Below are 60,948 nucleotides of genomic sequence, written 5' to 3' on the forward strand. Positions count from 1 at the left end.
TACTTGTACAGGGATTGCGAGCGGCCTGGATTGGAGAATTGATATCCGGGTCATAAACCTATTATTTAAATATTTTCAATTCAGCTCATATGGCTTCTTAATTTATACGATTTGTTTTGGTTACTTAAATAGTTTTTACTTCTAGTTTAAAAGACTTTTTGTTTCATTTCATTTACCCTGCTCACATAAGTATACAGATTACCTGAGATTTAATTCAATACCTTGTCTCCTTGATTTTCATGCTCTCATTTACCTAGCATTCCATATTGTTATAACATTTTACCACCCAACGAGCTCAGCCTCATATTCTGTTAAAAATGTCATCGGAAAAGCGAAATTATTTCGAACTTATTTAAAAAAATGTAATTTGAGTGCGTGATTTTAATAAAACGTTCACGAAAGTGATGTTGTTTAGTGACATAATGCCTTATGCATGTGTAGGTAACGTTTATATTGTGAAAAAATGAAAGATTTTTTGGTAATTCTATGGGAATTATCATTGTATTTTTTTTATTTTTTTATTTAGGAAACAGACATTTGAATATGTGAATTAATTTTATATTTAAGTTGAATACAAGATAAACCAGTTAAGTTCCATTTACAATCTTTGTTATGGTTCCAGGTTAAAAAGAAGGTAGATATTTAAAGACATTGGTAAAAAACGAATCAAAAGAATAGATGAACAATAAAAATAATCGTTGTGATTAAGGTACATTGTGAGGTTAATTTTTTTTAAAGTTTTTAGGGTACAGTGGAAAATATCTTAAAGAAGCCATATTGTAAAACATGAATAATATATCACAAAAATTACATTTTCATAAGAAAAATAAATATTATAATAATTCGATTTATCTAGGCAAAAAGTGAGCGAATAAATTTAATATTTAATTGTATGAACGAGATTCAAAGCGTAGTGACCGTTATCTTGCTAATTCTTTCAATAAAAGGAATATTTATTTATTTAATTCTCTGATATTTTACGACGTTTTGATTAAAAATGTTTGAATTTAGCTTTATTTATAGATATAGAACATTTAAAATGCATTGGAAAAATTCAGAAATTGGATGCAAAATTACTATCCAAATTTATTCAACAGATAAACAATCTTCTTTGACTGGATAAGCAATGTGTACAGGGTGTCCGGGGGTAAAGCGAGCTAAATTCGGGGGGTGATTCTAAAAATGGAAATAACTTTTTTGGAAATTCCATCATTTTATGTTAGTTTTTAGGTTAAAAAGTTGAATTGTGTGTATGGGTAAATAAATAATCTTCTATGAAAAATATTTTTGAATGGGAAAATAAACATTGGTATTTTGAAAAAAGTTTTTTTTTACTTCTTCCACCATGTAAAATCACCTCCAGGTGGACAGGTACAGTCAAAATATGTCTAAACTTTTATAGATTTGCCTACAAGGATAGTAAAATTTCAAGTATATCGATTGTTGTGATTCGGTTCATCATAGATAGGTACTAAAAATGTGAAGTATTAATATCTTCATTCAGAATGTTATTGATTTTAATGACGACCCAAAACCACGTATTCCGAAACTGGCTACAACATAATTATGACGTAGAAAACGCTACTGTTCTGTCACCGACGTTGGCCAGTACGTTGTCAAAATAACACCATGTTCACGAATGAAAACAAAAATGGCATATTTTTAATCGCTTTAGAAAATTTATTCGTTAGCATAAAAATGCCTTTATCATCGTTATTTTTAATTGAGAATCAAAAAAACCCATTAATAATAACCTATTACTGAGCATCTAATAGAAGAAAAAAATTATCGTAACTTACTCAAAACACAGTGCATTTTCGCGTCACCAATACATCATCTTCAAACCGGTCTCATAATATTCATGGACATTCACTAATGTTGAAATGCCTTTATTAGTCCTTATTACTGCTCAGTGATAAAATATATATAAAATATTAATCAGAGCCTAGGACATTTAATGTTGAATTGGACGGTGCGGAAATTCTCTATCTTATAAGACAGCTAAAAGATGGACTGGATTTGTGAACGTTGAGGCCATTGATAACGATGTCTAGCCAGGTTTACAGAATCGGTAGTGTCTGAGGAAAACATAGGAAAAGTGAAAAAAATCGTGATCGTAAACCAAAGAATTTGTATGCAGAGGATAGTAAATAGGATTTAGGATTTAGGATAGTAAATGATAATAAATTTAACATGACCTTTTAAATTTGAACAAGCTGATGGATGGAATGTTAACGCTATTTGGACGACTTCGGTGAGTGGAAACTTCTCGCACATTCCTAGAGCTGTGTAAAGAGAGATGACAAAATCTGAGGGCGAATATTGTAACTTGAGGTAAGACGTACATCTATCAATACCACCAGGGTAATACCATGCGGGTTGGTCAGGAATAAAAAGCTTCGGGAAATTTTAAAGCTCTGCACGCCACCGTCAATCGCATTTACTACTATAGATAGATAGACTACCTACCGAAAGGACTCTACAACTAGAATCTACTACATGAAACTTACTCAGATTAGGAAAAACATCAGGCAGAAACGATTGGGAAAGACGGTATTATGTTGCGTCAGAACAATGCACCCGTGCACTTGGCGCAAGATGAGAAACGCGCTTTGAGTTGTTGATTAGTGCTGAAAAAATATTTGTTCATCGTGCTTACAGCCCCGATACTGAGATACTATTTTAAAATTTGAAGAAATGCTTGCGAGAGAAAAGATGTATTGGCAAAGTTGACATAAATGCCGTTACCAGGGCCTATTTCTAAAGCAAAGCTTGTGAATATTTTTTGGCTGTTTTGAAGATATTGAAAATAACAATAAAGAAGAAATAAATAAAACACTTATTTTTATTACTTCGAGTCATTGCCATCAATCATCCTCCACAGTACCAATGGCAAAGTAATCTGAAAAGGGATTTTTTTAAATGTTGACCTAGGAACCAAAACAAAGATGCAACGCGTGTCTGCCAAATGTATCACATTTAGTTTATATACCCGGGTGAATCTGGTGTACTGTCGGCGGTTCCAAAGACCCGCTGCCATTTTATCACTTCAAGAGTCGAGTTTACGAGGCGTATGTCCCGTGTCACGGATACAAACGCTGCAAAAGTGTAGAAGATTCAGGACTGAGACTAAAACAAATTAAACATTTTTTAACTTAAACAGAACTTGAATTGAATTCATCAAATAAAATCGATAAACCATAAAGACCGAATTTATGGTATTCATATGCAAAAATCTTCTACACTTTTGTAGTGTTTGTATCCGTGACACGGGACATACGCTTTGAATTGAATAATGTACATATTTCTACGATTCTTAATTGTGGTCTTTCACGGTTTTAAAAGCATTCAATTGAAGTCCGCACCAAAGATTTTTTAATATGAATACCATAAATTTGGTTTTTAAGGTTTATCGATTTTATTTGATGAATTCAATTCAAGGTGTATGTCCCGTGTCACGGATACAAACATTACAAAAGTGTAGAAGATTCAGTTCTGAGACTAAAACCAATTAAACATTTTTCAACTAACACAGAACTTGAATTGAATTCATCAAATAAATTTGATAAACCATAAAAACCGAACAGAGTATTTGAATGCTTTTTAAAATCGTGAAAGACCACAATTAAGAATTGAAACGTTGCTTGAAATGTCTTTAGCCAGGTTTTTCCTTACTTTCTCTTCCCATAGTATTTCCTTAAGCCTCACAAAATAACCAGATTAGAGATGCTATAGTTCCACTGGCCTTGGACAGTTGTAATCAGTTAAAACTTTTCTATTGATATTTATGGTATTCGTATGCAAAAATCTTTGGTGCGGACTTCAATTGAATTGAAACGAACTCATTTTAAAGAGAAACAAGAATCTTGTAAAATACCTACCAGGCTGGACTTGATGACTAAGGCCAAGTTCATTCATCCCAAAACCGCTACGTATCTATTTAATTCCATTCTACAATAAATAAACTATTATTTGTGAATATTTCAAATGGTCAACCTAATCGTAGAAATATGTACCTAATATAAGGAAGTTTTTACTTTGCATAATTTTTGTAAGGCTCTATGATAAAATAATATCCTGGTCTAAGTTTTTTTTCTATTAATATTTTATTTTAACACAAAAAGTTGTTTTTTTAAAAGAAATGTCATATAGAATCGAATTTACATTAGGTTTTTAACATACTAAGATATTTGAATACTACTCTTCCATAGAAGCGTTAGCTTGTGTTTGGAAGAGGAGTGCACAGTACATTAATATGGTTATTTATAAGTAATAATTAATATGATAGGTATTACATGTTGTAGTAAGTACATTACATACAAACTACACACATAGATATATATTTAATTAATGCAATAATATTATTATTCAATTTACAAAACAGCGGTTTATTTATAAATAACATCTGCTGTTATCAAACAACAAAGTTATCAAAGTTTCGTTCTAATCTCAAATGGGTGAGCCTAAACAGGGCGATGTCAGGCGTATCTCCTAATCTGGAGTATAATGCATTACAAAAATACGCATTTATCGACAAGATCTGCGTTGTGATAAAATTGTGTGGTTTTAATAAATATATTTAATTCAATTTTCGAATCTATAACTTCTGGGCCAAAAGAAGGAGCAATTTCAACTGATCCACTAACCGAACTACAATAACCTAATCTAACCTAACCTAACCGAACTACAATATGTGTGGTCATATAAAAATGAATACATATATTTTTTTATGATTGGTAAAGCGCTGTTTTAATGAACATGAACCGGAAATCAACCAAAAACGCTGTTCCATGTTGTTGCCCAGTACCACAGTGATACAAATTGTAAAATAGACTATTTTCATTTGGTTATAATTTTGCAACAAACATAGATTTTATTTATATAACTCAACATCTATTTTATATTTCCATGATTATTCATTCATGATCATTAATTATTTTATTTTTTATTTTATTTATTTCCTACAAATTTTATGTAATGTTGACACCGAAAAAAGTTTTTGTAATATTATTGTATATGGCTAAAAGAGTATTGCACTCACCGCTCAATTAAACAATATTATTATTATTACATATGCTTTCTGTTTAAAATAGGTTATAAATTATCTTTCAGTCTAAACAGCATCACTGTGTTACTAATTAGAATCTCACGCAACAGTTCAGCGTTGGTATAGTTAATTAGGGTTTAATGCAGGTTTAAGGCCGCTAAATTAATGTAATTCTCAGTTTTTTAGCACATTAACCCCACTCAGAAGACACTTCACCCGATAAACCCGGGAACCCCTGCTAAATAACCAAAGCAGCGAACCACTTGTGGTGACCTATGGGAGATGTGTTTGTTATCGAATAAATGGTTTCCGGGCCAGCGGTACCCAAACCCGCCTCCAAATAGAATCACATTACGAACTTACGCGTTGTGTAAAATTTACTCCGCATAACAGGCACATCTTCTTCGGCTTTTTCACCGTTTGTTCCCGCTTTTAGAGTAATGGCTGTTTTCTGATTCCACACACGGAAGGGCGCTAAAATATTTTAATCCCCGAATCTAGAAAACCAATAATAAGTTCACCGGCTAACGCCTGGTTTATGTCGTTCCGGAAAAATTTTATGGCGAATTTCAAAACTCGTGTTGTTTTAATTTTAAGGGCGGGTTTTATTTTCTCGCTCTAGATTTCGAAACGATATGGTCGTGCAATTAGGGTTGATGCGAATAACACATAGGTGAATGTTATATTATGAAAGTATTAAGTTAAAATCAACCAGCTCAATTTTTCGTTCTTTGTATCACATATCATAAGTCACGTGGTGCGAGCGGATTTGCCTGAAATGTCGCCTGGTAACATCAATTATCTATTCAAGCGGAGCGTGAATGCTGACCATTATATTGAAATTTCTCCGAAACATTAGCGTCGCTCATCAATGCCCCGGAACTCTTCGGCGAGGTGGATATACCCGAAGACATAATACATTTATGTGGCGCGCCGAGATGGCACCACTTTAACAGATATTTCCAGCAGGTCGGTATAAGCTTCATTACTAGTATTCTTTACCTGGCGTAGACTGACTGACAGTATTCTTAGCGCACCACATATTTTTGTGAGTGCAAGCTGCCAGTGATGCTGAGAGGATTAATTATTGCTTATCGAATAAATACAACACTAGACTATTTTTTCCACTTAATGTGGTTGCTTCTCGAACTAATTTTATGTATAATTTTTGTGCTCAGAGATTGCACACTTGTTCTGTAGACAAATTTAACTTTAAGAAAATTGCTTGCTTTAAAAAGCAAATATACCTGCAGATGGATTAAAACACCTTTATGAATTTCTTCCAATAAAAATGAAGGGTTATAGGAGTGTTGAATACATATAAAAGTCATTTTAAAATGGAGTTTCACCATGAATAGTTAAAGGTTTCAATATTACATATTATAAAACAAGTTTACAATCGAATTTTATGTGCATTTGAATAGTTTTGCAACGTTCTTACCCTTACAGTTGTGCGAAAGTTTTATAGAGGGTTCTGTTTATTATAAACTAGCTGACGTGTACCCGGCGTTGTTCGGGGACTTAAAATTGGTTTGAGGTTATTTTTGAGGTTGTAAATTCTAGAATACATGACAACTAGGTGCATTTTTAAGGTGGTTTTTTCACTTAGTCGGGCAAAGTCTTTTTTAGGTGTCCTCGACCTATTCAACCATTCACTTCCAAGTCATACATTCTCCTTACACCTCTTTATTCGATCATCACTAACGTCTCATTTTGCGAAAGTTAATCATTTTATTAATGTCTTACTTGAAATTTTCAAAATAATCGGTCCTGTAGTTTTTTAGTCCATGGTGGACAAACAAACAAACATTATTTTTATTTATACAGATTTATGTACTTATGTACATTCATTTTCATCCGAATTTTCTTTTCCTAAGTGGAACATGTTTGAACAAGCTGTAGGTACACATGCGCACAAGCAAAGATTTTGCATGGGAATAAGAACTGCCTTCGCAATAACTTTTTTCGGTAATACTCTATTGCAACAGATACGTAATCTCTCAGGCAAAATAAGTTGTGAATCATTGATTTAATTTAATAAAATAGTGTAATTTTCCTGTGTAAGTAAGAGTGTGACATTTTTAAATTGAAACTGATGCTTGTGTCTACGTTTTTACCTACTTATCTATAAAAATATGCTTGTACAATCTTTTATTTTTATTCCCTATTTGAAATGAATAATATAAATTTTTAAATAAACTATTCGAATTTCACTAATGTTTCGGTAATAAATTAATGCAAATCCTGGAATCGGAAATTAACTCACTTCCGTACAACCGATCTTGCTGAAACTCGGCACGCAGATTTGTTGTCGATGACATTGCATTTTTATCAACGTTTGGTGGTAATCACATACACACGCGCGGACATATACGAATTGCTCTGAAATCGGATGACATCACAGCAAATATACGAAATAAATATCGGTTCTACCCGTTCGGCGTTTGGCGAGTTGTTAGCGCGGTTGACTGCGGTCCCTGGGAAGTAAGGTACTATAGTAAGTGAAACAAAAAATAACTTTTTACAATTTAAAAAGTCTTTTAAAAAGATAATATTTTTTGTTAGAAAACTATAATTTTCACAGAATTTGAAAAATTCATCAAATTTCATAGTTGATTTTCAAGTCCTGTGAAGTTCAACCTTGATCAACTATCAAAAATCAACTTTAAAATTTGATGAATTGCTCAAATTTTGTGAAACAACCCAACCATTAGTATCTATGGTTATTTTTTTTTCTTGTGGAATTTTTTTTATTTTTACTATTTTAAATTAGTTTATAAATAAGAATGAACTATTGCCCTTTCTATGAGATCGCACCTCAATAAAGAAATATCAGAAAGGTTGCTGTCTATTTTCATTTTGCAGTCACCACTGCTACATTTCTGTTGGGGTTAGTTTTTACGCTGTTCGATTTGAAATCTTCAATATTGTTTCCGCCGATTCGGCAATTTCCTCGCTCGCTGCAAACAAACATTATTTATAAATCATACCGCCATATGGGAGACTGGTAAAATTGGAATACCCTGGCTTTAGGAGTAGACAACAAATCATCTCTTTCGAGAACCACGGCTCTATCTGAAGTCGATGGAGAGAGGACCGAATGAAGCCTTAAGATTTATTGTACTTTGGCTATGACCTACTTTTTTATAAAATAAAGTTTCTTTGAAAGTAAACACCAATAGACGACTCAATCAAATTCAAACTAAAGTTTACTTAAGACGGATTGTTTCACATAATTTGAACTATTCATCAAATTGCAATGTTATTTTTCAAGTTCTGTGAAAGTCCTTTTCATGTTCTGTTACTACCCAAGTACTGTGAAACAACCGACCCATGAGGAAATAATATTATATCTTGGTGAAACAACCGATATATGATATGAAATCTGAGTAAAACTTTCACAGAACTTAAATTTTAACTTTGGAATATAATGAATAGTTCCAATTCTGTGAAACTCGTCCATAATATATGCCATCCAATTAAGATAGTGCCAAATAAATTTTAAAAAGATAACAAAAACGGAATTTTCTTTAAATGTCATTACTATGTCCCTAATGTACGAATCACGAACGCCTTTTATGTAATCTGATAATTATTTATCACAAACGCCTTTTAAGTATCTTTTTATGTATGTTTTCATGTATCTTCACTTTTACTTATTTTCTCTATTCTTAAATCCTGTATTCCTCTAGAATAATTTGAAACCTGTTTCTTTGACTGTCCTAAAACGGGAAACCTTCCTAGTTGGACAAAAAGCTTCCTTGCTTAAAATGTAATGAATATCAACAAAAAAAAGATTGTAAGTACCTACTTTTAGGTATATATTTGTTTTTATTCTATTTTTTTTTTAATTCAAAACGAGGTATCCTGGTGGTAATATAGAAAAAATAAGAATAAATAACATATACAATAATACGATGATATGCATTATGTAGTAAAACTAATAATATAAAAAACAATATTAATATTAAAAAAAATAAAAAGTAGTAATATAAATAAAAATTATTATAAAAAAAATAAAGGAATTGGACGCCTCGGTGTTGATAGGTAAATCCGGAGACGTGTAACATAACAGCAGACTCTAAATCTGCTCCTCTTGTCCTCGAGTCCAGTCCTATCCAGTCCGGTCATCAGTCCAGTCCTGTCCAGTCCAGTTTTCAATTCAGTCAGACCATGATTTTATTCAGGAAGTTTTCCGATTATGTTCTGCCATTTTCCATCAGCCATTGTGTAATTCGCTTTTTAAGGAGGTCCGTTTCATATTGCTGGTGCAGTTTGAATCTATCATATACCTTATGCGCTAGGAATATATAAAATCGTTGTCCAAACATGTAAAATGACTTTTTGTTCTGTTCTTAGTAGTGTCGTGTAACTCTGATCTACAAGACTTTGAAGCTTGGGGTTGTTTGTCTAGTACATTAATATTGCATGTATATAGATCTTGCATGTAAATATTATTAATATTATAATTATTGTAAATATTAAAATAAATACCGGAAAGTCCAATTGTGTCAAATTTTCTAATTATATCCTGTGCGTTCGAAACGTATCTAGATTTCTCTAATAAACATTAAACAGTATTAATCTTAAGTGACCTACCAGGTAAGTATGGTACTTTATATTATCTGCCTGTATAAAATGTAAACAAATAACATATGCACATTCTAGCATCACGTTCATCATTCAAATATATTGTACGTATAACTTTGTATTGGTGATAGACGAACCGATGGATGCAAATTGATATTAGTTTGACTATAGTTAATAATAATAAAGTAAAATATTACCATTTGTTATTTCGGCTACTGGCATTATACCTAGCTCTCTCATTCAAAATTTAGGCGTATTATATCTGTCAAAGAATTTATATATAAAAATGAAAAAATCATCATTTTAAATACATGTAGGATTACGAAAATTTTAAAATATTTATACTGAAGGATCAGTAGGATTTATAGGACCAATTTGAAGTTCTATGGAGCCGAACCCTCTGATATGAAAATATCTGGAGTCTGTGAATTATTTTCCCATTTGATCTCTGGTGATTTGACTTATTGCTTTTATATTATTTTGTATTTATTATACTTATATAATGCACTTGCTTAATGTGGTTGACTAGATGATCATTTATGGAAAAGTGTGTGGAAGGGTTTAGTTTTTCCTATGGAGAAGATTTAACCTGGGCATAAAGTTGGAAAATATATAAAAAAAAAAAATAATTGGATGATTTTAAAGCGCCGTTTTTATGCAAAATCACCTCAAGGGCGCTGTAAAAATTTATAATACATTTCAACTATGATATATGTTATTACTAACTATATATGGAGATAATATATAGATTATATATATAGTTAGATATAGTTAGATAATATATAGAGTTAGATATAAGTTAGACATATATAGTAAGATAATATATAGAGTTAGTAATAAGGTAGATAATTTTAAAAGTGTATCATATATTTGAGGTGATTTTGCACAAAAACGGCGCTATACAAATGATCAAAATATCATTATTATTTTCTAATAATTTTATTTCCTTGAATAAGGCTATCGGTGGATCCATGTAAGGTTTTTTTGTAAGCTATGTATGCTTCTTAAGAATTGCAAAACTTTCACATAATTAGAAATAGAAAAGTATTAAAAAAAACCAATGTGTTCAGAGTAAAATAAAAAAATGTTAATTAAATTAAATTAACTTGATGAGATGCTTGATATTTTCAGCAGCCGAGAGATCACTCTACATCTGATTTCTCAAAAACTCTTCTACTGTCCACATCTGAATTCTGAAAAACTATTCTACTTTTTACATCTGATTTCTCAAAAACTCTTCTACTGTCTACATCTGAATTCTGAAAAACTCTTTTACTTTTAACATTTGATTTCTCAAAAACTCTTCTACTGTCTACATCTGAATTCTGAAAAACTCTTTTACTTTTAACATTTGATTTCTCAAAAACTCTTCCACTGTCTACATCTGAATTCTGAAAAACTCTTTTACTTTTAACATTTGATTTCTCAAAAACTCTTCTACTGTCTACATCTGAATTCTGAAAAACTCTTTTACTTTTAACATTTGATTTCTCAAAAACTCTTCTACTGTCTACATCTGAATTTTGAAAAACTCTTTTACTTTTTACATCTGATTTCTCAAAAACTCTTCTACTGTCCACATCTGAATTCTGAAAAACTATTCTACTTTTTACATCTGATTTCTCAAAAACTTTTCCACTGTCTACATCTGAATTCTGAAAAACTCTTCTACTTTTTACCTCTGATTTCTCAAAAACTCTTCTACTGTCTACATCTGATTACTTGTAATTATTTTCATACATATCTGCAAACATAAATATCCTGAAATAATAACAAATTCTCAATCCGTAAAATCTGACAAACTTCGTAACCGAGCGGTTTAGATCTCCTGTTCTAGATCGAAACACGGAGTGTACAAACCAACGTAAATAAATTCACATATATTTACAAATATAATAAAAGTAAAAAATATAGTAATAACTAAAAAAGTTACAGGTATTTACAGCACGTTCCAGAGTGGTAGATTTCCCATTTTTGCTTTGATAAACGACTACTATTCAAAACTAAACGTTGCTTATAATGATAATAACCCTGATTAGTGGCCAGATGTGAAAAGCGAGGTAGGTACTTTCCAGCATGTGAATTAATTCCCCTTCCTATTCTTTTTGGCTTCACAATGTCTTAGTTCTTCAACGATGTATTGGGAAACCAACACCTCTGCCATAGGTAACTTAAAGTAGTTCGCTATGTTTACTGCCTTAGCAGAGTGCTAGAATTCATGGGGAGAAGTTTATCCGTCTCAGGCCAGATGAGGAAAGACTGGTCGAGGCAGATCCTTGGACCTCTCCAGCAGGACTCTCTCAGAACATCGCCTTGCACATCAGTAGAAGGAATATATTCATACTTTCGTGACTCCTGGACATACTGATCCCCAGATCCCTTCCCACCCCACATACCCTTTTCCTTTCCATGATTTCCTCCCCTTCCTTTCCTCAAAATAACCTTCACACAAGAAAGTTGAGAGGCCCTGATTCTAAAAATTAAGGATAAACAGTAAAATATAGGTAAATTCATTTTGTAATCAGTTTATATGTCGCGTTATAAAAATTCGAATGTATGATTTTTTTAAATGAGGGCTAGAAATTTCCAACTCGAAGGCAACTCTCCAGTTATTGACGCGAGCACTCGAGTGCATACATGGTAAACCAACTTTAACATGTAAAGGAACAAAAGATAAGTAATCAGGTAATCTGCCTATTGTAAAGATTAGTCAGGCTTTACTTCTATAATATCATATAAATGGCATGTTTTGTTCATATAACCTGTCGATAAAACAATATCACAATTTCAAAGGCGCACTTTTTTACTTCTATAGCGAATAGATTTTAGCTTATTTACGTACTGATATTATTAATTACCTTTGCTAGTATGACTGTTAACAACATATCTTTACGATATTAACATTCTTCACAAAGTTTAGATTCATCAACAAATCACACATAAGTTAAACAAAGTTAAAAAAAATAACACGAAGCATTCTCTGAGATATAATAAAATTTCGTTTTGTTATATCTGTTTAAGGGTGGCTTATGAAACATAACTGAAATAAATATGATATCAATGGAAAGACCAAACTTGTTTATATTTTTCAAGTTATTGAGTTGACTTGATTAATTTAATCTCTTTCAAATCTGGCTGAAAGAGATTAATGAAAAAAACCTTGAAAAAAACATTAACAACGACATAGAAAACAAATAAAACCGAAATGAATAACTTTAGTCCACCTCAGCACAGGTCAACCTAGTGAGGAAGACTAAAAAATACAGATTACTAGTTTACTTCCGCAGATTACTTCCCCACCTCCCTGTTCACCCTCTCCTTCCCCTCTTCAGTACACATACCTTCACAAAATACCCCAATTGCGGCTGCCATAGTTTTAATGACTCCAGACGTTGGGATCAGTTGGGTATTCCAGTGATGAGGTTTTTCTGGTCTTACCTTATCACTTACTGGGTACTGGGTGGCCGTATCGGAAGAGACTATTTGACCTCTCCACCCATAGCCTGGCACAGCAGTGAGGGGGGATGCATCAGTCCGTCACTCCTGGACTATTTAACCCACAGAGTCCTAGCCACTCTTCTTTCCCTTTTCATCCCCAGAATTTAATCTGTTTCCCTTCCTTGAAAAACCTTCACACAGCATCCCAAATTTGACATTGGCCCTGAGGGAAACTATTTTCTTCAGGCTCTTCTATATGGAGGATTTTACTAAACAAAAAACATGAAAATCGAAAGACATTCATTATTATTAATTCTTACATTGCTGCATAATTTTTTTTGCACGTAAGTTGGTAGATACACACAAAACATATTTTTGCCTGTGTTTTTCAGATCAATCAATAATTTTTTCTCCAATCATTTGAAAATGGTTGGAGACACCTGTTAGCAACGAATACGTTAAATAAAAGGTATTGGCAACTGTTTACAATATATGGCACTTCTTTTCAAGAGGGCGAATTTGATAGGATCGCTAGGATAGGATAGGTGTAGAGCAATTGAATTAGCCATAAAAATTCATTCACTAATTAATTGTTGGAACCGTATAACCCACAAAAACCTAGCCATAATCTAATCTAACTTCATAAATGGGTACATTTGAGGCCTCGGCATGGGTACGTACTTACTGTAATTTGAAGCAAAAATCATTATTACCATCAAAGACTAGTGTTATCACTCATGAACAATTGATTTAGAAATAAAAAAATAATGAAAAAAATCGTCTTATAAAATATTTCATGGCCTCCGTGGTCGAGGGGTAAGGCTTTCGACTAGTGATCTGGAGTTAGCGGATTCAAACCCGGCGCGCGCAAATAAATTTAATTTGATTAATTTTTATTATTTCCCAATGTAATAATTTAAAATAATTTTTTTGTTTTTTTGTTTTTTTTATTAAGGAAAAAAAACAGATACAGATATCAATTGACAAAAATATATACGAAACATCAACTAGAGAATTCACCTGCATCCAAACTATTTCTCACGAATTAACTTAAACAGCAGAAAACATTTACAAATATTTTTACTTATAAATAGGGGAAAAATATATACATAAGAATATTATTTTACAAATAGAGATATGAAAGAATTGCGCAATATCCTTTTAAGAATTTACAAATTATTTTTTGAAAAAATTTAGAGGGTAAAACAAAAAAAATGTATATATAAATAGATAAAAAATGTTAAACAGAAAGTAAAAAATATATAAATATATTTAAACGAAGTATGTCTAAGTTGTTTACTTTGAACTTTGTAGGAAAACAGTCTTCATTTTTCTACTAAAAGTAGTGCGTGTATCAAAAAATAAGTCAGAGTCCTTGAGGTTTTGATTCTGATTAAGTGATTCGCACATTCTTCTGATTGGATCCTTGACACCAGCATTTGTACGCGTCCTGCTAATATGGAATAAGTCGTTAAGCCTTGTTACTCTGGGTGGTACTTTAAAGTTTATCAATTTCAGTAAGTCGGGACAGTCAATAACGTTGTTACAGATTTTATACAGAGTCATGAGATCAAGATATGTTCGCCGGTTAGATAGAGTGGAGACGTTATAACTCGAGAGCATATTTATGTACCCACGTTTGGGTGCGCTCATTCTGTAATTGAGGCATCGCAGAAATTTTTTTTGAATTTTTTCAATATTTTCTTTATAGATATCGTAAAGTGGATTCCATATGGAGGTGCAGTATTCAAGTTGAGAACGGACCAGAGTGTGGTAAAGAAGAAGATATGTTTCAGGTTTTCGAAATTCACGGCTGTTTCTGATGACAAATCCTAGCATGCTGTAAGCTTTATTCACAATATTATCTATGTGCGCATCGAAGTGGAGTTTGGAATCAAAAAGTACGCCTAGATCTCTTATACAGTAAACGCGCTCGAGTAAATAATTACCAATACAATAATTGTGTTTGATAGCGTTGTGATTTTTAGTAAAACTTATTTGTTTACATTTATTGTAACTTAGGTAAATTTTGTTTTCATTGCAAAACGTTTCGAACCTTACTAAGTCGCTTTGTATGAGAAGACAATCGTTTAAATTTCGAACAATAGCAAATATTTTTATGTCGTCAGCGTACAAAAGATATAAACAATGCAAGAAACATTTAGTAACAGTGTTAGTAAAAAGAATAAACAACAGCGGACCCAGGATTGACCCCTGTGGTACGCCAGAAGTAACTGGTTCCCATGTACAAGTCTGTCCTCGTAATGATACGGCTTGTTGTCTTTTTGTTAAATATGAGATAAACCAACGTAATAAATTTCCTCTAATTCCGTTGTACATAATTTTTTTAATAAGAATAAGGTGGTCAACCTTGTCGAAAGCTTTTTTGAAATCGCAATATATTGCATCTACCTGGTGGCCTCGATCCATGCTAGTAAATAAGAAATTTGAGTAAATAAGTAAATTACTCGTGGTAGATTTGCCTTTTACAAACCCGTGTTGTTGTTCAGTAATTTTGGCAGCAAGCTGGGGATATATATTGTCATGGACAAGTCTTTCCAATAGTTTAGGGATCGCCGAGAGAATGGATATTGGCCTATAGTTTTCCACTCTTTGACGCGAGTCACCCTTGTGGACCGGTATAATATAGGCCAACTTCCACCTATCAGGGAAAACCCCATCACTCAGGCATTTATTAAATATTATGGTAAGCGGCACACACAGTGAAATATAAGGTAAATTGCGGCACGTTCCTGAGTGTAAGATGTTTTCAGTATAGCTCTGGTTTGAGACCACCATTCAGAATTGAAACGTTGCTTGAAATAGCTTTAGCTGTGTTTGGTGACTAGGTCTGAATACAAGGTACTTCTCTACCTCTCTCTTTTCCATCTTTTTCTCCTCATTTTGACCTTCAGGATCACAACATACCCCAATTGTGCAGGTAGTTTGCAGTAGTTTTCTTAAATATTCTTAATTTTTCTTCAACACGAGATTTTTTAATATTATTACTATATTCTGCTAATGCAATAGATAGCAATACACATTTATTATAACTATAAAAACATGTACATTTTCTCCTACTTCCAATGTGTGATATTTCAGTATTTATCAGCGTATTCGTATTATCGTTATCATTTTTGTATATCTTGCTACATAGCAATCCCATTAGTTACAAAACTCAATTTGGGATAAGAGAAATTTACGATAAACCAGTAATTCAAAACAGATACCAAATTTAAGTAGAAATAGTGATACAAAAATAACAAAACAATAATACAATGTGCTGTGGTTCCTACCTGAAGACTAAAATAGAACCATTTAATATTATATTCAAGAAAAAATTTATATATCCTACACAGTTACTTTATAAGGAATGTAATATCATGAATTTAAAATAACTATTTATCACACGAAGCTTTGCAGGTTTTTTTAACAATATTAATATTGCGAAAATTCGTATTACACGAATTGGCTCTGGTCTGAACTTTATGACAGTTCACACTCAGTTTTCATTTTGTCAAAGAAATTATTTGTACCAGGCTCCACTTCTATTTAATACCCTTTCAGAACATATGAAGTCGTCTAATTCCTTGTGTGCTTTTAAAAAGAATGTTAAATCATTTGTGCTAGCCGAGGATTGCCAACATTTTTTCCACCTTTGTCCTTTTAAATTAATGGGATAATGTATTGCATATGTATATTTTTTCGTTCTTGTCGTTTTATAAAGTAATATTTTTTTCCTTCTATCTGGTCCTTTATAAAATAATAGTTTAATAATTTTTTTTTTACAATCAAATATCAATATTATATCATGGTCACCCTACATGTTTACAATTACAATTTGTAGAAACATTAATGTAAGAAAAGTGTTCTCTCAACATATAATCTTTTTGTCATTTTTATTATTTTGTAAAATTATTAACGTCAAAACAAATTTTTCCTAGTTAGGTTAAAAATTCGAATGTAAAAAACATACAATGTAAAGAAACAATAAACAAAACACATGAATATTAACAATAATAAACATTACGAAATCATATTATCGTTCACTTTGATCCGTTTGATAGATTCCCCTCTCTTAAACGGACAGGCATCACGTATGTTTGCTGTCCCTGTTATACTGGTTTTACAATGAAATATGCTCCAAGGAACTAGCGGCATTGATCCCTTCAGCACCGGTGCATGGTTGAAATTTGTTATTTTGACTGATTTTTAAGTTCAACAGCTCGGCTGTGGAACTGTGTTTCATTTCTCCTACAATCCTCCCTTTTCTTCTCAAACAGACCCTGCACACAGCATCCCCGAAAAAAACAAGGCCCCGAAGGAATTAATGTAAAAAAAACTTACATCAGTCGCACCCGCTAAGAATAAAAAACAAAAGCGATAAGACCCAGGTATCTACAATAATAATTATAATACGAGTGTGTTTATTGTTTTCCAGAATTAAAACAATAAGTACTTAAACCGTCGATGGGATGAGATAAATCGAAGGAGATTATTAAATTTATCTGAATACAACTAAAGTGCGCAGTGTTTGTATTTAATTTAATCATTTCTTGGAACAATATTTACAATACTTCCTAACCTAACATAACCTTGAATGTGTTATCTTATGCGAATTATTGGCGATACTTTATCAGTGGACATGTTCAACTGCAAGGAATTTTGCTACAAGAGGGCTATAATTACATACCTCATAGATAAATATTAATGCTAGTTTTTATTATTATTTTGCGTGTGTTCTATTTTATAATTTATTTAACAAAAATGCTTATATTTTTGTTCTGGGTCTTCCATAGGACACAAATGTTAAGGACTTCTATTCAGTTTCCAGTATCCTTCCAATCACAGTCTTTCCCAAACGTGAAATAACGGGCACCATCCCACAAATTACCCAATAATCAATCCACACTAAAATCAAGCTACTTTATAATCAAGACATTCACAACCACAATACTCGTAATAACAATAAATCCACATTCTTTTAACACATACTACAAAATATGGAATAATATATCTTAACTATATTGCCTACACACTCTACAACTTTCTTCCAGATATCTGTCAAAATAGCCAGCATATATAAAAATTCAAATTAATGCCTTAAAAGAATATTTTTTTAAATACATATATTTGTATTTAATGAACAAACATATTTGTACGACTTACCTCCCTTTTTCTATTTTTATGCTGTTTGGTATGCAAAACTCATAATTTTGAAATCAAAATACCAACCTATTATCTTCCACCTCTGTATATTAAGTTCCCCCGTCCAACAATAAGTTTTGTAACTCATCTAGCAAGAAATGAAAATTATTAAAATAAAAAAAGTTATAAAATATTTAACATGTTTGTAAAAACTTGGTAGGGCGTATAATGTAACTATGGTTGGCGATTGACAAAGATCCTCAATAACACAACTAGATTTATAACATGCCAATATCACTTATTAGATGTCAGCTGTCCAATGACTTAGATTTGTAATAATGAATTATCTATCTATATAAATAAAAATGAAAATGTTTGTTTGTTTGTTCATAATCTTAAATCTCCGAAGTCTTCACCGACTGCTTTGAAATTTTGAAGCAACAATGAATACGCATGTGTTTTTATATACCAATACTATATAGATGTCACCTGTTACAGGTTTATCTGTTGGACGTAAAAGCAACATGCGCTATTGTTTTTTTTTATCTGTACAGACAGAATGAGCCACAGCAACGCGTAGCGGGGTACAGCTAGTTGTAAATAAGAGATAATGTGGAGTAGCCGATGGCACTGACAGATTAAACAAGATTTTATCACGGAGCAATCTCGGTTTGAAATAATTCGGAAGATTATTTTTCCTAGTTAAGGTCGTTCCAGCAACTGGAATGAAAAATAGCTATGTGATGAAAATAGCGTTTGAGAAAGAGAGTTGTTCATTTACCTACATAACTAACTAACCATCACGCCTTTTTCCCGCATGGGTAGGCAGAGAAGACGAACTCGTTCTTGGCACACACTCCTTGCCTCATTCACATTCATACTCGGTCTCATACATACTCTTTTATTATTCCGACTCTTGACATTGCCCGACTCAAATATCTGGTTCACTTGATCTTGCCATGTCAGGCGTCTTCAACTTCTTTTACATTCGCTTCATATATTCTCATTGCACTCCTTTCATCGTTCATTTGCTTTGCATGCCCAAACCATCTGAGCGTCCCTTTCTGAATCTTACTCATTACGCTTGCATTATTTTCGAATCTCCACATTTTTCACACGATCATACGTGGTTTCACTACACACACTCCTCAGAGATCTCATTTCTACAGTACCTGTACCTACATAAATTATTTTTTTTTTTTTTTATAAATTTAATTTAGATTAAATTTGATAATATTATTATTAAGTTCTGCAAGTGTTTTAGTTTTTTATTATTGTGACAGCTGTTTCGGCTTACAAGGCCATTTTCAAACTGTGGTTAGTCCACATTGAGACGACGTTTTTATACTATTTCAAATGTAAATTTTGAAGGTGCATACATTGATTTATTACTGGTTACACCGATGACATGATCTATTGTTGGTTAAACCAATCTATGTTTTCCCCTCAGTAAATGGTAATGGGTTCTTAATTATTTACTAATGACTTTATTGCTATGAATTATTTGGGTGCATTATACTGCTTGGGTTTTGTGAAAATACTGAGAAGTGGTGAGTAAATTATTTTCCGTACTTTATTAATTAGTGTTAAATTTGGGTCATTCGTTCGTTTATTGATTTCTAATTGTTCAAGTAAATTTAATCTAATGCCCTTTTTTTTCTATATGCAATGGTTTAGGACCCTTGTTGTTAAGTGGGGTATGATTATTCACCAAGAGATGTTCTGCGAATTTTGAGGATGTGTTTTTATTATTATAACATCGTATATGTTCGTTGAATCTAGTTGAGAATGCCCTCCCCGTTTGTCCGATGTAAGTGGCGTTACAATCGGCGTGGTCACATTTTAATTCATATATGCCACTGTTATTGAGTATAGGGATTTTACTTTTAGAGTTTTTAAGGCTTGTTCCTAAATTATTGTTTGTTCGAAAAGCTATATTTAAACCACATTTTTTAATTTCTTTTGCATTTTTTTCAGATATTGGGCCGAGGAATTCGAGACATGCAAATTTTTCTATATTTTTGTTATTTACCGGATATATTAAATTGATTTTATTTCTATATTTCTTATTTTTTATTATTTTTTCAATGTTATTTGCCTCATAGCCGTTATTAATCGCGATCGTTTTTATCGTTTCCTTTTCTTTTACATAAGCTTTATTGTCTAAGGGAATGTTAATGAGTCTATGTACCATTGAATGGTACGCTGATAATTTATGAGACCAAGGATGATTTGAATTTGAATTTATTGTTGTATCTGTAAAAGTTGGTTTTCTAAATATTTCAAAGGTATGTTTATTATTACTTTTACCAATTGTCAGATCTAAAAAGTTTATTTTACCTTCAATCTCATGTTCAACTGTGAAGCAGATTTTATTATTAACGGTGTTGGCCCAATTAGTAAAGATATCTAACTGTCGGTTGGTACCATTCCAACATATAAGGATGTCGTCTACGTATCGGACATAATATACTATATGTTTAGCTAGGGGAGATTTAAGAATTATATTTTCAATATAATCCATAAATATCTCCGCTAGAAGTGGACTTAATGGTGACCCCATGGGGAGACCGTCATGTTGTTGGTAATATATATCATTGAAAAGGAAATAATTTGTATCTACGCAGATTTTTATGAGCTGGAATAACTCTTTTCTTATTACCGGATTAATATTACATTTTTCCAAGATATTTTCAATTATTATTAGGCATTCTTTAATGGGGATGTTGGTAAATAGGGATTTTACGTCTAGAGAAATGAATTTACAGTTATGCGGGAGATTAAAATTTTTTATTTTATTGACTAGTTCTATCGAGTTTTTGACACTGTAACGTGGTGAAAAATTTGTTAATTTTTTGAAGATGAAGTTAAGTCTTTTAGCCAGGTTTGATGTAGGGGCGTTAATAAAAGATACTACGGGCCTTATTGGATTATTCGCTTTATGGAGCTTAGGTTGGCCATACAGAGCTGGGGCTCTTGGGTTCATGACCCTTACGTTTTTCTTTGACCATTCGGTGGGAAATATGGCATTGCAATTATTTATAAGGATGTTGACGTTATTGACAATTTTATTGGTTGGATCCTTAGTTAAAATTTTAAAATCTTCTGGTAACAAGAAGTCTTCCACCTTACTGATGTAATCAATTCTATCTAAAATAACGATTGAGTTACCTTTGTCAGCTTTGGTTATAGTTAGATTATTATTTTTAATTTTATCTCTAATTTCTTTCAATGTTCGGGTTTCTGTACTGACAGCATATTTATTTTTATTTTTTATCGATTTTAGTGTTTTTTCTAAAATAACTGCCGTGACGTGTTTTGTTAAATTATTATTTTCCACTTTACGTAAAGAAATTTCAGTGTCGATAGCTAATGATTCTATTTGTTTGGGTGTTACTTCGCTAGGGATTTTATATTTAAAGCCTTTATCTAATAAATTATTTTCATCCGTTTCAAATGCAGTGTTTGACAAATTCACAGTTTTTTTATAAAATTCTATATTTTTTCTGGTGGGAATCTTAGTTATTTTCGAACTTTTATTTTTGTTATCAATCAAATTTTGAAGTTTATTTTGTTGTGTTTTAAATTTTTCAAATATAATTCCGTTAATATGTTCACGTGTATCAAAATCTAGGGTATCAAATTCCCATGCGTGAAGTTTAAATGTTAATTCTGAATGGATCACCTTTATGTAGTGAAGCAATGTGTCCCGTTTCCGACAGCACTCCTTTGTTTCTTCCTTCAGCCATATCCTCTGTGCTCTCACCACAGTGGCTATGGCTGCCGTAGATGTACTTTTGATGGAGATCTGCACGAACTTCGGAATCACATTACACTTCAAGCACTCTTGGTTAAACCACAAATTTTGAACTATTTTTCGATGTTTGAGTTTAAGTCGTCTATATAAGATCACAAGGGTAGCTATATCAACTACCTTTAATTTATTTATTGTTTTTGTGTTTAATTCGTAGAACTCCATTTAATTTTTTTATAAATTTAATTTAGATTAAATTTGATAATATTATTATTAAGTTCTGCAAGTGTTTTAGTTTTTTATTATTGTGACAGCTGTTTCGGCTTACAAGGCCATTTTCAAACTGTGGTTAGTCCACATTGAGACGACGTTTTTATACTATTTCAAATGTAAATTTTATATATACATAAATATACATAAATTATGTTATGGTTACCGGATAAATCATCAAAATGATAATTCATCACATCTTTAAAAAGTGATATAAAGTCATAAAAAGTGACGAAACAAAAACTTTATTACCTGGGTTAAGTAGGTTAGGTTGGGTAAGGTTAGGTTTACTATTTTTTTCGTCGTTTCTAATGACTTTAAATAACTTTTTAAAAGTGTATTGAATTGTCACTGAGTTGAGTTATCATGGAACCATATGTTATGTATCCCTTTAAAAATTAAATAATACGAGAGTGAGTTTGTGTTTGAAAAAAAACGTGACGAAAAATAAATCAGATTTAGAAATGGAGCAGGTAGATTGAACAAATAGAACAAATTGATCACCCAAGCAACACGTTGAAATGCACTTCATGAAACCTCTTCGGTAGTAATTATTTTTTTTTTGTTGAAATGCACTTAACAACCACTTCGGTAATGATTATCAACAATTAGTGATAAGACAATTTGATGCATATTTTCTACCTCGTTGCTTAGGAAGTTCTTACTCTGTGGCAGTGCTTATTATTTATTAGCTTCTTGTGAACTGATACAGCGTTCTTATCGGCTATTAGCTTTTCTTAGTGGTATTTGACATCCCCCAGCCAGCTAATAGCTGCTTTTAAGGGTTAATTATATTTTCACGTCTAAGTGCTGCATGCACTTATCTAAGAGAGCGCCACGCTAAAGTCACTCCAACTTTAAAATGAATTCGTGTTGGATACAAAAGAAACGTAGAAATTAAATATCCCATAAAAACCTCATTTAGGATTTGGTGTCTTTCGCACTAAAACACAGGACATAATTTTTGTATCGAAAAGATCAAAAGTATATATGTATATGAAATGATTTGTGACCGATAATATATTCGTTATGCTTTTTTTATAAATTCGCAAGTAATTTCGTGGCGTATGGAATATCTTTATTTTTATTTTTAATGCAGTTAGGTACTTCAAATGTATATAATAATAAAATCATTATAGGAAACTGAGGGATGCCGTCAAAGGAACCAATTATTGGGTTTGAAGGTTTGAACACCTTATTATAGACCTAATAAATTGATTTCGTTTTCCATCAAGTTCGCCCTTTTGATTTAATTCTTTATTTGCTAGTTGGGAGCTGTTTAGTGCGTTTTATGACCTAATGTTGACATAGACATTCATTCTTAGCCACCCCTGGTCTTACCACACTTCTTAGGGATCTCACTTTCACCCCATTCACCGGCCAGTTCCATGCCTTATTGGTATTGTACATCAGGGCTGGTATCAGATCTTCGATAGGAACTGATGCGGTGTTTTCTATGTTTTTTTAATGTAATTACTGTCCCTATTGTTACCTAAGAAATTATATATAAAACTTTGAGGTGATTTACTTGTTTAAAACAATGATTAAAGTAGTTGTATGTTGTAGATACATATAAATGGTAGCCGGATAAATCATCAAAATGATAATTCATCACATCTTTAAAAAGTTATATAAAGTCATGGAAAGTGATGAAACAAAATATTTAAACTGGGTTATGTAGGTTAGGTTAGGTTAGGTTAAAAAAAAATTTCATCGTTTCTAATGACTTTATATCACTTTTTAAAAGTGTGTTGAATTGTCACTGTGTTGAGTTATCATGACACCCATATAAATATATTGCATGCAGTCGGTAATATATACGCCGAAGTGGTTGACGTATTGAATTGCAATAAATGTTTATGCGTGAAGGCTATAATGTCATATCTTATCAGTAAATTAATATTATTGCAATATTAATGTACTTGGTGCTTCAATGTCACCCAGGACATAGATATAGCATTCACTTGGGAGGGGTCGAACCTAAGGGGGGGGGGGGGGGGTCGATCATAGAAAGAACAAGGGAGAAAAGGATAATTTTTTTTTGGGATCTCTACTTATATCGACTTATTATTTACATCATATAAATAAATGAGATATATTTTACAGGAATGTATTCTGCATGTACTATTTTATTTTTTTCCTTCAAAAGAATGCTGTACAATACGGGTGAATTCCTAGTGTTGAGAATATTATAGTTAGGTGGGAAACAAATTTGCCTCTTTATTATTATTAGATATATTTACTGCCATCTTTGAATCAGCGGGCGAAGTTCTATCCAAACACGATAGTAAAAGTACAGGGTGTCACGAATAATAGTTTAATTTTTATTTACAGAAGATTTTTCGAATTTTAAGTAAAGAATTAATATTAAAATTGATATTTGCCATTTCTTTCATGGGATATACTGCCACACAACTCTGTCTTTTCACGTACTACTTGCTTTATTCATATTTATACATAATTTCAAACAAACTGTATAATATAACAATATGTTCCTACGTCTTTGGAAACATCACGTTCCTCCATGTATCCACCTTTAAACACACGTTCGTCTGAATTTGAAAAATTTACGCCTTCTCAAAATATTCTTTCCGCGCGATCGTGTCGGCTTTTCGACAACACGATATGCGCTACGATTATATGGAAATCGCTTGTTCTAGCAAGACATTTAAAATAAAATTAATAAAATTGCTATACGGGCGATATACGATGTTTTTTTTCCTGCAGTTTCTTTGTATCTCTTTTTTGGATATATTCTCAAACTTCCGGTAATTGTTTGGTTTCGGTTGACTCCTTATTGTACCTTTTTTTAAATACCTACTCTGAATATTCTCATTTTGAGCATAAACTGCCTCTTGTTTGATATTATCTTTTAGTTTTAATGTTTTTGTTTTGTCCTGTACACTGTTATTGTTACTCTTTATTTTTTCATCGCTTTGCATAAACTGTACATTTAGTAACAATTATTTTATAAGCAATAATTATTAGCCTGAAACACTCATCCACATTGATAAATCTCCTGATAAAAGATACATGACACCAACGGGACTTTAACCCGTGTCCTTTCGATTTCCAGTCGACAGCTCTGAAAACTGAGCTATGGCGGCTTATCTCTTATCCGCGAAATAATTCAATATATACTAGTGTTACATTCAACAATTACTGCTTGTTACATTTTGTCACCTGAAAACAACCAACTTTATTTTTATATGAGAATTTTTATATTTTATATGTTTCAGGCTAATATATATACATATATATATGTATATTTAGTTTTATATTATTTGATCTGTATTGGGTGAAGCGCACTATAGGAATAATTTTAAGAACAAGACCATTAATACTAATTTAATATTTTTAAGTTCGTTATGGTAAAGAGCACTTGAAGTGAAATGCCACAAAACTGCGCTATATAAATGCTATGTTATTGTTATTATTATAATTGTATATGCATTCGGGCTGGGGCTCTATTCCTGAATCGAGGGCGCTCGTAATCGCCGTCGAAAGTACGTACGTTGGTCGTCGTTGCTATTCCCGAAAGTCGAAGGTACATACTTCGACGCCAAACGTCAAAAGTCATTCCACACAACTACTGGGTATAACCAGTAGAAACAGGGCAGCGAGTGGTAGGTTGTTGGCGTTTCTACGGAATTGGCTGTCAAAATCTAGTTTGCTAGCTGTCAATTTTTGTTTTACCGCGCGAACGTTCGGACCCGCAAAGAGGTTTATAAAGTTATACAATCCTATTACAATTTTACAATCGCTAATTTACCAGCGATGTTGGCTACAATTCACCATGTTGAGCAAGCTGACAAACAAATAGACATTAAATGTACAATACACACAAATTAATGGAAATGAATTAAAACAAACCTTTCTCCAGTGTTTAAAGTCTTTATTCGCTCCTGCCAGGGCATTTAGTTGATCGGCAATAGCTATCCATCTACGCCGGGATTCCGCAAATATAAAAGTGGGTGAAAATTTCCCACTTACTAAGGATGGGTTGTTTCGGAGAATTTGAACAATTCATCAAATTTCAACGTTCATTTTCAAGTTCTGTGAAAGATTTTTTCAAGTTCTGCTTTTATTTCAGTTTTGTCAAGCAACTAGCCTACAATTATATAATAACAGAACTTGAATAGGACTTTCACAGAACCAAAAATAATCGTTGAAATTTGATGAATTGTTCAAATTCTCCGAAACAACCCATCCTTAGTCTTTATCGGAGATTACAAGCTCAATTAAGAGTTGCTTTTGGCAATTTGTAATATGTCCCGTAGCCATTTCTGTTTTGAATAACGAATAACTGTTGTCTGTTTGACAGTCACACCATAGAAATCCCAAAAACATCAGGAACATAGACAATATTCACAGGGGTGCCAATATAATCATCTCTTCTACCAACTTCGACCGTTCGAAGCTCAAGAATACGTAAAATTGAAACATTCGAAAAAGTTAGTCGCGACGATTAGTAGTTTTTCACTCGAAGACGGCGCATACGAAAACGATTGATCGTTTAACTCCAGAATCGCAGGCCTGGATGGCAGATATTACTCGACATCTGTCCTAGTATAAGTATATCACGTGGAAACATTGCAGTCGTTTAATGTTTAAAATATTTATAAAAAAAATACCATATAGTATGTTTAAAGTTCTTGTTAAATCATGCGAAGCAAAGATTTTTCACATGTATCCCGATACAGTTTCCCTATGAAAAAAAGCATCACTTTATATTTACAGTTTCAATTTTTTGTTGAAAATCTGCTTACTTTTATGACGATTGCTGTTTTCAATCTAATATAACTATGGCTCTTGAATTATTTTCCTTACCTTCGTTATGTCCTCTAAACCTTTTTTATATTTCGACACACTTTTCAGTGTTGAAAATAAATAAAACTTTAAAACTATCTATCACCGTATCCAACCATTTCCACATGCAATCTGCGGCTTAAGACGAGAAAATACCATAAAGGAGATTCAGAATCTTAACGACGTAATTATATACATGATGTTTATCGCAAAAATGACAAAATAATAATATTGCAATAACTGTGTAAGTAAATAAAAAATAAGTACATGTGTTATTATGAATTGTCGATATTAGTTCCTAGTTCCTAGATTGCCCGTTCTAAGGAACGAAATGGTGTTAAAATTGCTAAAAAATTATTCTGTAAAATTATGGTGTTGTTTTTTTTTTTATCAAAATTGAATATTGAAATTGAATATAAGACATTAAATAGGTAACCATGTAAAATTTTAAGTGTAATTATAGTTTTTCAGACTCCACCCTCCCCAAGCCAATAAACCATTTAGTTATTTTTGAACCGATGAAGGACATTTTGCATGTCTTAATATTTAATTTTTTATGGATTTTATTATATGATTTCGGTCCCAGATATGTATACGACTTTTTATACTATGCCGTATTGCTCCCCGGGACCACGAGATCCTTTCAGGTATGACTTCTTGTTATATATTTGTTATCAATTTTATCAAGATTTTCTAGTTTTTTTTGTACCTGAAAAATAACCTTTTTTATGTAATTTTGACATTACATTTTATGTAGAACCGATCGCTAGAGTACCTGTAGTGTTTACGCAAAATGACTCTAATAACGGATTTCTGGGCCTTCACAAGCGGATCTAAAATTGTTCTACCTGACGCTCCCCAACCAATGCAACCATACGTTAAGATGGAGTTGCACAATCCAAAATATATTTTTCTTAGGTCATTGTTGTTGAATTATATTTCGTAATGCAAAGAATATGAGTATTAATTTTCTTACCCTTATTGAAAGGTTTTCGATGTGGTATGTGGTGTTCATTATTACACAGAACAGATACACAACTTAAATTAGAATTTTTGATATGCACGATCGATATATGTAAGTATCTTCATCTAAACATAATAATTGAAAATTAGATAAGATCTAAGATTTATTTTTCTTCACTATTTTGTTTGGTGATTGAGATGGCCTCCATTCTAATCCGAACATCCCCGACAACACGGGCGGGCAAAATCTTTCCTGTTTAGTACTAAGTGCCGTAATAAAACAGTTTTTGAGTAAATTCCACATTTTAGTACCAGCAGGCGAAAAACAACGCCTGCCAAGATTTTATTAAAAGCATCGCGACGCCGACGGCCGTCTAGCTGGGAGGAACCTCTCACAACCTGTACCACTCGCAGATAGACGAGTAGCTACTCTAAAAATATTTATGTCAAGTTTTATGTTCCTGCGTTGGGGCGTTTTCAGCATTTTACTATATTATGTAGATTATAAAAATGTGGACGCAGCATGATATGACGTAAAACCAAAAAAAATCTACAGGATTTAGTAGTTTTCAGCAGTTCCTCAGTGGCGGTGAAAATGTTACGGTCCATTTATAATGCTCATGGCGAGAAATTTCTGTGTGACTACTTATAAAAAGGATTGGAACAGAATGAGAAGTTTTTGATATTTTTAACAATTTTGATCACACTAAGGACGGGTTGTTTCGCAGAATTTTAACAACTGACAAAATTACAAAGTTGATTTTAAGGTTCTGTGATGGTTTTATTTAAGTTTTGTGAAGCAACTGGCCAGTAATGATATTATAATAGAACTTGAATAGAACCTTCACAGAACATGAAAATCAACTTTGAAATTTGATAATTTTTAAATGTTCTGTTAGACATGTAAGTACCTTCTCCAAATTTCTAAATATTATACAACAACCTAATAATTTTAATAACAAAGTCACATATTAAAATTCATCCAATATGGTTTTATTTTACTTAATCAACAAATAAAAAACATACAAAAAATGGTTGTTTAAGATATTTTTCACGAAAAAGAGTCACTTTTTTTTTTCTTTTCTTAGAAACAATTTTCGCAATAACGTATTTACGTATTATACTGTAATAGTAATAATTATTTGAAAAAATTATGTATGTTCAATTAAAGGCTTATTTGTTTATATCCTCTTCCTTCTTGAGCATCTTTATAAAAGCATCTAACTTCGATTGAATTCTCTTGATTTTCTCTGAAAAACCAAAACGTATAAAAAATTAGAATCTCTCACAAAAAATATTCGGAAATTGTCATAATTAAAGTGATAAAAAGTAAGTAATTGGGAAATATGAGGTCTGGACCCCACTGCGATTTCTAATCGTGCGATTAATCGCAGCGACCAAAAATCTACAGCAAGTTGTTTAGTCGCTTGTGGGTACCTGAATTTTATATAATTAGTTCTATTTTTATCACGCGACTAGAAATTGCAGTGGAGTCAACTTACAAGCATATAATATAACTACATACATAATCTTGAACTTTAAATATAAATAGCATCACTTGTCAATAAAATTTAATCGCTGTTATTTTAAAAAATGACTATAGGTATAATATGTAAGTTTTGTGGGGTGACCCGACTCTTGATCATCCGAATTGACCCCCCGAACAATAGCAAGAATATTTGAAAAACGAATTTTCATAAGAGACGTCTGTGGATAAAAATCTATCGGATTTCGATATACGGCCATATATCCTCTCTGTATACTTAGTTTACGAATAATGATGTATAGCAGACGTAATACTTCGGGGTATTAAGTGTCCGAAGTATCAAATAGCTATCCGGGGGAACAACTATCGGGGGGCCAAGTGTCGGGGGACCAAGTGTTGGGGATCAAGCATCATGGAATTGTTGTGTAGGTACAAACTAAATTTTATACACAGATAATCTCACTAAACTTAACTTGTTCTAAAAAGAGAGTTTGTCGGTATTAGCTTCAAGAATCAAACTGACTGCAAGTTGTGCGTCCTACCTAAAGAGCTACCGACTCCCTCATAATATAATTGTATAATTCTTAAGTTGACTCTTTGAATGAAGAGAATACTGGTGTTGATAAAATACACTATATTTCATTCTTAAACTAAGATATGTAAAATTTTAATTCCTTACTAATGGCTTCACCAAGTTCCACTCTGCGTCCGGTAATTATTTCATCCTTCCTGTCTTTATCCTCAAATAGTTCGTCCAGTGCCACGCGGACTTGGAAAAAGAACTGTTGCGCTAGAAAAAATAATATTACAAGTGAATTTGTGTATTGGTGCAAATGTGCACATTTACGAGAGCGATATGCTTGGAATATATGATGAGAAACAATACCTTTTTTACATCAACCATACACAGGAGGCCCTGAGAAAAATTATGAATGTCTCTGAGGGTCTATGTCGTCTTTGGGGATGACATGTGGAGGGAATTTTTAGAGAAAGGAAGAAGAGAAAGTTCTAGAAAAATAAATGGTATGGGGGATGGGTAGGAACAGGGGTTAAGTGTGTCCAGGAGAGGCAATGGGTTAAGAGAGACCAAAGTCGGAGAGGTCAAATGTCTCCCCAAACCAGCCAATCCGGCACGGTATGAAGATGGCGGGCAGGTGCATCCTGTACACACCTTACCCATGAACTCAGACACCCCTGCTGAATCATCAAACGTAGCAAATGACTTATGGCGACCTATGGCAGAGGTGTTAATTACCCAATAAATGGTTCCTGGAGCGGCGGTAGCCATTCCTGCCTCCCAAATTGAAAAGAAACTACCTTCCTTTGATACATTATTATATTAGTATAGTTATTGATGTTTTTAGCAAATAGTAATTTAGCAGATAATAACTGGAAACGATCGTTTCGATCATTCTAAACGCTTTTTTGTTTTTTTTTTTAATTTACGGTGCATTATTTAAAAACTTTATTTTTTAATATTACTCGAATTTGCTTTTCAAAATATTTAAAACGCAATTTGCAAGCATAGAGTATGTGTTGGCATCAACATTCGCCGCATGGATGCCTGTCACGGAAAACTAATTAGAATATGCTAGTGATTTCGAAAAAATTATAAAATGTGTTTGACGAAAATTTAAGTGTTTTAAGAGGGTTGGGTATCGTAACCTACATAGAGTCTGCCCGACAAGCAAGATTTTTTTTTATGTGTGTTTTTTGGTTTCTTCATATAGTCTAAGCATTAATATTCAATCATTGAAGTAAACGATAATAATAATTAATATAAACGAAACATGAAACGTAGCAAGTCACAGAAAATAAAAATAAAAATACTACTATCGCAACTAGGGATAGAACCCAGGACTTCAGACTTGATCGAACTCAGAAATTTCCAAAAAGCTCAATATATACAATAAGAAATTTTTAAATACTATCCCGGTCAGACAGTCGTTTTGGGTTCGATCTTCACCTTTTTTATTTTCTGTATCTTGTTCTGTATCATTTTTCGCTTAGATTTATTAATATTATCTTCTTCAATTATTTAATATTACATTGATTTATATCAGGATACATACGATAAATATAAACGGGTGACCGGATAAATCATCACAATGATAATTCATCACATCTTTAAAAAGTTATATAAGTCATGGAAAGTGATGAAACAAAAACTTTATTAACTGGGTTAAGTAGGTTAGGTTAGGTTAGGTTAGGTTTTTTTTCATCGTTTCTAATGACTTTATATCACCTTTTAAAGGTGTTTTGAACTGTCACTGTGTTGAGTTATCATGAAACCATATAAACGACGGCCTCCGTTGTCGAGGGGTAAGGCTCTCGACTAGCAATCCGAAGGTCGCGAGTTCAAATCCCGGCGTGCGCAAGTAAATTTTTTTGATGTATTTGTGTTATTTAACAATTTATTCATTTAAAATAATAAATAGACTTGTAGCACGTTCCAGAGTGGGAGATACTCCCATTATCGCCCTAGTGTAAGACCACAATTCTCTTTTGAAACGTTGCATGAAATGACTTTAGCCGTATTTGTTGATCAGATCTGAATTGCCAGATACTTCCCCACCTTTCTATTTTATATTTTCTTTCACTTCCCACTACTTTTAGCCTCACAACATAAACCATTCGGGGATGTCACAGTCTCAATAAAGTAAAATTTAATGAAAAATAATGTTATTTGAATAAATTGAATATGGACTAAAGTTATTTAAATAAATGTAATACGAATTAAAGATATTCTAGTGAATTAAATACTAATTAAAGATATTCAAATAAATTTAGTATTATTGATATTATTTCAATAATTTATATCACGATGGAAGCGTTGAGCGTAAATAATTAATAATGGAAAATATAGCAGGAAAGGTACCTTCATTGTGGATGATGTTCAAGCGCAGTTGGGTAGTTGATACTTGCATCATTCTATTCAATCTATAGAACATGACAACATCACAGCATTCATTCTAAAAAAATACAGTAAAAACAATTTATAATCTCGTTATTTACAGCAAATAAAGGTTCACTCTATGTTGTGTATACATCCGCGAGCCGAAATGCCGAACTGAACCTCAACTTATTGAAAAGAAGCGAAGCAACCGCAAACGGCGCGAAACGCCGCTTGCAGTTGATTCGTTCCTTTCCCGTAATTTGTGGTTCGATTCCCAAATGTATACGTACCCTTACATCACTCCCTTAATATATTTTATCAACATATAAAAATATGAGGAAATCAACACCCATACAAAAACATATAGTCCGCTCGGAAAAGGAATACCTAAAGAGGAGGACTGGGAAAAACTACTTTACTTTGTGTTTTAAAAAAAGCATTAATTATATAAAAACACATATAAAACTTTACTTTACTTTTCAATAGAAAACACGAGAAAAAACAGAGACGAAAAAAAAAAGAAATTCTAAAATCCACCGTTAACCATCCGATGGGCAACGTACTTTTACCCCTTTGGATTGGCAATGTGGCCTGGCCAGGCCATATAAGAGGTGCGAGCTATCAAACTAGTTTTATATAAAGGCAGTTTTTCAAATAGTGTGTATGAATACGTCAATACATATTTTGAATATGTGTACGTAACGAGACACACACCCTGTTTGCGCTTACAGTACCAACAATGGTTAGTCTTTCTCCACCAGAACTCTGGCCAAGTCGAGTGACAAAGTGAAAGCTATCGCAGTATACTGTTCGTCTTGTCAACTAATTCCAACACCACTCGTGCACCTTGATTTTAACATCTGAGCGGGTAGTTGGTATCCGAATCGCAGACCCACCTTGACACCATATGCGATACATTCATTTCTAAGTCCCCGATGGTTATCTCCATCACCAACAACATTTGACTATCTCCCAGCCTGCAGGACTAACTTGCCAATTGTCATGCCTGTGGGAAGAGCAATCTTGTTTTTGAACAGAATCAATTCGGATATCGGATATTTTTAGCATCAATGAAGCTACCTTTAAAAGGCAAAGCTCTCTTATTACTAGTATAGTTGATATACCCAATGTTTATATTAATGTCAGAATATTTACTCCCAAATTTATTTTAATAACGCATTAAAATTAACAAATTTTTAATTTTTTAACATGAATAAACTGAATTGAATTGAATTGAAATGCGATGGCCTTTAAAGTTTTTGTCTTAATTGTATTCTATTATTCTACCAATTTAACGCAAACTCATCGGCAATAGCACTAGTTATATAATGTATTGTTACTGCTTGCCAAAAAGTCAACTGAAAAAAAGTTTTTTTTTATATGGCTTGACATTGCCATTTATATGTATATACAACGAATTCCCAAAATACTGAAGTATTTGAATAAATCAGAATAGAAAAATATTTTTAATAATAATAATAAGAATTTTTATTCCAGGTTATGTGGAGGTTAGTGCAAACGCACACGTTATATAGACATACCTATTTTTTGTACAATTTTAAAAATACATTTTGTTTTCTGAAATCGTGCAGCTTAAAAAAGAGCGCATCTAAATTAATCTTGTATTTTTTATGTAGGCACTTTATTAATGTGACCCCTGTGCGTTAAAAATGCACACCTGCGGTCTGTGAGTCAGATATAATAAAATAACATACTTACAAATTCACAAAGTTTTTTTTTTCTCAAATTGCGTTCGAAACCTTTGGTTTCATTATGGTGTACGTTTTAATTATTCTTTGATTAAATTCCAAATATGTATGTTCTTATTTAACACCATTTAGATCATATTTCTAGCCATAACAGCAAGGGAGACAAGACTTCTATGAGACCATTAGAGCTGTGGTTAAAAACCGAACAAATTATCCTAGGGGTTAATATGTTTCGCTCCCGCGCTATAACATCGCATTGACGAAGCTTTCTAAAGTCTACTGTAGCTCTCATCCTTTTTGAAGCACTCAAAAATTATTGCATTTCACCAAGATCAGACATGTTGATTTTATATTGTTTTCAAAACTAGAAATAAGTTAATTAGGATTTCAACATTTGATTTGCACACATTACGCAATTGGGCTGGAATAAATTTTTAAAAATAAGGTTTCAAATGAAAAAAACTTACGTAATTCGTTTGAGTGATGTCTTCCTCTTGTTCTTGATGACTATAAATGTAATAATCCTTCCTGCAAGCGACCGCTTTATTCAACGACTCTTTCAAAATATGCCTAAAAAAAGTTAAGCAATCGTCCATACATTGAAAGGTAAGGTTGAATTCCATGTTCACATAATATTGCCATCAGAAAAATCTTACTACGTACATCTACCTACCATTTTTTACTGGACATTCTGCAATGAAAATCTAACGAACACACTTTGAAGTTTCCCTTGATTGCAACAACTACGCTGGTTTTACATTAATTGCAAATTTTATAATAGAAATCAGTAGAGATGTTTTTATTGCAAATGGTTTCAATGTCGAAAATTAAAAGCTTTACGAAATATGTTTACGTGGCCTCAACAAAGCTTTATAGTTATTGTACACTTTTTTGAGATATTACTTAAATACTAGCATGTAAAGATTAGATTTTTACCTTTTATGAACTGGTGTCCAAGTTTCTCTGATAAAGCTCTCATCCACCAACACCCCCTTATTCTCTAAATTTTTTTTTACCACCACCATGTCTTCGGCAGTTAAATTGGAATTAAACCTTTCCTTTTTTCCTTTGAGAACAATTTCCAATTCCTTCCTTACCGATCTGCGCTTCAGTTGCTCTGCATTTGCCCTTTCCCAGTAAATCCAACTGAAAAAACAAAATTATTAGTAACTAACTGTAATGTCTGATTAATGAATTATCAGTATCAAAAAGATAAATATTTTTGTTAATTATTTACACTATGAATTTTTTTTTTTTTTTTTATAGTGAATACCTCACAAGAGTCCCAACTGCTCCCGTCTGGAGCCAGTGAGACTATGGCATCTCCAATTGGGGGATGTTGTGAGGCTGAAGGTAAGTGGGGAAGGGAAAGAGGAAGGTGGGGAAGTACCTGGCTATTCAGATCTAGTCACTAAACACGGCTAAAGCCATTTGGAGCAACGTTTCAATTCTGAATGGTGGTCTTACACCAGGGCGATACTGGTAGTATCTTCCACTCTGGAACGTGCCGCAAATATACTATATATTATTTTAATTAATTAATTGTGAAATAACACAAATTAATCAAATAAAATTTATTTGCGCACGCCGGGTTCGAACCCGCGACCTTCGGAATGGCAGTCCAATGCGTTACCACTGGACTATGCCGGCCGTCAATGAATTGGGATAGCGGAATAATAGTTGACTTTAAATAACTATCCCGCAGCCAAGTGGGGGAATAGGCAGTACCCAAATTTACTATGCTCTTTATATTAGCTTAAATACTTGACATATCATTTTAGTATTTTACGTATACCTGCACAAATACGTAAGTTACCATTAAAAATTGACTGAATAATTGGGATTTCTATAGTTTAAAAACCCATAAGAAAAGAAAACATAAGACATAAGAAAATCATGGGGTCATCGGAAGACCCACTTGGTTACAGACGTTTTATTTGGCATCTTGGCCTGTCAAAAGTTAACAAAATCATCTCGAGTAGCATGTGACGAAGATGATATATTGAAAACCGTAACAACACTTTATAGAAACGGCTTGATGCTTAGTTAGTTAGTCGAGAGCTTGTATTTATTTTACTGTCCATCGCTGGCAAAGAGGAAGAAAGAAGAAAAGAAAACTTTGAAATGATCAAATATCAATTACATCTGGAATACCGCTGCCATTGGTTCTTCATGCAGCGCAGGACCCATGAACATGAACCCAAAAAACCCTGGACAGTGCTTTTCGAGAATAATTGAAACCGTGGGGTGAGGGAGATGAAAGGAAAATGACAAAACGTATTTAATTTTTTTAAGGCTCTGTAGTAGGCTGTCAAAAAGAAGACGAAGATGGTTTGAAAGCGAGATCGTGTTTATATACACGAATGTTAAAGGGAGCGCGCTAATATTAAAACGATAATAATTCAGCGAAAATATTTTATAAAACACGACTCTTTTAAAATAGACAAATAAATGCTGAAGTTCCCTTTCAAGAAAAAGTGTTATTTTTTAATTCCTATAAAAAACGAATAAAATTTGTTTTAAATAATGTTCGGAGCATATTTTTTTTATCGAGGCAATTTCATATAATTAATAATAATTGACATTGTCTTAAAAAATAACATGTATTTTTTAAGGAACTTGAAAACTTAAAGTGATATTTTAAAGTAATATATCGGTAGAAATTCGGAAAGCGGAGGCTTAAGGGGTTATATACAGTTACAATTAAAAAAAAGTTTTTTTTTATTTCATTTTCGTAATGAAAATTTGTTTAAGTACACACGCAGAAAATTTCAAGTCAATCCGGCCATTATTTTTGGAGTTAAACGCATATTTGTAAAAACGTGTCAGAGCGGAGACAGTGACTCCAAAACGTATTCGGGGGTTTTAAAAGTTGCACCTTACGGCGATCAAGAAGTTATGAAGAAAGAATGTATTGGACACGTACAGAAAAGAATGGGCACGAGACACAGAGATTGTGTGAATAAAAATGTGGAAACAGTTAATAATAAAAATTAAAAAAAAAAAGTTTTGGTGGAAAAGGCAAACTTAGCGGTAAAATTATCGTCAAGTAGACATTTAATAATGGCTTAACAATTAAGAGAAATTGTGATTCCGTCGAAAAAATTTAAAATGCTATCTGGGCCACATATTATCATTATTGCTCAACGGACAAAAACCTCATCACGAGAAGTGCCCGATCGGAGTCATGGAGCAGTTGGCAACGGGCAGTAGCTGCCAATGAATTACCCACTTTCAAGCATGATCATCCGTCATTCCCACAAGATTTTGCTGAGGCTATACTTCCCATTTATACAGATCTTAGCAATGAAAAATTATTAGAAAGATGTGTGGGTGGTTTCACCCAAAACAAGAACGAGAGCTACAATCAACTGATATGGAAAATCACTCCAAAAATAGTTCAAGCCGGTTCCAAAACTGTGAAACGGCAGCATACATGCTGCTGGCATATTTAATGAAGGTACAATATCATTATCATTATCATTACATGAATGCAATAGGGGTTTTACTTGTGTCCAAAGCGCATTAATATGCCGAAAGAGAGGATAAACAGCGCGTGGCCGTCTCCGACCGCAAAGCACATGGATAGCACACGAGAGTGAAAAATGGTCCGCAGACAACATCAACTCTACGAGTTATTAGAAGCTGCCGAAGGGGCGGATGATGTATTATATGGCCCTAGAATAGACGACACGATGTAAGTTGAAAAAAAAAATGTTACCACAATATGTCTACGAATTTTTACTATAATAAATTAAAAAGTCTTCTCAGAATTTTTTTTTGAAAAAAACCCTGTTTTTGGGCCTCCTGACTGTGTATAACCCCTTAAGTTTGCACAGTGTATATTTGTTTACAAATCAGGTAAGGTGAGTAAGAATAGGCAATATGTAACAAATAGGAATGTATAGTTTTAATTTGAGGTTTCTTATAACCTGCCTCACCAGGCTAGCCCGTATTGAAGCAGTCATTTTAAAAAGTTAATTCATATGTATATGAATGAACGTACCTACTATTATATGTATTACAATAGTTTTTGCTATTAATAATTAAAAATTTGGGCGAGTGCACCGGTAAAAGACCTATCCTTAATTTTGATCGAAATTTTTATGTTTTTTTTTTTTTTTGTGTATTACATTTTTTATGCTCTCTGGAAGAATATTATAAAATCATGTTGCGTGTTACCTAAAATTTCTTTAACCGAAGTAAGTTTGCATTATAGGAATTTGGAGTAGATTTTGTTATTTGGTTATGCGATTATTTCATATTTTTGTGTAGTATTTACGTATATTTGTATATATAGATGATTGAGCATTGTTTTTGCGTATGTCTGCCAAACGTCAAACACATTAACAATATTAAAGATTCAGTTCGAGTATGTATTAGAGGTAGCCTGAAGATTATCTTTATAATAATTGTGTGCATATAAACATTTCAAAAGTTTGTCATACAAGATGGCTACCAGGCGATTTCCCCTCACCCTAGATTTGGCTTCAATGCCCTTCTTGCACCATAGCTCTGTCAGGTTGGGTCCATGGAAGGACCGCAAGAAATCTCCTTCCAAAATTGGAGTAAGGGTCACAATTCTGAGTAATGAAAAAACGACTAAAGAAGAATAAATATATCCTCACCTTTCAAGTCCTGATGGCCCCATCATTCTGTAAAGTTTCTTATCCGTACTTTGGATTTTAGCTTTGAGGGCAGATTCCAAGAAGTCCACTGCTTCATCCCAATCCTCCTTATCTCCAATTCTTTTGTCCTTCAGAACATTCAGCTGTAGGACTTGGATATACGTCAATGCTTCCTCACACCACTTATGTCTTAAAAATGGTTTCTCAAAAATTAATTTCACATAAAATATAGACCATGTAGATTGTCTTACTATTGAGAGCACTATTGCAACCAATTTTCAGAGATTATCGAAAATTATCGAAAAATCTTTCACCTGGTTGCATGATAGTGCATAGAGTTATTAGGAAAATATGAATCCTGAAAGGGACTCCATCATAATCAATAAAAAAGTAAAATCTATCTAGATGATTCTGGACAAGAATTATAAACTCTTATCTTGTGGCTCCATAACAGAAGTGGCTGCAAAACTCAACATTACAATTATTAGGAGCACATGCGAATATTCCAGGGACAGTATGTACTATTGGAGAACTGGTGATGTTGCATTTAAAACGTTTCAAAAACTTTGCATTCGTCTGGCTACCGAAAACGACTAATACTAGAGAAACGATAAAAAAATCCTTATTGAGGTCAAACGATTGAATGTTTTTTAAAACTAAAAAAAAAAGTTTGACTGAGCTAAATCCCGATTGGATAAGAAGAACAATGGCTGTAATTGCAACGAATTTGAAAAAATGCATCGACGTCCGTATGTGTGTGTATTTGCCACCAAATCTGCCAAGTCGAAAGCTAGCTCATCGGACGTCTTAAAGTGGGTTAATTTCCACTTACATTTTTAAATTCTTTAACAAAAATGTAGGTAAGTGAAACTCAAATAGATGTCACATTATTTTAAAGAAATAATTAAAGGGTTTTCCAATAAGAAGTGTTATTTTGAATATTAATTAAGGAATTAATTTTTTTATGGCCGGAATTGGATGGTATTGATCTGGACAACGTTTACTTTCAACAAAACGGCGCTACGTGCCACACAAGCAACGAAACCGTTGATCTTTTACGGGAAAAGTTTCCGGACCGTGTAATCTCTCGAAGAGGTGATCACAATTGGCCACCGAGATCTTGTGATTTAACACCTTGCGACTTCTTCCTTTGGAGCCACGTGAATGAAAAGGTCTACGCCAACAGCTCAGCGTCGATTCAAGACCTCAAAGATGGAATTCGTGAGGCTATCGAGGACATAAGGCAGCCACTTGGCGATTTGGTTATGGAAAATTTCATGAAAAGGATATGGTCCTGTAGGCGTGGTCGTGGTGGTCATTTGACTGATGTTATTTTTCACTCTTAACGGCATACCTTTCTCTTTATAATGAAATAAACAAATGATCATTTATATTAAAAAATGGCATTTTTCTTTGAATATCAAAATATCACCTCTTATTGGAAAACAACGATATAAAGTGAAAAAAACTTCCGAGAAAATATACATACCGCTGTTAGGAGTCCGGCATTCATAAGGTTGCGGGTTCAATTCCTGCCGGCGGCATATATTTTTTCTCGGAAGGTTTTTTAAATTCATATAGCCGTTTCAGGTTTATAAGTATTGCTTAAAAACAAAATGTTATCCTTTGTGCTTTGCATAATAAACCTTGTCTCTTTAAAATTAGTTGATCATTAAAAATATCTGTATTTAAAAGAAAGATTTCCGTTCGACCGAGTGCGAGTACTTTTGTATTTATTGTCTAATTCATTTAGTTTGAATTAAAATATGGCTTCAATTATTTATTAACGTCACAACGGAAACCTTGAACTTTAAAACGAAAGGTAATTTTAGGTAATATTTTGTATTACTTCTTGAAAGCTTGCGAGACAGCGATATTCTGTAGTTGGTCAAACATGGAATCACGGTCGTCCTTTGAGTTTTTTTTATTGAGCAGAGTTATCTCGTTCATTTTGTCATGTAGAGTGTCCAAAGCCGCTTGGACAGTTCTGAAAATAAAATTACTAATTTTATTAGGCCTCAAGCATTCTGAATAAATTGTGCGAATGTGATAAATATAAACAAAACTTTAGATTAGAATGTCTCTTGTAAATATTGTACTGGTTATTTATAGATATTAGAATATACATAACAATTTTTTGAGGCTTTTGCACTAAGTGATGATGTTTTGACATCATAACAGCCTATATTGGCAAAAGGTTAACTTACAATTTTGGCAGGTTGTTGTCTGTCCATCGCTTCAATAGGATATCGACCGTCGTGTTGAAAGATGCTGAAACCGGTTGAAATATTTTTTTTAAAATTATATCCCTAAGGTTGAATTATAAAATAAATTTAAATCGCCTTGTAACACAAATTAATAAGTATGTTATCAGAACAGAAGAATCGGAACATACATTTCTAAGAATTTTTTTTGTTTGTATTGATCTCTAATGGCCTCCTTGGTTGAGGGGTGAGGTCCTCGACTAGGAATCCAGAGGTTGTGGGTTCAAAACCTGAATTCAGGATCAAAAAATTGCTTGAAATGGCTTTATATGTATTTGGTCTAAATCTGAAAAGCCAGGTAACTCTCTCACCACCCTCATCCCCATCTTCTACCCGCCCCCACTACTCATTGCCTCACAAAATACTCCCCATTAGGGATGCCATGGTCCAGACGGGTCTTGACGGGTGGGAGCAGTTGCTCTCTATGCGAATGAATTTTCACCTCTGAAACTAGTTGGACATAATATACACCGAGAATGGCTGATTTATTGAAATTCTATTAAAAACGTCTATTCAAAATGCAATCTTTTTCCTAATAAAATATAAGTCTATTAAGAATATATGGAAACACGTGTTTATGCAGGTGTCCTTTTCCTGATAAATATAATGACGAAATGTTACAATTTTTTATCTTAATAGATAAAAATGTTAAATGGAAAGACCATATTAATCTCACTGTTGAAATAATAAGAAAACTTATCTATATTTTCTATAATATACGAAATATTTTAAATAAGAAAACTATCAAAATTGTCTATTATGCATTAATTCAGTCCATATTGCAGTACGGGATTATTGGGTGGGGAGGGGCTTTTAAGGCTTCTTTACAGCCCATAATTACAATTCAAAGAATAATTTTAAAAAATCATCCCTAGGAAACCATATGACTCCCCTACTTTAGAGATATTTCGGGAATTTAATGTACCATCTATCACAGAATTGTATAAGAGAATCGCCTTATATCAAATTTATAAAGAATATTTTATTTATACAATTCACCCCTCAGATAGCATAAGCAATAGATTTAAAACTAATGGCTTAATAGCCATTCCTATGCTTAGAACGACTACGGCTCAGCACCACTATTGGTATTTAGGTGTGAGATGGTATAATATATTATTGTCCAAAAATAAAATTAGTGTAACCGAAACTGTGAATTATGAACAATTCAAAAAGTTAATCAAGTCCCTAAAATTGGATAATGATAAATTGTATCCCTAATTTTCTTACACTTACTCAATCTGTAAAAAATATTTAATTGTCTTTAAAAAACTATTTTTCTAATTTGTGTACCTGATATATTGTACCCTTAATTTCCTCACGCTTACTTAATCTGTAAAAAGATATATTATTTTAATTATCTTTAAAAACACACTTTTCTAATTTGTGTACCTATGTTAATATTATGTTTGTAGTTATATCAAAATTTTTTGATTATTGTTTACAAAATCATTAGAACTAAAGATAAATACTCCTCCCATAAACACGAGCTCCTGGAGCTCAACTTATGAAGTAGTAGAATAATAACGAAAACATTATATATATATAAGTCTGCATATTGCTATCATTTATAATGTTAAATAATTTACAAGTAATAAATAAAAAAAATAAAAAAATATTAGATTTTTTTAGAACACGTGTTCCGACATCCTAATAAGAAATAATTTTCTTAGGAATCCTGTCAATTCATTCGGTAAAGGCCGGAAGTCCCGTTTTTAACAAGAATGCGAATAATTTAACCAGATTTGTAATAAATTAGCAATATTTTATATCAGTTAGTCTTTTCCGTGTAGGTTCTTTTTTCAAAATCAAACTTTCTCAATTTATAAAACAACTCTTAAAAATTGAGTAGGTTTTTTTTGCAAATTAAAAATACTGCCCTTCAAACTTTTGTCACAAAAATGTTTATTTCTCATGCCGGGTTTGAAACCCGCGACTCCCAACTTAGAACTGTTCCACAATTTGTTCTTGTCGTTTTTTTTTATTTGATATCTACATTACCATAGTCTTTTGTCATCGCGGCAGGAAAGTAAATGTCCTCGAATACGTGCTTCTTCATATTCTTCCACATTCTGGCACCGATTTCCTCATCCCAGATTCCAGGTGCCACTGCAAAGATCTTCATTGCCCGATCTCTTAAAATGTTGGCGGTCACTGCAAAGATTTCATCTCGGTCCAGTTCAATGAGCCTGTAATCGACGTTTATCTTTCAAAAAATGAGTTTTAATCTCCTGCATTATAATATACGGTTAGATCATTTAGATTAAATCCCCGTCGGATGCCAACTTTCGGTCAGCAACATGTCCGTTACGCTCGAAAGTTTTTAAAATTTTGGTCAATAGTTAAAACGGTCGGAGAGTCGCAATTTAACTGGGGCTGTTCAAATGTGAAAAACTAAAAACAAAGCTGATCGTCGACTTGATGGTTATCGATTGTGAAATTTTAAAATGCTTCAATTTAAGTCCAGCTCGTGGAACAGGGATCTTTCAGCACTTTCAATAATTTACTGCAAAATAGTGGAGCATGAAGTTACCTTTTTCCATAAAGGTGTATCGAAAATTGATAAAATTATCTAGAGACGTGAAACAAGCAATTAATGAAAGGTGGATCAAAATGATCATGACAACATGTAGCAACTCATATACGTTGTGACATTGACCAACTAGCGAAAACGAACAAGGAGATTCCAAATCAATAAAGATTGGAATTATGGATCGTTGATCAGCAGTAACCGGCCTGATAACAGATAACATAATGCAAGTAATTCATTTATTTATATTTTTTAAATAAAGCAGCATATTCGTTACATTGAAGAAACAATTTTACAAGGTGGATTGAGACTTAAACAAAGAAATGCTAATCAATGCCCCACTTGCTTGTAAGTTTGAGCTCAGTCCAAACCAATTTGGTTGGCTAAATCCAGAAGGGAAGTAGATGATCAATTAGCAATTTTCTACAATAAGAATTAAGAAATATCCATCACGATCCGACCGCAAACAGAGGCGGCTGGGTTTCCACTGCCCCATAAAATCAGGTCACCCGTCAACAAAATATGCAAATGCACAGACGGGGGCTTAAAATACAAACTATACAATGTGTCATTGCAGTTCAATCTGCCCTGGAATAGACATGAGATCCACAGTGCAAAGCCTGAAAAGGCCCTAGAATGGCCCAGGTATTTATATTTTGACCACAAATAAAACAAATTTATAAGAAAAAGCTTACTCACTTTGGAAATGTGTTTTTCCACTCGGTTTCCAACTCAAACCTTTTGTTCTTGAACACTTCTGATTGTTCATGTATCGTTTCGCTCACCATCTTCCAAAAGCATTCGGCGACTGCTTTTGACAAATTATCAGTCGTGATGTGACTTGGATCCACGTCCCTGAAATGATTTTTCAACTATAAAAATCATATTCAAACATGACATCGACCCACTGATCCAATTATATCAATATCCATAACTGAGATCACATAAAAATATCGTTCGACCACCTGGTATTATTCGAAACCTGTAGTAAGTTTACAACGTTTTTGGCGCTTTATACTATGAGGACGGGGGGTGTGTTATTAATTCAGTTTAAATAACTTTTTTGCTATTGCTGTTGTTTTTTACTGTTATTTTTTTGTTTTTTTTCAGAATACCTTCCTACTTTTTTAGTCACATTTAGAATTTCGATAAGTTATCACTAATTAATAAAAATCCGATAGTGTATTTAAAACTCCAAAAAAAGTCGTGGTACATTTTTTTTTAATTTCTCATTTCACTTTTAAGAGTTTTTTCGAATGCTTCTAAACGTGCTTGTGCATGTGCTGTCTATGATAAGAAACATAATAAAACTACAATATATTATAATAATAAGGTTTGTATGAGAATAAAGATTCTCATCTTATCGAATATAATTTTGACGGTTCATATCCTATTATACTAGTATAAATTGCCAAAAAAACACTAAAATATCGAAGCTCATATTGTAATAAATAGTTATTAAAATATTTAAATGTACAATAATTGACATTTTCGAACATTTCATATTGTGACCTAAGAACATATAATCTGTGAATGGACAGAAAGAAAGCGTTTACCTTGATTGTAGGTTCGTTATTAAATTTATAACACTTACTTGAAAAGTTTAGAGTTTTTGAAGTAATTTTCTTCATATTCTTTGATTTTAGAAATCGAATCATTGGTGTTTCCTCTCCCCGCCACCACGGCAAAGTATGCAAGGGCTTTCATGGGGAATAACTTGCCACTGAGGATCTTTTTGATCTAAAATAAAACAAAGAGAGAATATTATCTTTTTGATTTTTATTTATTTCAGAGAAAACACAGTATTATAAAACATGAATTAAAAAGAATTCGCCTGTATTATAATAATTATATTTCTTACGGATTCACATTGATGACTAAACGATTTTGTTCCTCCAACGGCCTTTTGACGGCCCCCGTGGTTGAGGGACAAAGCTCTTGACTACGATTCCAGAGGTCGCGGGTTCGATATAAAAATACACCATCACCATGACGAATTTTAAAAGATGGTGTTTTTGTTGTTAGACCTATCCCTCTATCTCTTGGTAGAAATTAAATGTAGCCAGATATAAAAAATAAAAAACTTACCCTCTCAGGATCTGCTAAATTTTTCTCCGCCATATCCACTTTGGTAAGGACGAACATTGTCCTTCTTCCTTCGGGATCGCACTCAGCCACCAGATCAGTGACGTTGCTTCTTTCTGCATCTACCGATCCATCCTAAAATAAAAATAAAAATCATGTCTTTTGGATGACCAACAACTATTATTCCCGAAATCTAGCTGTGTATTATTTGTGATGCCATTGGGTTTTACTGCAATGTACTTGTGATGCCATTGGGTTTTACTGCAATGGTACTTGTGATGCTATTGGGATTTACTGCAATGGTACACGTAGTGCCATTGGGTTTTACTACAATGGTACTTGTGATGCTATTGGGTTTTACTGCAATGGTACTTAAACTCGACCATTCGAAGACTTGGAAAGTTATCGATGTCTTTTGTTGCCTTCGTTTCTATTGATGCCTTGGATTGCATACTGTTGCAAACAACATAAATAATAATATAAATACTGGTGTAATTGACTCTCAAGCTAATTTGTTTGCTTTTAGGAACAGCTCGGAAGTTCCCATTTACAACTCAACATATGACAGAATCCACCGCGGGTCAGGCATGACCACGCGTGTTGAGATGATTCTCAGAGCCTGTAGATATGTGATTCCGCTGTAACTAATTATCTTGTGTTGCCTTTTATAATCCATTTAACGTCAAATTTGCCATCAGAGAGAGAGATTATTATAATGTTCCCGTTAATTAGATATCATGTGCCGTACCTTGTACGATTATAATTTAATGTCCCTCCTGCGTAGTTGTACCATCAAAACCATTTCCATCACCCACTGTTTTATTTGACGACAGAGGATTTCCAGGGGCCCTTCTTCCCAAAGGTGTGTCAGAAAAGTAAGTCTTAAACGGCCCGACCCTGTGGTTTTTGGAGTATTCACTCACCTACCGACCTTGAGCTAGTCAAAAGGTAAAGTTGTGTTCCGCTGGTTGGGGCCCTGAACGCAACAAGTTCCAGGAAATTATAATTTTGGTGGACTTCGAAGCTTGAAAAAATCAGGAAACAAAAGTCAAAAGAAGTCAGATTATTTATCAGTCTTACCTGAATGCATAAAATAATTGCATTGGGATTTTTCATGTATGATTCTGTCATTTCCTTAATTGAACTCTTCGTATCTTCAGCCATATCTATTGTTTGAGTCTGCAAATAATAAATAATCACCGATTATTAGAATAGTTTATATTATATTCATTTATTATTCAATTTGGGAGGTGGGTTTGAGTACCGCCGCCTCAGACACATTTATTGGATAACCAACACCTCTGCCATATGTCAGGCCAAATGGTTCGCTAGGTTTGGTGATTTGGCAGGGATGTCCGGGTTCGTCGGATCAGGTGTGTTCAGGTTGCGCCTGCCCACCTGCTGCGTGGCGTGCCAGATCAGAGGCTGGTTTGGGGAGACCCTTTGACCTCTCCAACTGGTCCCTTTTGACCCACTGCGGGAGGGATAGGTTATTTCTCCATCACCTGGATACACTGATCCCTATATTCCTATCTAACCCTCATATATTTTTCCTTCCCAAAACTTCCTCTCGTTCCTTTCTTTAAAAAGTCCCTTCATACAGCATTCACAAAGATGACATAAGCCATAAGCATAAGGGAAATTATTTTCAATAACATTATTATTTCATCTATAAAAAAATATTTCTATATTGAAGACAATATTAGTAATTTCTAAACGAAAATCTGAAACAGAAAAATCAGAAAAGGAAACGGTCACATCTGGGACTCGAACCCAGGACCCTTGTCTTTCCGGGACAGTGCTCTACCGACTGAGCTAATGAGACCCTATTCCCCTCGGTCACTTTTAACTGTATCATACTTCGAATAAGAACTACTAACATTGTCTTCATTTTTTCACCGCACATTTTTATTGGCAACTATCTTTATGTATGATCGCAAGATTCAACCCGAACTAAATGCAATCCAGACAGCGTCTTTTTTTTAGATAAACCTATCTTATTTTTTATTTTTTATGTGCGACATCTGTTGACTTTTCTGCAAGTCTAGAATGAATATTTATTTTTCGGAATAACTTTATTGAGTAAAACCTCAAATTGTAATATTTAAATATTGAAGACAATATTAGTAATTTCTAAACGAAAATCTGAAACAGAAAAATCAGAAAAGGAAACGGTCACATCTGGGACTCGAACCCAGGAGTCGAGTCCCAGATGTGACCGTTTCCTTTTCTGATTTTTCTGTTTCAGATTTTCGTTTAGAAATTACTAATATTGTCTTCAATATTTAAATATTACAATTTGAGGTTTTACTCAATAAAGTTATTCCGAAAAATAAATATTCATTCTAGACTTGCAGAAAAGTCAACAGATGTCGCACATAAAAAATAAAAAATAAGATAGGTTTATCTAAAAAAAAGACGCTGTCTGGATTGCATTTAGTTCGGGTTGAATCTTGCGATCATACATAAAGATAGTTGCCAATAAAAAAAAAAAAAAAAAAAAAATGTGCGGTGAAAAAATGAAGACAATGTTAGTAGTTCTTATTCGAAGTATGATACAGTTAAAAGTGACCGAGGGGAATAGGGTCTCATTAGCTCAGTCGGTAGAGCACTGTCCCGGAAAGACAAGGGTCCTGGGATCGAGTCCCAGATGTGACCGTTTCCTTTTCTGATTTTTCTGTTTCAGATTTTCGTTTAGAAATTACTAATATTGTCTTCAATATTTAAATATTACAATTTGAGGTTTTACTCAATAAAGTTATTCCGAAAAATAAAAAAAAAAATATTTCATTTATATATTAACAAACAGTTCGATAATGCCTTCGGAAGACGAACCAGCTTTCACGTGTATTAATAATTACACAAATTGAATAATAATAGCACTTATCTTATCACATTAATCTATTTAATCCATTAGTTTCTAATTTTGGGCGTGTTATATTTTTTACTGCAAATTTTCGAATTAGCAGAAATACGTATTTTTTTTACAAAATGACTTTAATTTATAATCAAAAAACAATGATCGAAAATAAAGTACTGGGAAATATGGTGAGATTAAGTACTGATAAAACATATTATCGTAAAAAAATGATAAAACAAATATGTATCGTATTATCTTTGTCTTATGTTTTATCTGATACCGTCACTTTATGAATATTTGATCTGAAATTACTTTATAGATAATGACCCAAACACTAATACAAAAAACATGTTTATAATCTTCACAATGGCAACTATGTCAAAGACAAAACAATCCAAAATTCATTGTTTACAGAATTCTTCCACGTAATTGCACTCATTAAAAGATTTTCCATACAAAAACATAGCATTACCAAGATCAAGATACTGATTAGTATTTTGTATTTACTTACAGCTATAATCCCCGGTAGGTCAATCAAAACCATCCTTTGTAGGTTAGGGCCTCTTATATTCAAGGAAATGACATCTTTGGAAATGGTTTTACCATCTTGCACACTCAACTTCATTCTGAGTTCAATTTGCCTGAATATGTAAAATACGTTACAGGTCTGAATTTAAGATTAAACGAAATACATGTTCAAATCTTAACATTCTAATAAGGGGGTAGTTAAAATATTTAAAAAAAATTACTTTCCATAATAATTATTATTATTGACAGGAATGGCTACACGGCCTTTTCATAAAAATTTTAAATTTGGATTTGCAGCCTAAGTACATTTTTTTTAATTAAAGGTATTGCAAATATTTAATACGGATATGTGATTTTTTTATTTATTTTTTGTTTTAAATTATTAAATATAGGCCAATTAACTTTTGCATGATTTTATAGGCAATTATGGCATTTTTTGTTAGCTAACTGTAATTATTAAAAATATAATCTTGACCTTCATTATATGATATTTATATGAAAAATAAATAGCATACAATGTAGGTCAAGATTATTTTTTAATCTCGATCTACATTATATGTTACTTAAAGGAAAAATAAATTTAAAAATTCTAAAAAGCATTTTTTTGTAGAAATTTTAATTTTTGTAAAACAATTTTTTTGTTTCAACGGAAGTCGATCGTTTGTATTTTGAATTTACGCCCATCAAAATGTTTTTTTGATATTTCATATTTCGTCATATTTGCATCGTTAATAAAGCAAAAGAATGTTTATCGACACTTATCATTAAATAACAAATCATTTCTAAAATTGCCTCTAAAATCATGAACAGTTGAATTCTTTTATGGGATAAGCACCGAGGGACCCAACGCACGGAACATTTTGACATACGTAAAGATCGATTTTCTAGGCCTGCTAGGGCAAAGTCAAACGTAGGCCCATCCGTTTCGCCGAACCGCGTGCCGAATATTGTTTCTATACGACTTAAACACATGTCGCGACGTGTGGTTAAGTCGTGACATGTCGTAAAGATTCCAACTTTATTTTAGAAAATTGATACGGCAAATTCAACCGTAGGTCTGTCCAATACGCCAGAGCCGCGCGTCGAATATGTTTATGCACGGCTGCTTCACTTACATCGTTTCTGGCTTTATTTTAGGGTATTGTCTCGTCTTAACATGAATTGTTTGTGAACGGGTGTAAATATAGATACGAAATATAAATATGAATAAAAAGTTTTATCCTTATAAAACTGAATTCTTTCAAGAAACGAGTACAAGTTCAATATTGTATCGGTGATTAAATCGAACGTTGTCATCGAAATATAATACGAGATAGATAATTACTGTATTTATATTTGTTTCTTCAAAGAATTGTGTTTTTATAATACAATTTATTTATTATTATTCCGTATGTACAAACAATATTCATCTTAATATTTAAAAGCACATGGTGCGAAAGGGTTTTTTTCCAAAATATTTCAATTAGCCCCATCTGAAAACGCTAAAAATAAAACAGGTGTATCGTTTATTATGAACGCCATGCTGAATGATATGCTGTACCTAGATTACATGAAGTTAGTAATAGGTACGCAGATGTAGCGGATCTGTTTAACTGCACAGAAGCTAGGTACAAGAAGGCTATATTATCATATCTTCTAAATCATTACCAATATAACGTTAGTCTGCTCATACTTGTTGATAATATTTTGTATGCACTTGTATCTCTTTCTAGTATTCATTTTATACTTTCTGTCGTCATTTTATGATAAAATGTCACAGTTAGTTGTTATTCTGTGACATGTATGGTGTATGGTATTTTTATACCGTTGATATTTAATAAATAAATAAATATAATACGCCATTTATAAATAATAAAACATTAGCCACTATATTAATTTAGTGAAATGCGATATGAATGATGCGTTTTTTCTGTTTGTAAAAACCTAGAGAAAATACATATGAACGTAATTTATTCGTATTTTCACTTCTACACGGAGAAAACTTGCAGATATAAAATACAGTCGACAGTCCGCACACTTCCATGTCGTATCTTTCATTGTTCATATTTTCTATGATCAAAATAAAGACAAAACAATGTGCATAATTTAATTTCCAATTATATAAATAGATAAAGGTATTAAAAACACATCATTCAAGATAGAGATGGTTTTTTTTAATTAGAGGTTTCAAAACAAGATTAGGTCGATAGGTTTTTTTAATACATTCTTATGATAATTTATTTTAATAAAATTAGGTGAAGAGCTTACGTTCTTAATTCCTCTAAATCCTTTTCTTTCGTCAAATCATATTCCTTTGCACAGTTTTTGAATTGGGCGTAATGATGGGGACTAGCTGAAAAGGTCACTTTGACAGGCGCTCTGAAAGATTAGAAGAAATTTGAATTCATGAATTAGAACTTATTGCTGTCGGTATGGTGACAACTGATGAGGACTCAAACAGTATAATGTGGCGGTTGATGGTCACGAGAATCAATTCAATCCAAACAGTTGTCTGTTTATCTCTTCATAAAAAAAAGCACAGATAATTTAAAAAAAATTACCAATAGTACCTTTTTTCATAACCTAAGTAAGTTTAGCAAGGTCGATTGATAAAGGATATATCAATAATGTCGATAATTTTTCATCGTTCTTGAGCACGCCTGAAGATTGCACGTATAAACAACAGTTCACGTCTAATAAATGGAGAATACTTAGTCGTTGTGAACTGTTGTCTTTTCGTTGATCTGCAGTCATGTTTGGGAACGATGCCAAGTTACCGACATTATTGGTAAAACCTTTATCGATCAACTGTGCGAGATACTCTGGTTACCACCTAATACTTTTCGACTGTAGGCAGTTTTAGTAGTTGTCAGTTGATTGAACTGCAAGTCTGCCCAAAACATTGACTCAAGAATGGTAAGAAATTCCAGTAAAGTTAGATTTACAACAAGCCAATCAACATAGGCATGTAACATGCAGTAAAATATGTCGAATAATAAAATCGAAAATATGTTGTGTTTTTTTCTGTAAATATTTAAGTTATCTAAAATCGCTACACTATACGTCTGTCTCGACACAGGTTTATCCTAGTGAGACAGACATCGAAAAAAAACTGTAAAAAAACTTTATGTTGTTAATAAAAAAAAATTAAAAAAAACAACCGTTTTTGACAACATTCATCACATTTTTAACTCTTCAGGTCTTAGAAGGACTTTACTAGCCACAAACATTATGTATTAGCAATATTGAAATAAATGTCCCCAATTCCCATTGTTTAAGACACCATAGCATTTTTCACCTGAATATTTTCAAAAATAATATCGACTGTTTTAGCCCTCTGACCCAAATGTGTAGACTCTACAATAAGATTAATTGTGCTGAAATAGATATTTTTGTCAATAATTTGTATGGATTCAGAAAAAAAATCTGCTTTTCTTAAATAGTATGTTGCACTGATTTTATTAAGTATTACTTGCGTCTCTTACTTTTCTGTAATATTTGTATTACATATTTATTTTTAATATTGAATTTTTATTTGTTTTATATTTTAATCTTTATTTAGGTATATGAGAATAAATATGTCTTTGTATGTGTATTTGTATTTTGACTGAGTTTTTATAACTGGATTGTTCTAACGTAAGTGAGATCGTCTGTAAAAACCCAGTATAAATAAATAAATAAATAAAAACATCATATTTCATTAGAGGCTCTGAAGCACGGATCTGACCGAAATAAAATTGTCCATACATTATAAAATATTCTTTTCTATAATCTGTAAATATGTGATTTGTTCGTCCTTGGAAATCTATAAATTTATTTAAATTATCAAAGTGCATAATTACGAATTAGCGGGATTTTTTCATTGGCATTTAAATTTGTTTTTTTAATTTTGAACAATTTTTTTGATATAAATGGCATAAAAGGTGAGGTAACAGTTTTCTTAACAATTACCTTGACAAAAGGAATGTGTTTTATAAATATCGAATTCTTTAAAAATCATAGGAAAAATGTCCCGGTAAGTTTTTTGCTAACATTTTCATGTTTGATTTAATATTTTTTTAAGGAAAATCAATATTAGATTCAAATAGAAACATTTCTAAAATGGTATTTCTTTTTAGAAACAACTTACAAAATAAGAAATATGTAGCATATTTTAGATACCTCGGGAGCATTCCGAGATTCAATGAAATTTCACCATAATAAAAATATTTAACAACCTGAATGGCAAAAACAGTGATTAGTCAACAGCATCTCTCGAGATATGTTACATGCATAGTTTACATGGTGACCGGATAAATCACTTCCATGATAATTCATCACATCTTTAAAAAGTTATATAAAGTCATGGAAAGTGATGAAACAAAAACTTTATTAACTGGGTTAATAGGTTAGGTTAAAAAAAAAAAAATTCATCTTTCCAATGACTTTATATTGAATTATTGAAGACAATATTAGCGATTTCTAAACGAAAATCTGAAACAGAAAAATCAGAAAAGGATACGGTCACATCTAGAGCAGTGTCCCGGAAAGACAAGGGTCCTGGGTTCGTGTCTTAGATGTGACCGTATCCTTTTCTGATTTTTCTGTTTCAGATTTTCGTTTAGAAATCGCTAATATTGTCTTCAATAATTAATTATTACAATTTGAGGTTTTACTCAATAAAGTGATTCCGAAAAATAAACTTTATATTGAATTGTCACTGTGTTGAGTTATCATGGGACCTGGAAATTTTCTCAAATGTATACAAACGACATCGACCCTCAAATTAAACCAGAAAAAATTAATTTGCCCTTGCCGGTGGTTTGTTTTTCGATTATAGCGATAACAAAGAAAAAATTTAATCATTTTGGGTTGAATAATAAAAACTTTAGCCAAATACCTGGTCATCATTTCCCCAGCACCTCTTGGAAATATTCTGGCTCTCGCCAGGCACTCCAGAACGCTGGTCTTCCCTGAACTCTGGTCTCCGACCACCACAACTCTTGGTAGATGATCATCATCGCCCGTATCTCCATATCCGCTCAGCGCGTCCAAGACTTCGGAATACATCTCAATTAGAGTTTTCTGAATCGAAAATTAAGAAATCACATTCAATTATGACTCAATCAACAATAATTATAAAATCCTAGCAATTTTAAACATAACCCTTTAGGTTTTAAAATAATTTTATCAACACCTCCCAACGATATGGTGAAATTTCAAGGAATTTCGGAATGCTCCCGGGGTATCTAAAATGTGCTATATATTACTTATTTTTGAAGTTGTCGGTAAGAAAAAATACCATTTTAGAAACTGAATACAATTATCTTTGCAATGTTGGTATTTGAAATAAACATTGATAGTTATAAAAATATTTTTTTAATATCAAACATGAAAATGTTAACAAAGACACTTTGACTCGGAACGTCAATAATTTTGTAAGAATTCAATATGTATAGAACACATTATTTGTTTGTGGGTAATTAGTAAGTAAACTGTCACTTTTTTATGCCGTTTATACAGTAAATAAATAAAAATAATCCTAAAAAATCCTTCTGATTCGTAATCATGCACTTTTAATTTTTTTATTTACTTTATCCATGTTATTGGGTACAAATATTTTATCCAAACTGAAAAGAATAATTATTATTTATCTTTCCAATGACGAAAAAATCATCTATCAAATGACCTATTAAAATACTTTTATAATCTATGGACGCCCCGGTCATATCTGTCCTTCAGAGGCTCTAATGCAGTGTTTCCCAAGGTGGGGCGTACGCCCCACCGGTGGGCCACAACGCCTCAGAGGTGGGGCCCCACGTTTCAGAGATGAGACACGTAGGCATTCCACATATAAAGGGGAATACTCATCGGTCATATAAAAAATATGCCTGAGATGTACAAAATTGAAATAAACGCCTAATTGTACTTAAAATAGAATGAAACTCGTTACAATTTCAATAATTATCTAAAAACACAGAAACTGTGCAAGATGTAGCTGTAGATGTTATATTGGTATAATACAACATCTACAATTTACTGTTTAATTGATTTATACATAATGTATAAGTATAATGAGGAAACCATAATTGGTTTCTCAGTTAAGTAAATTGCACATGTATAAACCAACCAAGTAACTGTTAATTTTCCTAAAGTAAAATATATAATTACAATAAGAATATGATACATAATTTTTCCTAAGCATGAGTGCGAATTTGTAACATTAAGCTGGATATCCGTGAACATGAATGATCACAGTAAGAACATGATAATGGATTTTGCTTAGTATGAGTGCGGATGTGCCTTCTTAAGCTTGACTTTTGTGAACATAAATAGTTACACTAAGAAAATGAGAATGGTTTATCCTAAATATGAGTGATAATGTGTATCGTCAAATTTGACTTCCATAAACATGAATAATTACAGAAAGAATGTTTTTTCTTTAGTATGAGTGCTATTGTGTATCATCAATTGTGACTTCTGTGAACATGAATTATCGTAGTAAGAACATGAAAATGGTTTATCCTTAGTGTGAATGCGAATGTGAGTCATTCAATTTGTCTTTTGTGAGCATTAATAGTTACAGTAAGAACATGACAACGGTTTTTGCTCAGTGTGAGTGCGAATGTGACATTAAGACTTAAAGAAGAAACTTACACTAAGGATTTGCGAAGAAACTAACACAAAATATCCAAATATTACTTTGCATGCCAGAAAATTATTATTACCGTTTCCCTCAACTTATTTGGTGGAATGTGACTTTAGCGCCATAAGCGATTTACTCACTTAAAAACGAAATCGATTGGATATAACTAATAAAGGGGACCTAAGACTGAAATTAACTAAGTTAGATCCGGACATAAAATTTATTTGTAGCAAGCGTTACAATATAATATGTATTATTATGTAATACATGTATTTGTAATTTCAGTTATAATATATGTATTAGAATAGGTTTTATTTGATTTCATGATTGGTTCATATGTTTACAAACATATTACAAGATGATTTGAAAATTTACCTGCTGTTTAATTAAAAAAAGATGCCGGTGGGGCATCTGACTTTTGAAAAGACTACGGTGGGGCATGGCATAAAAAAGGATGGGAAACACTGCTCTAATGGAATATGATGTTTGTGGCTAGTAATGTCCTTCCGAGGCCTGAAGGATTAAGTCCATTTGCGCAGACTTATGAATAAATTAGTGGATTTGTATAGGTTTCACGTTGCCTTGAATGGTTTTGGATTTTTAAAGATTTATGAAATCACATTTTTAAGCTGTATACAACGTGGATTAGGAATTACCCTCCGTCTTTACCCTCTATCTCCCTTCTGCTTGACTCCCTTCAGTTACTACTTAAAGATACGGTTTTTTTCCTCCACATTGTGCAGTTATCTACTATTAGGTCATTGACCGGCTCACACATTTCGCAAGCTAATTTTACCTCTACGCCGCGCCACCCCCTAAGCACATACATTATGTTTATGCCCATAATATAATAAAAATAAAACATAAGAATAAAACTAAACTTGGCATGCCAACGTTGACCGGCCAACGTTGGCAGGCAATAGCCAAGTGGTCCAGTACACGTTGGGCCAGCGGGTTGGCCCAATGCATTGGGCAAACGTGTACTAGTCCCATTACTGACATCTGGCGTTCACTACTTAAAACATTATTTGTTTATATAAAACAGTTTGAAGACGATGATGGTGTAACGATGTGGTAGATTGTGTGAGTCTGATAATTGTTTGTTATGTCTCATGCTTTATAATATAGCTATGTTTTCCATCTCATGGTTTATTTATGTATTTCAATAAAATTCAAGAAAATGAATGAACCATTTAAGATAAGCAATTCATAAATCTGTCAAAAAATAAGAGAGTTATAGCAGTTTAAAAAGTGATGTACGATTATCAAAAATGGTGCCGCGTAAGAGTGATAATTTTTAATGTACGATAAGAACACGGTGAAAAGGTTGAAACATCTTTGTTGATTGGTTACCGTCAACTCTTGCTACTTCCTGACCCATCGGAGCCATCAAGTTCTAACATACCATCGTATTTAATAACAAATGAATCTACCTTTTCTACATGGTGGTGTTTGCGTCCTTTCTTCTTCTTATGTCTCTTTCTCAGGTGAATGATTTCGTTCTCCAAGTCTTTAATTTTTTTCTCGTACTGTTCCCGAAGACTCGTGGGTGACGGTTGATCTATTTCGGCGTAGTGACCCTCGGGCTCTCCTAAAATAAAAGTTTTCAAATGTCATACTTTTTAAAATGTCCGATATTCCTCCACAAGGAATTTCCAACATTTTGGGGCTCTATCCAGTGTCGGATAAATGACAGGCAGAAAGAAGTAGCGAATAAAAAATAACTCACCAAATAGACCACCATCGAAAATAAAAGCGATTCCGTTTTTGAATTTTGTTTTGAAATCTACAAAAAAATAAATTTATTAGTTTTAAAATACACGCAAGCATATTGTATTGACTTATAAAATAAGTTACAAAGCCTAACAAATTATAAACATAATGTGAAATTACACAGAAAACACACTTCTACAAAATTTAAAATAAAATTAGCAATTTTGCAGCCAATGTTAAATATTAATTTAATAATCCGTTGTAATTAGCGTAGTAACATTTGTTTCCAACTGAATTCCCTTCACGCCATTTCCCCGCAGGGGTAGGCATAGAGGATAAATAACCACATAACTATAATACTCTCAGAATAATGGTCTTCTGTCATTCTGACTCTTGACAGACAAAAATATTAAATTTGATTTAGGTATTTTATTAAATTTAAAATAATAGTCTCATGTTTACGGAGACAAATGAGTAATTATTAATCCCTTATATAATATCAACAAACTTATGAAATCATTCGTAAAGTCGTTCAATTTGGGAAGCGGGTTTGGGTACCGCTGCTCCAGGAACCATTTATTGGATAACCAACACTTGTCTGCCATAGATCACCCCAAGTGGTTCGCTACGTTTGGTGAGTTAGCATTTGTGCCTGGATTCATGGGGTGAGGTTTATCCGGGCCTTGGCGGCAAATGCGTCAGTCCACCGACTGCGTGGCAGGTTGGATTGGGAGAGATTGGTTGAGGGATACCTTTTGACCTCCCCAAAAGGACTCTATCGGAACATCGCGTAGCAACGCAGTAGGAGGGATAGGTTCATATGTTCGTCACTCCTGGACACACTGACCCACAGATTTCTACCCGCCCCTCGTACCTTTTTCCTCCCAGAACTTTCCATCCTTCCTTTAATAAATATACCCTTTACACAGCATCCCCAAAGTTCACATAGGCCCTTAAAGGAATGATTTTCTTCAGGGCCTCATATGTGGAACAAATGTTTAAAAAAATCCCTGCAATCATGTAAATTTTTAGATTTTCACGGCCAAAAGTATTTTTGTTGTTTGTTTTTGGGGTGTTATGCCGTGTTGCGCTAACTCCTTCTTTAGCCGACGTTTCGGACAGCGTTGCAGTGTCCATCATCAGGGCAGATCCGGTAGATCCGAAGATGTGTTCACATCTTAATCACCCAATTAAATTTATTCAGATGTCTTAACACGCCATAACACCCCAAAAACAAACAACAATAACCCTGCAATCATGTTTTTAATCGGATTACGAATAATTTAGATATTCTTAATAAATTAGCAATATTCATTTTTCTACGTGTACATTTTTGTTCGTTTCGGGTATGCATGACTATATTTTACAATATTCTACGAAATCTTTTTGTTTGAAAACAGTGTTGATTTAATATAATATTGTTATTTTATAATCAGTTTTGAGTGAAGATCAAATTTGTTTTACCTTGTGCCCCATGAGTCCCGTCACGGACAGAATCCTTCTTTGGAATATAAGAAGCGAGCAGAGTTTTAATTTTATCCATATCGGGCTTTGGTAACCGCACATCCGTCAAACTCGGCAAACTGTCGCGCCATTCTTGGTATTTCTGAAAAAAAAAACAATAATATTTAATAAAATTTATTGAGAGCCATTCTCTGACATCCCGTTAACAAATATAAAAATTTTAAATATATTTTTGGGAAGTCTTATCAATATTTTCTTCCACAATCTATTGTGGAATATACTCTCAGTATCGTTCTAGTGAGATAATCAAAACGTTGCGCGTTGCTTGAAATCTGCCACTATCTCCAGCCTCTCAACGTATGGTGATCCCATAGCCTCACTGTATCCAGATCGCTTGGAGCAGTTGGGACTCTTGAGAGTAACTAAAATAAGATTTTCTATAACAATTTTTTTTCTACGATGAAAATATCATTTTGATACAAGGTATTACATTATTATACTCTGCATTCGATTTTATCATATTTATTTTATTTTAATAAACGATACGTTGCTATTTATTTTATTTTTAGGATTTATAAAGAAGTACCTAGTTATTTAAAAAGGTTCGACGAATCTTACAAAATTACTTACAGCGACTTTTCTGGGGCTTTTGATAGTATGTTATAATATCTTCTATATGTATGTATCTAGAAGAGTGTCCCGGTGTGAGTTTGTTGGTTTTTGCTTAGTTTTTTAAACGAGTCTACAGTTTTATTCTGATATCAATAAAATGTTTTACACTTGGTCTTCAAAGAAGTAGAAAGTTTACTGTCTAAACGAAATTACTAAAAAAACACCACCTCCTTTCCCCACCCTTTAAGGCACAATTTTGTTATTTTTTTATGAAATTTTGCAAACTTGACTTTCAAATAAGAGTAAAATTATTTTATAAATCTTATTTGATATAAATTTTTATTTGGGCTGCAACTACTAATAAAATAAATGAAAACACACCTTGTGTATAGTCAGGCCACCTCCAACAGCTCCTCCGACTAGAAAATACCTCAATTTGAAGAAGTTCCTGAAGGATTTGTAGGCGTGGCTTGAAAAGTCCCGATTTGTTGGAATGACCAGAACCTTCTTCTTGATTGAAGGTTTCTGCCAAATTAGTGACTCGATTTCCTGAACTTTCCAGGAACATTTTGACCGTGCCCCACATTTGTTCGGTGCGTTGTGAGACAAGTATAATAAACTGAAAAGAGAACATGTACATCATAACAATGCATCCACGCACACTGCACAATAAAACAAATAAAGCAATTATTGGCTGGTTTTTTGGCTGCTTGGTTCAAATTTTGACAAAAATCGAATTTCAATAAAGATAAACCAAAATAAATAGAACAGTTAGATAATCCACTGAATTTAACCAATCTAGTCTACAAATTTCTGTCATAATATTTAATGTCATTACCACAAAATGATGTATTTTGACTATAGATACCTACTCTTCTGACCGATTATTGGCTTACTGACCTGCCTCATGCCTTATAAAAATACTAATTTCAGTTGTAATTCTGTCTCCGGTTCAACGAAGTTCAATGAACTCTAGCCAATTAATTTATTAATTAATCATGAAGTGAAATATATATATATATATTTATTTCCATGTTCGTGACTCGTGATATGTCTTCATTTGACATACCTGACTTATTATTCCATTCAGTCAAGTGTCACGTTATAATGTGACTCCTTTCTCCGTATTTCTAATCTTATCATTACATTTATATCGGCTTTGCATTCTTATCAGAATAAACATCAGCTATACATGATTTTATCATTAAAATTTCTCAGGGTTCGCAAACTCAAGGATTAATATCGACATAATAATGATCAAGTCATTAAAAAATAATTTATCAAAACTTTACGTAGATCAGTGATTAATTTATTTGACGTTTAGTACCTACACATTGCATTGCTGCATTTTTGACATAAAAATTTCATTTTTTTTACTTGAAATTAGAACTCACCCATTATTTTGCAAACGTAAAAGTTTTTCCATCCTTAAATACACTTGTTTTATAATCACCTTTGTTTAAAAGTATTTGAGTTATTTTTTTGGTCATTCATTAACGGCTTTATATGAAAAAATTATTTCTCACTGACATTTAACCTCAAACCACTCC

At 32.8% G+C, this 60,948-nt stretch overlaps 2 protein-coding genes and 1 pseudogene across 2 annotated transcripts; 1 reads left to right on the forward strand and 2 right to left on the reverse strand.

Annotated features, from left to right (window-relative positions):
• Window positions 1–34,292: 34,292 nt before the first annotated feature.
• Window positions 34,293–40,688, reverse strand: LOC149413627 (dynamin-like GTPase OPA1, mitochondrial). Its single transcript, XM_089644441.1, has 5 exons — window positions 40,588–40,688; window positions 38,739–38,927; window positions 35,047–35,256; window positions 34,578–34,680; window positions 34,293–34,298 (listed from the first exon to the last, which is right to left on the reverse strand). The coding sequence occupies exons 1-5, from the start codon at window positions 40,686–40,688 to the stop codon at window positions 34,293–34,295; spliced, it is 609 nt and encodes a 202-aa protein (XP_089500567.1).
• On the forward strand, window positions 36,235–37,811 carry LOC149413628 (uncharacterized; annotated as a pseudogene).
• A 253-nt stretch (window positions 40,689–40,941) lies between the features above and the next one.
• LOC149413629 (dynamin-like GTPase OPA1, mitochondrial) lies at window positions 40,942–59,966 on the reverse strand. The gene is made up of 13 exons (XM_089644442.1): window positions 59,829–59,966; window positions 58,787–58,928; window positions 57,339–57,395; window positions 57,043–57,200; window positions 53,864–54,048; window positions 51,253–51,363; window positions 48,989–49,118; window positions 46,698–46,796; window positions 45,621–45,752; window positions 45,127–45,272; window positions 44,232–44,387; window positions 43,004–43,191; window positions 40,942–41,009 (listed from the first exon to the last, which is right to left on the reverse strand). The coding sequence occupies exons 1-13, from the start codon at window positions 59,964–59,966 to the stop codon at window positions 40,942–40,944; spliced, it is 1,710 nt and encodes a 569-aa protein (XP_089500568.1).
• Window positions 59,967–60,948: the final 982 nt, after the last annotated feature.

The sequence above is a fragment of the Hesperophylax consimilis genome, chromosome 21 (genome assembly GCF_061612785.1).
Source record: "Hesperophylax consimilis isolate HC1 chromosome 21, BYU_Hcon_1.0, whole genome shotgun sequence".
NCBI lineage: Eukaryota > Metazoa > Arthropoda > Insecta > Trichoptera > Limnephilidae > Hesperophylax > Hesperophylax consimilis.

Bases quoted from the DNA above. Each gene is read 5' to 3' on its own strand.
- LOC149413627 (XM_089644441.1), bottom strand. From the start codon at position 40,688: ATGAACGAGATAACTCTGCTCAATAAAAAAAACTCAAAGGACGACCGT. The intron at 38,928-40,587 runs GTAATACAAAAT...ACCATTTTTAAG, and splicing joins GTCTCGCAAGCTTTCAAGAA to ACATAAGTGGTGTGAGGAAG. The intron at 34,681-35,046 runs GTAAAAATCTAA...AACTTTTTTTAG, and splicing joins TGGACACCAGTTCATAAAAG to GCATATTTTGAAAGAGTCGT.
- LOC149413629 (XM_089644442.1), bottom strand. From the start codon at position 59,966: ATGTTCCTGGAAAGTTCAGGAAATCGAGTCACTAATTTGGCAGAAACC. The intron at 44,388-45,126 runs GTAAGTGTTATA...AAATCATTTCAG, and splicing joins AAAAACTCTAAACTTTTCAA to GGACGTGGATCCAAGTCACA. The intron at 43,192-44,231 runs GTGAGTAAGCTT...CGTCGATTACAG, and splicing joins TGGAAAAACACATTTCCAAA to GCTCATTGAACTGGACCGAG.